General features: G+C 39.7%; 1 protein-coding gene across 3 annotated transcripts; it reads left to right on the top strand.

The window, feature by feature from the left end:
• The first annotated feature begins 8,563 nt into the window (after nucleotides 1-8,563).
• On the top strand, nucleotides 8,564-49,848 carry wu:fa11c10 (protein FAM110A). Of its 3 annotated transcripts, none has more exons than XM_051948977.1 (3): nucleotides 8,564-8,679; nucleotides 46,393-46,738; nucleotides 47,129-49,848. In XM_051948977.1, the coding sequence occupies exon 3, from the start codon at nucleotides 47,139-47,141 to the stop codon at nucleotides 48,555-48,557; it is 1,419 nt and encodes a 472-aa protein (XP_051804937.1). In that variant the 5' UTR covers nucleotides 8,564-8,679; nucleotides 46,393-46,738; nucleotides 47,129-47,138; the 3' UTR covers nucleotides 48,558-49,848. The 3 variants fall into 3 exon arrangements, with proteins under 3 accessions (XP_051804937.1, XP_051804936.1, XP_051804935.1); XM_051948976.1 differs by lacking the exon at nucleotides 8,564-8,679 and adding an exon at nucleotides 34,001-34,164; XM_051948975.1 differs by lacking the exon at nucleotides 8,564-8,679 and having other exon boundaries at nucleotides 46,209-46,738.
• Nucleotides 49,849-60,948: the final 11,100 nt, after the last annotated feature.

Below are 60,948 nucleotides of genomic sequence, written 5' to 3'. Positions count from 1 at the left end.
TATTCATCCGTTCTGCTAACCAACTAGTTCCATGTAACCAGTTCCGACATAACGACGAAGCGCCGTAGGTCAAGGACGTTGTAAAGCGAGGACCATCTGTATATAAATGCATGGGTCTCTACCATTACCATCCATTAAGGGGTGGTTTCTACCCCAAGAACTACAATAAATACACTACATTCTGTACATTATGAATTACACAGTTCTGCTGAAGAAGATTTAAGATTCCTATCCTCACTCAAACCAACGAATAACGCTTAAATTAAACAAACACTAAACCAAACAGATCATCTCATTTCTGGTCACTCTCCCTCTCCCTCAGGTTCGCTTGGTTGGTTCGCTTCATTGAGGCCGATTGAATCCACCAGGTTCTCAACAACTAGGAAAAACCTCGGAACCAAGAAAATACGTCGAACAAAACAAACAATGAAAAGAAACTCAGCCAATCAGCTAAATAATAAAATCAATCTTTAGCAGATTAACACACGAAAAACAAACTTTAAAAAGACTGAACTTAATCAACTGCGTTACAAATAGAAGAGTGGATTTAGAAATGTTACCTTACATAAACATTACCAACACGTTCTAATAATGTTTGAAAGAAAACCTTTTTATCTGATGTTGAAGGAATGTTTTGATGATGCTCATCAGGTGAAATAATGTTCCTGTGAGGTTAAAAGTGAACTAAGATAGAACGTTTTAACATTCACAGGATGTTTGGAGGATGCTGTCAGATTATGTTCCATGATAACTAAAGAAGAACGTTCTCAAACCAACATTCAGAAAATGTTCTCCAGACGTTATCGAGGCCTCAGAAGGCAGAATGTGTTTTTAGAAAACGTTCCTGTAATTTAAAGTATTATGAAAGATGGAACATTTTACCTGAAATGTTCTGAGGATGTTTTGTGGATGTTGCTGTTGAGAACGTTCTTCTATAAAACGTTCCCATAATGATAGCAAAGGAAGGACGTTCTCAGTGCAACATTTGGAAAATGTTTTAACGACATTTTTAGAGTGTCTTCAGAGAACTTGATCCTGAGAACACTGCAGAACTTTCTCAAAACATTTTTATTTAAAAAACGTAGCTGGGTAAACTGTTGAAATAAATAAATATGTTAAAGAAAGAAAAGACTAAAAATCAGTGGATAGTTAATTGTTCTCAACTCTGGATTCTGGATTGTGCTGAGGTGCTTTGAATCAGAGAAACAAAGGAGCAACAAGTAGCTGAAACGACTAAAAATTATAAATATAGAGTTGAAATTGTCAATTAACAGTAACAGATGGGTGTTAAAAATAGTTGTAGTTGCTCACTTTGGTGAATAAATGACTAAAATAGCTAAAAGTTTTGGATAAGCTTTTAAATTTGTAATGGATAGCTGTAAAACTGTAGTTCTAATGGCTGACAGTAGTGAAAAATGGTTGAAATAGTTCAAGTTATGGAAAGCTGAACTTCTACAGAGCATTTCTGAAACAAACACAAAAATCCTAGCTGGAAAATTTTAGTGTTGAATTAGTGGTTTTTCAACGTGTCCCTCTGATACTGTGCCTTTTTACAAAACTGATTTATAATTGATGAAACTGCACTGACTGATAAGAACTGATTTTTTGTCTTAACAATTCCCTCTGTGCTGTACAGTTACACAAACACACCACGGTGGTCACACTTTGAGCCGTTTAGACTCTGATATGTTGTGACAGAACATGTCAGAGTTACTGAGACTGACGTCAATCAATCAGCGACATGATACCGACCACTCAGGGTTCCATGAAAAAATACATCTGTCAAACAGCCCACAGTGATGGATTTCATTCTTTATAGCTCAAAGTCAAATCTGCCCCGTGTTAAAGAAAAAAACATCCAGGTGAATTACTGATATACCAGTTCAGGTCTGTTTGAGTCATAGAACCTCAAATCTGAAGGTTTGTCAGATGCTAAAATAGTTCACAGTGGTTCATGTTATGTTACTACAGCTGCTAGAGTTACTGGAAAAATACTCAGAGAAGGCAGTGCTCCTCCAAGGCTGCTCATTCCTCCTATCATTTCCGATGGATAAGTCCCGATAAGTCCTCAGCAGTGGATTTGTAGTAGCATCACAATAATGTGATCATCAGCATGTAACATCCTCTGAATGTTAAAACATTCTTAGTTCACTTTTAACCTCACAGGAACATTAATAGAAATAATAAACATCCTTAAAATGTTCTTCAACATCAGATTGAAATGTTTTTATTTCAAACATTATTGGAACTTGTAGGTAATGATAGCCAAGGGCGTCAGTTTGTTTTTAAAAGTGGGGGGGATGGAGACCACAGCACTTTGAGAAAATGTCGAAGAACGGCGGCAAAATGCCACAAGCTGGGCTCGAACTCACAACCACCGCACCAAAGGCGGAGGCTCAAGCTGTAGAGCGAGTGGTACATGCGGGTAGAGGGGTCTGTGGGCCGCTATAGTACTAATTCTCCCGCGCCGAAATTTTGCCCCTGCACGCCTCTGGTCGGCGCTTCCACTTGGCACAGGCGCAAATTTAGCATCTGTGCGTTTTTTTTTTGTTTGTTTTTTTTTAACCTCACGAAGGTGTGCTGCATGTCTGCAACTCTCGGCCGAGTGCGAATGGCGCGTTCAGGAGCGTCGGAATTTTCTATACTACTGAAAATAACTGGGTTTACAACGGCTTACATGTGAAGAATTTGAATGTGTTGGAGACAAAATGACCCCTGACAAAAAGTGTGTGTGTGTGTGGGGGGAGCAGGACATGTCCCCACCGTCCCCCCTTAAACTGACGCCTATGATGATAGCCAATGTTGTGGGAACGTTGTCTGATTGACTGATCTTTAACTCAGAATTGTGTTCTTCTAAAAACACTCTGAGGAAGTTTTGTAAAATTCTAGTGATGTTTTCAATGTTTCTTTTAGTTCCCAGAATGTGAGTTGAAATCTCTGTAAAGACATTCTGGAAGTATCATTAAAACTAGTTCCAAATGTGGGAACATTTTATAGAAAAACGTTCTCAACAGCAACATCTCCAAAACGTCCTCAGAACAGCAGGTAAAATGTTCCACCTTTTAAATTACAGGAACGTTTTATAAAAACACATTCTGTCTTCTGAGGCCTCGATGACGTCTGGAGAACATTTTCTGAATGTTGGTTTGAGAATGTTCTTCTTTAGTTATCATGGAACATAATCTGACAACATCCTCCAAACATCCTCTGAATGTTAAAACATTCTGTCTTAGTTCACTTTTAACCAGTGGTGTAGTGGTCCCTGGAGAAGTGGGTATACTCTTAATTTTCACCTTTTTTTTTAATTAGTCCAGAAAAACGCCCTGTTTTAGAAACAGTGACATAGAAGACTACTCTATTCAATTTATTCAGTCATTTCTACTTGCCCACTATTACAAAATTATCATGACTTGATTAGGAGCAGTTTGTAGTTATTACTGGTCACACAAGCAAACTGGATGAATGTAACATGTATTTATCATGAGGCAAACATGGTGTTTCAGTTACTTTTGAACATTTATTTAAATAAAATACTTCAAATATGAAGTTGACAGTGCATCCTTGTTCATATTTCATCATGAATAAAACCTCAATATTGTTTTAGGTCGAATCTTAAACTACCTGTCCCCATTCTTGTGTTTTTACTTACTTTAAAATCAACTACCAGCCTAGAGGTTTTCCCACATTATCCCAATCTAGCTAGCTTCAGACTTACGTTAGAATAACGTTAGCCTTTCAAAACGTTAGTCAGACTCGGCCCGACACTCAGTTTAACCCGTTGCGCTTCAGTTGCGCTTCAGTGTCCCGCCCGCGATACACTTTGAGATCTGCATAAGCAATTTGCTAAATGTCTGAAACTGCAAACGCGATTATACAAACACTATACACCAATGGAAAGCTTAGATTCTCAGGAATCCGCCGGTATAAACCACTTTCAGATGTGATTACCACAGTGGTAATATAAACACATTTGTCCGACAAACAACGAATATCCATCCATCCGTTCTCTATACACGGCTTCAACGCACACAGCGCGACTCGCATTTCCGGGTTCATTATTACACACAGATGAAAATATTCCACAAAAAACGGCCATAATCCAACCTTGGACATCCAGACGAAACAAGCCAGTAAAATATTTTGTCCAAAATCAACACGGTCTCACGGGGATTCGTGAAACTGTTACGTAAATTTTTTGTTTCTTTTTCGTCCGCACCAACACGATTTCGTCATGTTTTTCGTGCCGCTCACCACGAAATGTTTTTCGTGTTGCTCACAACGAAACCCGCTGTGGTAATCACAGCTGAAAGTGGTTTATACCAGCGGATTCATGACGATCTAAGCTGTCCATCGGCGTATACTGCCTGTGTGATCGCGTTTGCGGCCGCTGGCCGCCGGACATTCTTTAAATTCCTATGCAAATTGGTAAGTGTACCACCGGGTTATGGTTAGGTTATGGTTAGGTTATGGTTAGGGTTATGGTTAGGGACGATGTCATGCAAAATATAGCGTTGGATTCGCCATGGTTTTACATTAAAAATATAATACACACATTCGTTTGAAATACGTTCTGGGTGGCACGAAAAGTCCGCCGTTTAAAATACATTGGTGCGCATTTCGTGGTGAGCGGCACGAAAAACATGACGAAATCGTGTTGGTGCGCACGAAACCGAAACAAAAATTTACGTAACAGTTTCACGAATCCTCGTGAGATCGGGCTTGAAGTCGGTATATAATCCACGAATAGGTCGTTTTCGAGGAAATGCACCTCGCGATGCCCGTCCAATATTCCCTGTATTTCTCGTCATATTTTTATTTACAAATAGAATATTAGCGATTTTTTTGTACTGAAAATGGCTGGAATTGACTGCAGCTTTAACCACTGGCGACAAAATATCCTCTCCTTGAAATGTGCAGTCATGTTGCCAGTAGTTTAAAACAATGATTCATTTGGAAACCACCTTAAAACTTACCTGAGAATTATATCGTCCATGAAAGTAGGTTCGCTCGATACGTGTCACTCACTTGAAAGGTGTTTATTCTGACTTTCTCGCATTTCCGCGCATCTTTCAAGCAGACCTGTCAATCAACTGGAGTGCCACAGAGGTGTTAGCAAAGTTTTCCTCTGTATGACCCGCCCTACTCTGCCTCTGATTGGCTCATCCCTGAAGTTAACCAATCGAATCAGTGAAGGTAGCATGTACCAGCCAGTTACAGGCAGAGGAGGGTTGTTCATGGCTTCATCAACCTTAAGGAAAAGAGGGCTACCTGGCACACAGATATTACTGAATGATGCGCACCAGGGAGCATTAGAAGTGGGTATACGCAATGCTAACTGAAAAATAAGTGGGTATACGCCGTATACCGCCGTATACCCTGGACTACACCACTGCTTTTAACCTCACAGGAACAGTAATAGAAATGATAAATATCCTTAAAACGTTCTTTAGACATCAGATTGAAATGTTTTTTTTAGAACATTATTAGAACTTGTAGGTAATTTTAGCCAGCGTTGCAGGAACGTTCCCTGCTTGCTGGATATATAGTGATGTTAGGATGGTAGATGTGTACTGTCTTCATCAATTCCTCACAAGAGAAAAGGTGATTCTGTTCTGCTGATACCATCCATCACCTGCTGTTGTTCTCTCTCTCTCCTTTATTTCTCTCCACATCTATTGATTCTTGTTATCCCAAAGTAAGTAGTTAAGATCAGATCACATGTTGGAAGTTTTCTTTTTGATTTTGTTTTCATAAAATGAACTAAATCCTCTTTTTTTTTTTTTTACATGACCATATTTCTGGCAAATCCCTGGAAACTGAACCTCCCTCACCAAACACCCCCAGTTCTAACGTGATTGTGCTGCAATCGCCCCACTCGGCTCTCGGCTGCTCTTTGATGTGAGGCGGATGCACTCGTTGCATCACTCTCATGCTTATCGACACTTAGCCAGACGTTTAGCCTCTCCTCTGTCACTGGAAGGAGGACGAGTAGAGGAATAACACTCGGGTTACTGAGAAGAGAAAACAGCGGCTGTCCTCATGGGAACCGGAGCTGGTTGGTGTTGAGTCCTCCTCTGCACGCACGTGGAGAGAAAAACACTCCCCTGCTTAGAGCTGAGGTCATCCTGAATTAGTTAATTAAAGCAGTTTGTTGCCAAACATTAGATCATCCCACAGCTTGTTTTGTCATTAGCTGAACTGAAGCCCCTCCAGCGGCCCCCTTTCTTTGAGGAGAACATGAAGGAGGGGATCATGTCTCCAAAGTGGAATAACTGTAACCTCAGACACTTTCCACCATTATTCAACTGCTTTTTTTCTTCTGTTCTAAGCTACAAAATGCTGTGTGTGTTCTAGTTTGTTTTCACTCTTTAAAGTGCGTATAATTCAATTCCATTCAATTTAGTGCTCTTTATTGGCATGGAAATTAGGTTAGCGGTACTGGAAAAGCATTAAGGAGGGTGTAATTAAAAAAAGAAGAAGAAAATCTACCATGTGTTAGGTTTGTAAAGAAACAGAACAAGATGTGTTTACTGAAAGTCTGTAATAAGCTGGTTTAGTTCTTTATTGGTAAAATTACGCATGTTGTCCTGCAGGTATCAGAATAGTCAGGCTGAAATTGTAAAAACTAGTAATGTGTTTATGGAGCTCCCCAATCCCTTAAAAACGAATCTTTATTTTTAGCTGTCCCCATCTTAAGACCAATGTTTATTGTCTTTTATTTAAAACAACATAATAAGTACACAGGAAGTATGCTTAAGGGAACAAACACAGTTTGATTAATTTACAACAGACTACAGTTGTGTTGTTATAAAACTAAATTCAAAGTATTTTAAAGGGGTAATGTCACTTCAAAAGTCACTTTCATCAATACAAACTTGTTTTCTAAGCATGATTGATTTATATTCTCCAATTATGTTACTTTGAATTTAAAGTGAATATTACATAACATGCAAAAAATATTCTTATTTAATTTCTATTTTGGTCAGTGCTACAGCAAGCTATTATAAAAGGAGGTTAACATAAAGTCAGCACCTTCACTAGTACTACAGCAAGCTAATATAGCATAATATTACTAGCCTAACACAAAGTTAACTCGTGCTACAGCAAGCTAATATAGCATACCATTATTAGCCTAACATAAAGTCAGCCAGTTAGCTAGTGCTACAGCAAGCTAATATAGCATCATATTATTAGCCTAACATGAAGCCAGCTAATCTTACAACAAGCTAATATATCATATTTTTAGCCTAGTATAAAGTTAACTAGTGCTACAGTAAGCTAATGTAGCACAATATTTTGAGCCTAACACAAAGCTAACTAGTGCTACAGCAAGCTAATATAGCATAATATTTTAGCCTAATGTAAAGTCAGCTGGTTAGCTAGTGAAACGACAAGCTAATATAGCATATTATTACTTTCCTAACATGAAGCTAGCTAGTGCGACAGCAGGCTAATATAGCATAATATTATTGGCCTAATATAAAGTCAGCCAGTTAGCTAATGCAACAGCAAGTCACTATAGCATTATTAACATAAAGCTACCTTCTTAGCTAGTGCGACAGTTAGCTAATATAGCATAACATTATTACCTTAACATGAAGTCAGTTTTATTAACTTTTATGTTACTGTAACTAATCATAAACCTAAAATTAGCAAGGCTAGAGTTTTAAAAGTCCTTTATGTCCTTGAGGGGCTTCTTCCCCCAAAGTCCTACTCTGATATTTTCATATTGCAGAATAGTTGTCACTATTTTTTGTTCAAACTTATATTCCATTACATGGCTCTCATGTTATACATTCTTTAAAAAACACACACAAAGGCTTATTTTTTTTACAGTCATAATATTACACCATCTTCCTTATATCCACTTCTTCTGATTTCCTCAGACCAGTGAAATGATTTCAACACAATTTAAAGATTCGTAACATCACTATAATGCAAAAAAAAAAAAAAGACCTGAAATGTGAACTGACTGTATCTAATGGGCAGGAGAGGAAATATAATTGTGGAGCTTCTTACTTTGGTTTCCTGTGAAAGTCTGTGAAAGTCTAAAAAATGACAAAATTACATTTTCCCTGCCATTTATCTCTGTATATTGATATTATTTTCCTGCAAATAGCTGTTTCTAATGTTTAAAATATAAATAAGTTACTGAATGTGTTCTGTGACGGTTTATCACATGGAGCGCCTGGCAAAACAAAAGCCTGCTCAGCGTTCAAACTGATGTGTTGTGCTTCCTGCCTCTATTCTCGCGAGAAGACGTGGTTACCAAGGTACCGGGCACGCAGCGTCCTCCAAAACTGTAAAGGGCCCAAACTGACCAATGAGGGGAGCCGTGACCATACCAAAACGGAACCGGTTTAGGGGTGCGCTGAATGTTTTCTCCTAAATAAACTGTGTAAAATGAGATAAATTCAGAATTTCAAGACGCGGATTCGATATAATTCAATAGATTATGATGTCTATTATAAGTGTATCTTGTGAAGCTTAAATAAAAGTTACTCTTCTGTTGGAGCTACTATATGGTATCATCCGCGCCAACATTGAAAGTTGGGTGAAAGTGGACACCAAACGCCGTTATTTTTGTTTCCTCGTATTCAGAAATACCAGCTTCGACTCATTACTCGAAAATTAAACTCCTTACTGTCGTTTGGCTGTTATAACGAGCTACTTTTACGGGTGAGTAAATGTTTTTTGTAAACGAATCTGGTCATTAATAGCGATACCTGCGTTTGTAACTCACCTTTACTCTTGTTTCTGTAATGGAGGCTCAAGAAATTAAGCTAATATCGTCTCATTTCGTTGGTTAAAAAGGCATTTAAATGCAGCTTCTGTCCCAAAACGTTAGCTTAAATGAACTGGGTTCTTTGGATTTGGGGTTAAAGTGTCATTTAGAGGTGGAATACTTCCACTGAATATTATCTTTGTGTCGGTGTTAAGCTTCGTGGTTGTGGTTTAGTGACTCATTCTGCCTGTAAATGTTTGGGAGACCACCATGTTGGGCAATCAGGACTCCCAGATTGTCCAGAAAAAACATGTAGCAGGACATATGTTGCGTAAAAAGAGGAAGTCCAGTGGTGTATCAGAGGATATGTGTCTGGTTTAAAGGTCATGCAGGGCTCCACAGTGTTGCCCTGTTGATGTATTTTCACCAGAGAGAGGAGAGCAAGTTCCCCTTTCTCTGCCAGAGGAGGAAGCTGAGGCCTGAAAAGCTCTCCTGATGAATCGAACTTCCTCTATTGGCCCCGGCTGGCTTCTCTTTGAATCAGCATTTAGTCAAAAAGGGGAGGTTTAGAGAAGATGACTGTATAGTGTTTTGTAAGACATAAAATGACTGGACCCTGTAGGAAAGTTCTCTGTTCTCTTTGCTGGTAATGCGATTCAGCTACTGAAACTTGGCCTAACGAGTAAACCGACCTGCTATTTTGGACTTGCTTGAAGATGCTGCTTTTGAGTGTTTCTGCTGAGCTATCCTGTCTCTTTTAAGACAAACAGTAGGTGTTGTAAACCTATGTTGAAAAGACAGTACAAAAATTCCCAGTTACACAGAAAGATCCTGCTTTTTTTCTTACTTCTCTTACTAAAGAACTACTCACTGCAACTTGTCCTTTAAGTGTAATTTAGGTCGATAGCTACTGTGTTGATCCTGAGGGAAATTCAATAAACCAGCAGCACATTAAATATACAGAAATAAAAGATAAGAGCAGAGCACACAGGGGATATAAAGAATATAAAGACATAATTATGTACAGAATGTATAACTTCGTTTTTTTTCAACCTGGGGTCTGTTTCCATATGTCTTTTCATACATGTGAGTGATTGAGAAATGAATTTTCGACATAGCTCCAGTATTTAGCCAGGCAGGCAGCTTCGCAGCTCAGCTAGCAGCTCAGCTAGCGAAAAGTATGGGGCAACTTGCCCCCCCCCCCCCCCCCCTCCCCCCTCCCCGCGTCAAAGTCCGCCCCAACGTGCTTTTTTTCCCACACTGACCGGCTCGGATAGTCTCAACGAGTGTCCCACAACATACTAGAGATGAGAAGTGAAAGAAAACCTCCACATTACTTGGCGATCACTATTTGTTGTGGTCTATATCCAAATCTCTAGACGCTAGAAAGCAAATCTCGTTCCGAAATCGCGTGATTTCGGAATGAGATTTGCTTTCTAGCGTCTAGAGCTGAGCTGCTAGCTGACCTGCGAAGCTGCCTGCCTGGCTAAATACTGAAGCTATGTCGAAAATTCATTTCTCCATCACTCACATGTATGAAAAGACATGAAAACAGACCCCAGGTTGAAAGAAAACGAAGTTCCCCTTTAAGCTAAACACTGTGTAGATGGTGTGCAAATAGGCAATTAGTAATGTACTTTACATCCTATCATATTTTTCTATCCTATTAAGTACTTACACTTAGGTCTGAACAATGCACCAAGTTTAAATTATAACTGCATTTGTGGAGGGGGAATCAACACTTCTTGTTTACTGTATGCTTGTTGCTAAGAGTTTTTAGCTGTCTGGTGGATAGTTTTTCACAAATGACATTCTTTCTTTGTTGACTAAGACAGTCTCCAGACTTTGGAAGGTATCAGCTTCATTTGTCTAACCGCTACAGACTCTGGCTATCTAAAGGTACTGAATGGAATTTTTTTTTTGACAGAATGGGGTTTCTCCCTCACTGTTTACACTGGCAAGGTGTTAGGAAGTGATGTTTTGTTCTGAAGGCCGGAACAAGACCAGAAGGAATGATTACAGCGAGAGAAATCTGTTTCAGTCTAACTTTTGTTTTGAGATAAACTTGAAGTTTGCAAACCTATGTTAAAAGACAGTACGTTCTTAATTTCACTTAGTTCTCACCTTTGAGATTTGCATCGTATCCTGTCTTTTGATACCATTCAATACTAGCATTTAGGACTGAAATGCTATTTGAATCAATGCAATTGTGGGAGAAATTAATAGTCCTAGTTTCTTGAAAGCTTATACAAAGGTAGTAAGAGTTTTCAGTTGTCTAGTGGATACTTTCCAAAGATGACAAATCTCGCAAATCTCACTAAATTCTCTTTGTCTGTTTCCCTGTAGAGCTGATGTCTACTACTAATTTAACTCACACTGCTGAAGACTCTTTTTAGCTTAAGATGCCTAATAGAATGTTGTTTGTTTGACAAAATGAGAACAGAAAGTGTATTAGGAAGTGCTGTTTTATTTTAACAGCCAGGAGGAATGACTACAGCAAGAAAAATCAGTTTTAGTCTGACTATTGTCATAACACAGACCTGAAGAATCATAAACCTATATCCTTAAATACACAGAAAGATCCTGCCTTCTACTTAAGTTACTACAAAGCATCCAATTTACTTGAAGATGTCACCTTTTAAGATTTCCATCATATCCTGTGTTTTAATGCTGTTTGATATGGGCGTTTAGGGCTGATTGCATTTTCAAACAATGCAATTAGCAAATCACGAAGGCTGCAGTTTGGGATGTATGTTATGCAGTGCATCATTTTTATTTCTGAATGCTCCATTATATGTTTCAAATCTGCCATACAGCGAATATTGTGCTGAAGCTTTAAGTTTCATTTTCAATTATATGACGAATCAAATCTTGGCTGCACAGTGGCTCAGTTGTTAGTGCTTTTTCCTTGCAGCTAGAAGATCCCTGGTTTGCATACTGACCTTTCTGGGATCTTTCTGCATGGAGTTTACATGTTCTTCCTGTGCATGCGTGGGTTTTCTCCATGTACTCTGGCTTCCTCCTACAGTACAAAAACATGTGTGTCTCTATATGTAGCCCTGTGATAGACTGCTACCTGTCCAGATGTCCCCTGCCTTCACCTCAGGTCAGCTGGGATAGACTCCAGCCCCCCGTTACCCTAATGAGGATTAGGTAGTGTGTAGTTGAGGGACGGAAAGACAGATGGACATCTGATCTTTAATGGTGCAACCCGACTTTAATCAAATAATACAACCCAGTTATATGATGGTGCAAATTTGTAAAAAAAAAAAAAAAAAAATCCATGTTTTCTCCCAATCCGATATTCCACCAACTATAAAATCTTTATTTTTCACGCTAAGATAACATCTGGCATCATACTTTTTGAGTTACAATGCCTTTAATAAGGTGTAGTCAGGTTGATTTTTATGAAGCATGGCGGTGGCAGTATTATGCTGTGGATCAATGTTTGAAGAGCCATTACTTGAGAAATAATGGAGCTGCTGTCCTGAAATGTTGTATTATCATTGCTATGTGCATCTGGGGGCTGCACAGTGGATTGGCGGTTAGCACTTTCAACTTGCAGTTAGAAGATCCCGAGTTTGTGTCCTGGTCTTTCCGGGATCTTTCAGCATGGAGTTTGCATGTTCTTTCTGTGCATGCGTGGATTTTCTATGGGTATGCCAGCTTCCTCCCGCTGTCCAAAAACATGTTTGTCTCTATATGTAGTCCTGTGATAGACTGTTACCTGTCCAGGTGTCCCCTGCCTTCACACTCAGTCAGCTGGGATAGATTCCAGCCCTCGTGACCCTAATGAGGATTAAGCGGTGAATAGAATAGAATAAAAAGGCCATTTTTATTGTGAAACACAACATACACTACCTGGTGCACATTTGAATGAAATTTTGTTGCAAAAACTCACTATCGGACTGGTAAGAAACAAAAACAGAAGCTATTCAAAATAGAGTGTAAAAATATTTTCAATATACATGTAAATCTATCTACCCATCCATCCATCCATCCATCCATCCATCCATCCATCCATCCATCCATCCATCCTTGCACACATCCGCTACAGTGCAAAAATAGCATCAGAAACGATAGATAATGAATAACAATCATGGATAATAGTGCATAGATGATCGATGGAGTATTAGAAGTATGTATAGACAAAAGAAACTAGAAAAGTTAACTTTAGAGATGGAATTTACTTCTCAAAAATGACAACCAGACTAAAATGTTTTTATCAGATCTACAAAAGACATACTGCTGAAGACTTTATTAGCTTATTGGCTTTATATATTTTTTAAAAAATCTGTTAGATATTTTCTCTCAAGTCCTATTTCCATTCTGTCTTGTAGTTTACATTTCCATTTCAGTGCTCCACCACCCCCCTGCTGATAATCCAACCGAATCTCTATTTTTGTTTCTTTTGAAGATGCTGCCTTTGAGTTTCAGACGTCTTGCTGAGCTGCCGGCCATCCTGGCTCCTTAATATTAAATCCAACACGTGAGCGAGTGGATGAGTCACGTATTGTCGGTTTAGTAATTAGCTGAAACTCGCCAAACACTTGTGCAACTGATTTGCAAAAAGCTGTTCACCTTGGGCAACAGCAGCGCACACCACCACCACCTTGTAATTTACATTCCTAATCATCCCCAGGTGAGGAATGTGCATCCTGCAGCCTCGGAAAGTCAGTTTACTTGTCAGCGTGGAGTTTTTATGGGCCCCGTGGTGGGAAGACCAAGAAAAACAGTCCACTCACAGAGCTGCAACTCTGGTTCTTACATCTAAACAGGGAAAAAAAGACTAGTTCATCAGAAGTTAATAGCTCTTTGTGACAGAGCGCATAAAGCAGCGGTGGAGATCAGCCGACTGTTATTCCCATTTGTCTTTTGAAGAATCTGTTCCTCTCAGTCAGACAAGGGGAAACATCAAATGGGAGTAAGGGCTGGTGGTGCCTGGAAAGAAGCTTATGGGGCTTTTATGTGATGACAGAAGCCCACCACAGCCCACTCGTGTCCTGTTCAGGGGTTCAGTGGCATCGAAGGAGCACTGGGATGCTGCTGACATCTTCTACTTAGACCTTTTCTCTCACTCAGAATTAGCTCGATCAGCAGCTCCACAACGCTGGTGGGCAAAATCATTATAAAGTCTTACTTAAGTGCTACCTACACTGAGGCTGGACTGTTTTTTCTGCACTGATTTAGTGGAACTCCACTGAATGGCTCTTATGGAAACTGTGTGTGTGTGTAAAAGGATGCTTTCTTAGAAACACCACTTGGCTCGTTTCCTGTTTCCTGACAGTTCTGGTTAGTTAAACCTCTTGAGACATGTTGACTCCGTCTATTCATGCAGGCCGAACTGGAGCTGAAATGTTATTATAATCTCCAGGAAACTCTTTGGAAAATATATTTGTTTAATATTTATAATTATGTAACATTTGCGTGTTATGTAATTGTAAGTGGAATATTTTGGGGTTTTGCAGTGTTGGTCGGATAAAACGAGACATTTAACTGTCATTTTTTTGGTTTCAGGAGCATGTTAAATTCATTTTCTGAAAGCCATGTATTCAGTTACCACTCTGCTTTAAGATTCAATACCTGTGACCATTATTCTACTCATCACTGTTTACTATTTCTCAAAGTCCTGGATGCTAACACCAAAATTAGGAACACTGCTTTTAGTTTTTCTGCTGCACACTAGGGAAACGATTCCTTGAGTTATTCCAGTAGTTCGATCACTAAAATTACTCGAGGTAAAATTCTTCATTTAATCCACTACATACTAGACCCCAGGTTACTAATTGGCCTGGACAGTCTAGACCCAGACCTCATCTGATTTTAAATTTGATGGGACGCTTCTATTTTAACTGAAGCAGCTTTTCTAGTGTTTACTGTTTATCAGATCAGAGACTGAGCTATGAAGGCAGTTTAACAGTCAGACTTTCTTTGTGTGAATCGACAAAAACTAAAACCTCAGAGTTAACAGGTATGAAGGAGGTTTTCTGCTTTCTTTGTTAAACAAACAGGAGTGTTTAACGATCATTTCACTAGTTTTCTGCTGAAAATGAAGCAAACAGGTTGTTTTAATGGAGAAGAACGAGGAACATAAAACTTTGACGGTAAAAAGCTGTGACTGGAAATTATGTAAGACAGGAACGCTGGTAGAAAACTGTTAAATGTGTGTTAATGTATTTATTTACTGATCAGTGCAGCAGATTATTTCTAACAGCTGCACAATAAAACCATCAAACTTCATTTATTTTAACATGATGTCTTTAACACTGTCTCATAATGAAGGAAATCACTTTCATTTGTGGCCAAATCAAAGTCAAACTAAAGTTAATGATTGAATATTCTCTCTATTCTCTTGAATTTTATTTTTTGAGTTCTGTCAGCTGCAGTTTAACCCAAAGATAAAAAACATATTTATGGGATTTCTGCATCAACTTATGTAGGTTTAAGGAAATCTAAACTCATGCAATGTATGTGTTTTTATTAGGACAATTATTGAATTGATTTGTAGGATAACAGACTTTTATCTGACCACCAGAGTTTAGTTAATTTGTTTATTTTTGCAGGGACAGCGCACTACAAAAAGCAATTGCACCAGAGTTAGCTAGCATGCTAATTAGCATCTGTTGCCCCTGAGCAAGTACAGAAAAAGAGCAATAAATACACTTCAGAAAACAATGCAAAGTCCATCAGTGTGAAATAACAAATAAAATCTGTAAAAACAATAAATAAAAGGTAATAATTGGTGCTAACACTCTTGTGCCAAACCTTGTGGCTGGTTTTAAACTCTGCAAAGTTTCCTGAATGTTTGTGGAGATGGAATTTGACTTCTTTTTCACTGCTTTAACTGAGAAATAAGTTGAAGAAAAAGCTTTTTTTTAACCTTGAGCTGACCACACCTGATGAAATCTCGCTACAAGACTAGTCAGCAGCGACCAAAGTCTCTGCTGAGGCAACATTTCTTACATGTTTGGTAAATTAAAGCCAGAGACTAGTATAATTGCTGCTAACATACTTGCAACACTATTGGATGTATGCTTGTGCATTGCAGATCCTGTAGCTTTTCTCCAGTCACCATGTCTGAGGTTTGGTTTCTGAGGTTTGTTGTCTCAGAGCCTCTTGGTCTCTCTTTTCTTTTGCTCATCCTGTTGTTTACTTTCAAGTATTTTCCTGGTGCTGCCTGGGAAAAAAACAGAGGGAACCCTTTCTAATTCAGGCCTGTGGCGTTGGTAGTATTACAGTTTGTGTCTAACATAGCTGCCACACAGACACTGGACACGCTGGAACATTTAATCTCAGCTGTTACATCAGCCTGCATGCATAATACAGTTAGCTAACCGCTAATGTAGCTAATGCTGGAGATGTTCCCTTTTCTCTCTGCACATTCATAATGAAATACACTGCCGTTAAATTCCATGTTTTCCATGAAAACTCCTACTTTTATTCATATGCTAACATAATTGCACAAGGGTTTTCTAACCATCAATTGTCCTTTCAACATTATTAGCTAACACAATGTAGCATTAGAACACAGGAGTGATGGTTGCTGGAAATGTTCCTCTGTACCCCTATGGAGATATTCCATTAAGATTCAGTTGCTCCTTATTAGCTAAAGATGCTCTACATTAAAGTTGCTCTAAATAAGTTAAAGTTGTTCTACATGAATTGAAGTTGCTCCAAAAAGGTTGAAGTTGTTCTATTTCAGTTAAAGTTGCTCTAAATGAGTTAAAGTTGCTCCATAGTTGTTAAAGTTATTCTGTTAGTTAAAGTTGCTCCATAGTAGTTAAAATCTCTCCATAATAATAATTAAAGTTGCTCTAAAATTAGTTAAAGTTGCTTTAAATGAGTTCAAATTGCTCTATATTAGTTAGTTTCTCTATATTAGTTAAAGTTGCTCCACATTAGTTAAAGTTTCTCTACGTTAGTTAAAGTTGACCTGCACTACCGTTCAAAAGTTTGGGGTCACCCAGCCAAAAAATGCTTTTCTTTCAGAGATGAGGACATTTCTAGTGACCCCAGACTTTTAAACAGTCGTGTACGTCTGTGTTTGGTTGGAAAACATCATATTTTTCTTATGAAGCATACGTACCATCCATCACAGCTAATAATAGTGTGGTTTGGACTGCTCCAGTGGCTGTGGCTTCATAATGTTTTAGTCAACATCACAGCAACAGGACAACAGTGGAAAAAGGGTTTTGTTTATCCTCACTTGGTTTATCCTCACTTGGAGTTTACGTACACGTTTCAGAGAGTTATTGAAGGTTTATCAGGATCAGCACAGGGAGAGTCTGGAGTGTTGTAACGCTGCAGCATGAAGTATTATTCATCATTTCACAGCCGCTGACTCACAGGCTTCCATTCTCATACTAGCTGTAGCGTTGTTTTCTGACTCTGTGGTCTTTTTCTTTGCTTCTCTTCCTGTCTCTCTCCCTCTTTTTTTCCTGTCTCGTCTCTGTCTGATTGTGTTCTGTGGTTCTACCTTTTATCTTTTTGGCTTCCTGTGTATCTCCACCATCGTGTGAAGATGAGGTCATCTCATGTTGACCAGGGTTATCTGCTCCACTTCATGCAGAGTTTTACAGCATAATCGTGCACACATGCAGTCAGGCGTTATGCAACACCGTTCAAAGCACTCCTCCAGCACAACTAAAACAAGTTCTTAATGCTTTTTATCAGATGGATCGGTTCACATACCACATATTTAGATGCACATTTGCACGGTGGCAGAAGTGTTGAAGGGTTCACAGTAGGGCTGGACCCGAGTATCCGAATATTCGTTCGCTACGGCGGTATCCAGGTATTAATTTTGGTATCCGTCGGACGTTACCGGGCGGAACGAATCTTTGGCGTTACTGTCTCCCTCCGCCTTCGGCCCACATCGGCTCATCTCGTCTGTGTTTCTTACCACCACCTGAATGGCCGGGTGGCTGCCGACTCTGACGTCACGCTTCACTTCATTGCATAAACATAAGACAAGATGCTGAAGACCTCCGCTGTTTGGGAATTCTTCAGTTTAACTGAATACAAAACGCAGGCAAAATTTGGACCCGAGAGACCAGACGAACGGATCTGAATTTCGGGCCTTCCCCCCCACCCCCACCCCCCGCTGTCATGGGACGTTACGGGGCGGAACGAATATTCGGATATTCGTCTTTAATAGGGCCCAAATATTGGGAGGCCAGAAACCACTATTCGGGCCAGCCCTAGTTCACAGTTTACCAAGCTAACCTCTTATTGAAATCTTTACTTCTGTTCATGCCGGTCGTCAAAAGATCCCTGAATACAGGGGTGTCAAACTCACTTTAGTTCAGGTTCCACATTCAGCTCAGTCTGATCTGAAGTGATCAATAAAATCACAGGATAATATCCTATAAATAACCACAACTCAAAATGTTTCCTTCGTTTTAGTGCAAAGAAGTACATTCTGAAAATGTTCACATTTAAGGAAATTATCTTTTTACAAAAACTAAATGAACAACCTGAAATTTGAGAATTAAATTCAATTTCAACAACATTCAGCCTGAGTTTATCATTTCCACATTACAACTTCCAGATCACAGAGTGTCTGCAAAGGCAGACTTAAAGGCAGTAGAGGAGATTTAATTTCCTACGTCTTTGAACGTAGCATGCGCATGCGCACATACAACCTGTCCCTCACCCCCCTCTAACCTCCCCCCTCTTAACATTTACGAAGAAACGCCCCCCCTCCAGAAACTTGCGTAGGACTTGTGAATTGTCTTTTATGGCTGGGTCCCCCTGGATCTTTATCTGCCATTATGTAAAAAAAAGATGAGCAAAACAAGTCGCCAGCTAACTACGAAGCTATACCAAAGCAACACATACAGAAAACACGTAAGTCCAAGGCGTACGTAATCTACGTAGCTAGGCCTGAGCCGGAAGATTTTTGATTGACAGGAAAGGGAGCAAACCAAACGCCTCGGTCCGAGCGCATTGATTGGCTGATGTTTTTCAGATCCTGCCATGTCAACAGTTTTTTTTTTTTAAATTCTTTTAGAGACCATACATACAAGTCCACTAAAGGTCAGTATATTCATTTTATGTGAATCAGACAAATTAAACAAAAAAAAAACATCCTCCATAATGCCTTTAATGATATAGTATTTTACTTTAAGATCAAAATGACAAAAAAAGCAAAACAAAGTATTATAAAAATGAGACACAAAACAAAAAAAGTGAGAAACAAAATGAGACAAAGGACACGAAACAAAAGTGACAAAAAATTTGACAAAAAGTTACAAATGACAAAAAATTACACAAAATGACAAACAGTACGCAAAACAATGTATAAAGCACAAAACAAAATTACAAGACAAAAAACACAAGAAAGACAAAAATAAACACAACACGACAAAAGTCAGACCAAAAACAACAAAAACAAGACAAAATATTACATAAATGAGACACAAAATGACAAAAGAACAATGAGCAATCTAGTATTTTACTTTATGATCAAAACAACTCGTCATGATCTAGAAATTATTTTAGATTTATAGTTTTGCAAACTTACAATCTGCAGTTAATGTCTTCTCTGTAATTTTTACTCTTTACAAAGTCGTCCCACGGGCCGGATTGGACCCCCTGGAGGGCCGGTTTCAGGCAACGGGCCACATGTTGGACACCCCTGTCTTAATAGTTGAAACTGTGTGAGGGAACTCAATAATCTTTGCTTCATGAAAACTTTATTTGAACTGTCTAGTGAATATTATCCAAAAACAAATAACAACATTCTCTTTTTGTGTTTCCCTGCTAAGACGGTACGTTTAAAAGATATCGGCTCAGTTTGTCAAACTCGCACCGCTAAAGACTCTTACTAGGTGGAGAATATTTATTTATTTAGGAATGATTGCAGCAAGAAAAATCTGTCTCACTGTTAATCTGACTCTTGTTTTAGGACAGGTTTAAATAATCTGTTATGAAAGCAATGTTACCACAATCCTCTAGTACAAAGAAAGGTCCTGCGTTCTTAATTTTACTGAAGTTACGCAAAAGTACTAGCAGCAAATGTACCTGAGGGTATTTCCATCGTATCCTGTGTTTGGATAGCATTTAACCCTCCTGTTGTCTTCATTTAGGGGCACCACTAAATACTGTTTGCTTGTCTGAAAAAAATCCAAAAGTTCTGCAAAAAAATCCCCAAATTTGGCAATAAAATTCTTGTAAATATTTTCAAAAAAATTAGTGAAAATCATCCAAAAAATCCTAAAATTATCTACAATGATGATATATATATATATATATATATATATATATATAATATATCTTTGAATATTTTCAAAACATTCACAGAAAAATTCACTGGATGTTGGTTGTTTTTTTTTTTCCATGAATATTCTTAAGAATTTTTTTTTTTCAACATTTCTTTTTTGTCCACCAAAAAATTTCCCGAAAATGTGGGCATCAAAAGTTTCTCTGTCAAAATTCTTGTAAATATTTTCAAAAAATGGTTAAAAATCTTCCAAAAAAATCCTACAAATATCTACAGTGATTACATATATATCAGTAAAACTTGTAATATTTTATTTAAGAATATTAAAAAAAATCATCCAAAAGCCAGTGTAGTTCGCTTTATTTTGGTCGAATTTTATGTGAATGTTCTTAAGAAACTTTTTTTACCATTTCTTTGTTCAAAAATGTCTTGAAAATGTGGACATCAGAAGTGTCACTGTGAAAACGTTTATTTTTTTCACATTTTCAAACTTGCAGTCAGTTTGACCCACAGGATGACACGAGGGTTAATACTGACATTTAGGGATGAACAATTTATTGATTTCAAAGATTAGTTGGCCATCTCTCCCTGTAAGGCTTGATAGAATCTGGTTTTATCTCTGCTGTATTTAAAATGAGGCTTTCGTAGCTCAGTGTGCTCTGAGTTTCAGTAAACATTAAATGAGTGAATGAATGAAAATGAAAATCACAATTTCAGGTCAGGATTTGTGTTCTGCGACACACCTGAGCCAAGTTTAAACAGTTGGGTTTTACAAATGAATGCCGTTCCACTGGTGTGACAGTCACACCTTTAAAGACATCTCATCACGTTTTAAATCTGTCACACAGTTAATATTAGACCGAAGCTTGATTTAGAGTAATTATATCACAAATCAAACCGAAAAACCATGGTTTAGATATTTTCCCGCAATCATTCAGCCCCACTTTATCTGTTCTCAGATCCATTTTGCATTCTAGTTTGCATTGTCTGTCGAGTATTTACCAAGCTCCTGCTAAATTCACCGGAAATGAACGTACTGAGCACAATTCAGAACTAAGGAACACTTTTAATGTGCTACTTGTATGCAAACGTACAGCCAAATCACATCAACCTTTATTGCCATTTAGATGCACATAGAACTGTAGTGCATACAAAATGAGAGGGCGTTTCTCTACTTCCCTGATTGCAGCTAAATAGTCTGTGCTTAAAGCGTCCTCAGTAGCAGCTTGTGGTTAAAGTGACTCTGAATTATAAATCATTTAAAAGTGAAACTAAGGTGCAATGATGTGCAAATTCCAGATCAACCGTTCAGCTTGTAGGAGAAAGCTGTTGGTCAGTCTGGTGGTTCTGGCCTTGTTGCTCTGGAAACCGTTTTTAAAGTTGGTATTCAGTTTGTATCGGCCAGAGTAAACAGAAACACAAGTGGGTTGTCTTCTCCTGTTGTGTTTCTAACACAAAGTGAGAGAACAGAAAATGGATTTTATTAGAATTAGAATAAGAGAAATACAATTTTGTGTGATAGTGTTCAAAAGTTTGGGGTCACCCAGACAATTTCATGTTTTCCGTCATGTTTTTATTCATGTGCTAACATAATTGAACAAGGTTGATGCTAGAGGTACGGACCCGTACCTGTAGCATCTGTACTGGAGGTACGGACCCGTTAAGGTCACTGAAGAGCTGGCGCCGGTTATTGCTGCACATTACAGGCAGTTTATATGAATGACTTTGACGGCGAACATTGTATAATTTAACCAAAAATACACCGTCTCCTCTCACACTTTAGACAATGTAGTTTTTACGCTTTTAGACGCCGTGTCTAAATTGTTTGAAGTCCAGTTCCTATTAAGTAGTTTACCGCATTCAGTGGTGGAAGCGGCTGACGAACTCCATTGCAAATGTTCCCATTTAATTTCGGACGCTAATTTACAAGATAAAATTAAGGATGTCGCATATGAAACAAACACTCGTGAATGGTGAGGAGCAGCTCTTTAATTCGGCATGAATTTAAAAAACCCACAAACTCGATTTACTGTGATATTGTGAGATTTGTTTGTGGTTATGTAAATTAGCCATTCAACAGAGTCCGCTAACATTAAAGTGACTGACGTGCAGTGTCTGTGTTGACAGACGTAGAAAATACGTCAGGGTTTTGTTAAGGTTGTTAATATGTAATAGTCTGTCGCTACTTTTGAAGGTAAAAAAATACTTTTCGTTTGCTGGCTGTTAGTTCCGCCATTTGTTTTGTTTGCCGTTTGTGCTTTATTAGAACAGGGTCACGTGAATAAAAAGTTTTGCTATTTTTAATAGTAGTGCTGATTTCAACCCCCAAATCGCTGTCCGTGAAAAAGTCAGATAGTGATGTTGGACTTTTCCACAGACAACGATGACCCCAGCACACTGATTGTAAAATATTTCTTGTAACTTTATTGGAACTTGATATGGAATGAATGGACTTTAATACACTGTTAATACACAAAGATGACTGACATGACAGGCTCCGCACGCAGATTCATCTCGAATCACGGAAGCGCCTTCATCAGCGTTGTCGATCATTAATATTCATGTCCGTCGGATTACCAGCCAATCACGAAGTGCGTTCATCAGCCGGCTCATTAATATTTATGAGAAGGGAAAGTGCCGTATCCGTAGGCCGAAAGTGCCGTATCCGTAGGCCACAGGCTAGGGGTACGGGTCCGTATCTGTAGACACTACCATTGAACAAAGGTTTTCTAATCATCAATGAGCCTTTCAACACCATTAGCTAACACAATGTAGCATTAGAACACAGGAGTGATGGTTGCTGGAAATGTTCCTCTGTACCTCTATGGAGATATTCCATTAAAAATCATCCGTTTCCAGCTACAATAGTCATTTACCACATTAACAATGTCTACACTGGATTTATCATTCATTTAATGTTATCTTCATTGAAAAAAATGGCTTTCTTTCAAAAATAAGGGCATTCCTAAGTGACTTTTGAACAGTAGTGTATGCGTGGAATCTTGTGTTATGGTGACAGAGGGGTAAGTGTAGTAGAATAATGATTTCTTACTGATAAGTCCTTATAAGTCTTCAGCTGTGGATTTGTAGTAGGATCACAATCATGTGATCGTCAACAGACAGCTGACGTAGTGTTCACTTGTTGTCATGGTTACAGTGATGCTGTGCTGTTATCTGGCAACGATACAGAAATCTTTAACAAAGCCATGGATCCAGACTATAAGCTGCATCACTGCCAAAATCTAATCACTTGGTCTTTGTGTCATTGCTGACCTTCTCTGAAAAATTCATCCAAATCCGTTTGTCTGTTTTTGAGTAATGTTGCTAACAGACAGACAGACAGACAGACAGACAGACGCCGATTGTGACATAACTCCGCTGCATTCCTTGGTAGTATAAAATAAAATTTTAAATGAAATAAATTACTGGATGTAACTGGTAATATATTTTGTAAAACTGCTGTTGAATGTGTTAAAATACTTTATTATGATTTAAAACATGAACCCCACAAACCCGTCTATTTTTTTTAACCGAACTTTAACAATTATTAAATGAGAGGAATGATTAATGTCAACTTTCATGGATAATTTGACCTCAGTATTCTGTATTCTGTTGTTATCAAGCATTCCCTTTTCACAGCAGTGCAGCCTCCTTTCTTGCCAGTTTCCAGTCAGGTTAAGCCTCCTCTGGCCCAAATATCCTAGACAGTAGGAGTCATGTGGTCCAGTTCTCCTCACTCATTGGTCCTTTGGTGCTTCCAGTTTGGGGCGACTCTCCCCGGTGAGGAATGAGGTCAGTGTGGCTCCTTGTCCAGGCGAGTTGTGTGCCTGTTTCTGGTGAAGTCTGGAGGTCAATGTGGCCTCAGACAGCTGGTCCAGAGAGAATGTGAGAGCTGCAGACCACCTCTGGATGACAGGAAGACGAGGACCTTATGAATATGCTGCAAAGAGCTCCTGATCCTGTGATCGTCTCCATGCTGAGGGCTCTGGAGCTTCAGACAAAAGGACCGTTTAACCTGTCATGTGACTCCTCTTTTGCACAAAATAGACCAATGGCGTGTCTCCTACTTCAGTTATCATTCTTTTATATTATTTTTGTTTTAAATAAAAAAACAAATAATGTAAATCTGGACAGGTCTCAAGTTATTTTGGATCATTTTTCTAAATTTGGACTAGTTTCAAGTTGTTTCAAAATCTGAGTCATTTTTGACGGTTTTCAAATTCTTTTACTTTTTTTGTTCTGGACAATTACTGAGTGAATATGGACAGATTTAAAGATATTCTGGACCAGTTTTAAGTTATTTTGTCCATTTTTTTTTTTGGACAATTTTGAGTCCGTTTAGACTCTTTTTGTCATTTCAGACAATTATTAAATAAATCTGGACAGTTTTAAAGTTACTTTGAACCATTTCTGAGTTATTTTCTAACCAATTTTGGGTAATTTTGGCCAAAATTTGACTCTTTTTGACCATTTTTGAATCCTTTTAGACTTTTTTTGTTGTTTTGGACAATTATTGAGTAATTCTGGGCAGGTTTAAAGATATTCTGGACCAGTTTTGAATAATTTTGCTCAAAATATGAGACATTTTTGACAGTTTTCAAATCCTTTTAGAGTTTTTTTTGTTGTTGTTCTGGACAATCATTGAGTAAATTTAGGCAGGTTTCAAGTTACTTTGGACCAGTTTTAAGTTATTTTAGACTGTCAAGTTATTTTGGACAATTCTGAGTCTTTTTTTGAGTCGTTTTAGACTTTTTTTTTCATTTCGGACAATTCTTTAGTGAATCTGGGCAGGTTTAAAGTGACTTGGAGGTTCACTGCATTTTTGTCTATTACTACTAATGCATTGAAATAGCCTGTCTATTCTCTGGACTCCACATGAGGAAAACATGCTTGTAAATGCACCATGTGGTCAGTTTTTGTTGTGTAGGTCAGGTGACACATGGCGTTTTTCTGTTTATATGACAGCAGCCCACACACAGATGGAGGCGTTGATCAGAATTGGTCTGCAGACTGGGAACCAGACAGTAAAGACTGGTGACTACACAGAGACTTTTCAGGTTTGATGAGTTTGCTTTAATTCCCCACCATGTGTGCGATCGTCACTGCCCTACAGACACTGTGTCAGTTGGAAAAGGCATTTGCACACTGGAAAAAAATGCCCCTTTCAAAACAAGAAAAAATAATAATTTCAAAGAACTTTTACTTTGAAATAAGGGAAAAAATCAGCCAATAGAACAAGTGAAAAATGGCTTGGTAAGATTTCTTGAAATATTTAGAATATTGAGATCTTAAAATTAGCTGTGAAAACTTATTTTAAGCTGTATTTTACCAGGATTGTCAAGCTTTGGTGTCTTAACCCTCCTGTTGTCTTCATTTATGGCACCACAAAAAATGTTGTTGCCTTGTCTGAAAAAAATCCAAAAATTCTGAAAAAAATACCCCAAATTTATAAACATTTGCAACATCTTCAGGAAGAATATTCTTTGAAAGTTTTATTCAAAAAAATCCTCAAATTTGGCAAGAAAATAATTTTTAAAAAATCCTTAAAATCCTAAAAATATCTGAAGTGATTGCATATTTATCAGTAAAAGTTCTAATATTTTCTTTAAGAACATTCAGATAAAAATCAACCAAAATCCAGCAAAATTTGCTGGATTTTGGTTGATTTTTATCTGAATGTTTTTAAAGAAACATTTTTTTTAGCATTTCTTTTTTTTTCTCAAAAAATATTCAAAAATTTCCCCCAAATTTTTGAAAATGTAGAAGTTTTCACTGTGAAAATGTTAGTTTTTTTCCCCACATTTTTAAACTTTAAAACGGGTCAAATTGACCTTCAGGATGAAAGGAGGGTTAAACAAGATAATTTCAAGATTGTTTGACTTAAGATATTTAAGATGCGTTGTCTTAAAACAAGTCCCTCCACCTTGCTGAAATGTCTCCTGTTAAGTGAATTCATCTTAAATGAAGTGAGATGAGATGTTTTGACCAAAAATAAGACAAGCAGACTTGGTAAGACTTTGAGTTTTTGCAGTGCATGTGTGCGGGTGTGTTTGCTCGTGTATTTTTGGAGGATCTCCCTCGTCCACGTGCTCCACCCTTCCAAGACGAATGACGGCAGTCTGGATGCCAGCCTTCCTTTCATCATCCCTCCTGTTTTTTTTGTTTTTGTTTTTTTTTTTTTCCCGTTTCCACAAGGCCATGTTTCCTCGCTGCACGTGAGAGACTCTGGTCTGCCCTTTAGCTTGTTGCTGGTGCCTCTGGCTGTTTTTGAGGTTGTTATTTAGAAACAAGCCCCTGCTTAACCACTATTTACCCTACCCCCCCATCCACCGTCCACACTGGGCCCACTGACCTACTAACCAGGGCGCTCAAACAAACGGCTCTGAGCATGTCAGAGTTATAGATCGCTGCTGCTGCATCACATCGAGATCACTGTGACAACACTGTCTGCAAACATGAGCTGAAAGGAAGGAGTCCAGATGTGGCTACTAGTCATGTTATGTTGTCTAAATGTTGCTTTTTTGTGTAACTGAAGCTTTCAAACTTGTTCAAACAAGATAGAGGGAAACATTTACTGTTCCGTCTGCACTTTATTTGACAATGCTGGTTAACCGGATACATACAGTATCGTTGAAATGTTTGGGGCCACCCAGACAATTTGCTTATTTTTGAAAGAAAGGCAGTTTTTTTTTTCAATGAAGATAACATTAAATGAATGATAAATCCAGTCTAGACATTATTAATACGGTAAATGACTATTCTAGCTGGAAACAGCTGGTTTTTAATGGAATATCTCCATAGGGGTACAGAGGAACATTTCCAGCAACCATCACTCCTGTGTTCTAATGCTACATTGTGTTAGCTAACGGTGTTGAAAGGCTCATTGATGATTAGAAAACCTTGTGCAGTTATGTTAGCACATGAATAGAAGTGTGAGTTTTCATGGAAAACATGAACATTGTCTGGGTGACCCCAAACTTTTGAACAGTAGTGTGCATTGTGTACATAATTAAATCTTTATATTTTTTAGATCTATAGTATATCCCCCGTGTGCTCTACTCTTATTTCTTGTTTCTATACATCCTGTATGTTTACTATTCTGCTGGTTTCATGAATTTCCCTCAGAATCAGTAAAATGTCAACCTCAAAACTAGCAAGCTCTAAAGAAGACAGAATTTGTTGTGGTGTTGTCTCTTTTCAATGCAGCAGAATGACTCACTTTGTCTGGACAGTTTCCAAATCTCAACTTAACGTGGCTCCTCGATGATTTCACACAAAGTTCTGCAAACCCTCCAAGAGCACTAGGGCGTATTGTGTAGATATCTGTTGGCGATGCATAATCTGTGCTAGAAAAAAAGACGCTAAATTCATGAAAAATGGTAGCCACTGATGATCAAGTCACAAACTTTTCCTTCAAAAGAAAATCACCATTAGAAGCTGAGATATTTTGAAAGAAATGAGCATTTAGGAAGGATGTTGAGCTGCTTTTTGTGTTAAATGACAATATTCTGATCACTAAATAACTGTAAAAAGACTTTTTCAACAAAAATTGTCACTGCAATGTCGGTTTCAGACGTCTAGGCATCAGGATTTGCTGCACTGACACGAAATAAATTCTAATAATGAGGATACCAGAGCCTTTGTTGCTGCAGTTTTGACCAATCGTTTAAATTCTGCATCCTGTGAGTCCCCCTATTTCATGAAACTGCCATAGTACATCACCAGAGAACCATTTATAGTAGTGCAGTAGAAGTGAGGAGCTTCAAGGGCATTTTGTCTTTTTAAAAAATTTCTAAAATTGCAGAATTTATAAGATCCAGAAACTGCACAAACAGGACAACACATTCATGCTTGTGGACAGGAGTACATGCTAGCTAGTTGAATATCTTTCTCCAGATTTAAAGACTTTGCCTTTAATTTAAACATACGTGTGAATTTGCCGTATTTCCTGCAGCGGCCTACTGTAAGCTGACATATTAAAGGAAAAGCTGCCTCTGTAGAAACCATAGGGTGAAGTCTAGTTTCTGTGTTTGTGAAGACATTATTTACTGCAGTACGAGCATTCAGGTGGATTTAGAGTGTCACTGTGCTCCTTAAAACATGAACACACCTTACTGGCATTCCTGAGCTGTCTCCTTTGCTTGGCTTTGTGGTTTGTTTATCTAATATATATTTGGGTCATGATCTTTGGAACGAGTCACGTGTCGCCCTGAAGAACTCGTAATATTTCAACACGCCCCACAATATTTGCTTTGACTGTTTGCAGCCTTTTTGAGTTTGCGAAAGTCAACAAACACCGAATGTCATTGTTCACCAGCTCAGATAAGAAGCCCCTCTGGAAAAGTATGAATTTAAGCTGCCATCTATTATCATTCCTGAAATAATTCCATTTTCACGGCCAAATACAAGACGTGATTTGTGCATTTTCAGCGGGATTGTTTAGACCACAGGCATGTCACTGCTCGTTGTCTTTACAATGCTGCTTTTCTTTCTTTTACACACATACATCTCAAGATTTGTCCTCTCTCCGTCGACTCTGCTCGGTCTGACTTTCTCAGGAGATTGATTCCAGCTTGATATCTGCATGGTGACAGAGGCAGGCCTGCTCGGACATGTCGGTGTGTAACGTGAGAGGTAACGCGAGACGCCGGCCTTGTGAGTCTGAGCATTCGTGGAACGTCTGTGCACCGAGTGACGGAGGTTATGATTTTAACCTCCCAGAGAAAGGAGCTGGAGCTGCAGTAATCGTATACCCTCCAACCTGTTACAGTGGCTAAATCAAAACGGAGGCTGTGAATGGAGCTAATTGTTTAGTAAACCTCCAGTGGGGTGTCAGTGTTGACTCATCATTGTGTGAGTAAGTGAGCGTGGATTACAGAGTGTTTGGCCAAATGAGGTGGCACCCTGCACTCACCGTAATACTTTTAATCCCACCTGCCTCCTCTGTGTCTCCCAGAGAAGGTTCTCATGGAGGTGAGCTGCTGCAGGGACGTTCTCCAGATATTATGTCGAGGAAATATTCCCCCCTGGCACAGAGATGGTGTGGCTTTCAGAGGATGTGAGGAGGAAGAGAGATAAAGAAGGGGAATGAGACAAAAGGTGGAATTTAGTAGACAGGATGACGGTGAAGCAGGAGATCCTTTTTGCTTTAGTTTAGACGACAAATGTGTAATCGGCGGCGCCATATGTCCCCACAAAAACATCCATAAACTGAAGCAGGCTTTATTATCAACCAGATTCTTGATTAACGGAAAATGGCGCAAATGTCAGCTTCTACCTGGTTGCTATATCCATCAAACTGAAACTGAGGAAAGTGGTCAAACAGGTTGAACAGAGGAAATGTCTTAATAAATGCTACAGCTATCGATTATTTTAGTAATCGAGTACTGTATTGGTTATACTGGCGATTAATCGAGTAATCAGATTCCATGCTTGGTGTTACAGTATCAGAAGAGGCTGGGCAACAGAAATAACCGTCCTGGTGGAAAACAAGCAGAGATCTGTGGTGTATTTTGCATATATAGTGTAGTACATGGGTATTGTTCCTATACAGGGGGTCCTTGGTTTACGACGTCCTTGACCTACGGCGTTTTGTCGTTAAGTCGGAACCGGTTATGTGGAACTAGTTGATGAGCAGAGTGGACGAATACGTCGTCTCGCGGTGCTATAAGACAGCTTTGTTTACATTCTCTGGTTGTACTCCACCTTGGATTGTGCTACATTCACTCACTTTTTACTCTTTATTATGGCTTCCAAGCGTAAGTCAAACTCTTCTGATGCTTTGAAGAAAAGGAAAGCCGTCTCCATGGAAGTGAAATTAGATAAAATAAAACACTTGCAACATGACTTTTCCGAAGAACTGATCGATATCATGATGCATGCAATGACTTTGTTTACATTTTCGCTGGAGTTCCAACTTATGGCGAAAATTAACTTATGTCGAGCCGTAGGAACGGAAGTTGAGGACCTCCTCTATAGTACAGTACAGGGGTATTGTACATATATAGTGGATGGTGTCTGGTGAAAAAAAATTTGAGGAATGAGGCTGGAATTTAGGAGGCAGGATGGAGGTGAAGCAGAAGCTGAAGGGCGAGTCAATCTCATTGGATGAAGGGATGGAAGGTAAAGGAGGAAGGAAGGAAGGGAGGAGAGCCCTGATTGGCGGTGGAGGGAGAGGTGTTGGAATTTGTTGACCCGGCCGGACTATTTATTGTCGTACCTCGTGGAGCCCTGCTGTGTGTTTTGGACTCCGGAGCTGCCGACTGCTTTGCCCTTACAGCCAGGCGTTGGGGTGGAAGTCCGCTCCCTGCTGCTGCCTCCGTAGAATGACCGCCGCCTGAATGTGTGTCCGACTGTACACCTTCTGTTCTGTCTGAGCGTCGGTTTGTGTACATGTGTGCACCACAGGGAGGCTGGTCTGGTCCACCCCGCCCTGCTGACTCCTTTAAATAAGCACTGCTGAGTGTTTGGACTGTACAGGGCAGAGAGAGGCTCGGCCACAGTGTGCAGGAAACGAAATAAACTACTGACGGGTCAGAAGACAAGCGCACATACAGCATTATATATATTTATAAACTCACAGGAAAACTCTGGAGCTATTCCAGTAGTAAAGCTCCAGCCGAACCAGTGTTTTTACAGGCCTTAATGACAGGATATCCTCAACCACACCTCCTTCAGAATGATGATCTTTTTCTGTCATTCTGGTCGTATAAGGAGTTTTTGTGCTACACCTGATGCTGGGGCTGAGCCAGGAATTCTAAATATAAAGAATGCAATTTTTATATTCAGACAGTGGCTGGTTTGGAATATAAAGTTCTCAAGTAGAGTTTTGCAGAAGTACCTGCAAAATTTACATTTACAGTGCCTTGAGAAAGTATTCGGCCCCCTTGAACTTTTCAACCTTTCGCCACATTTCAGGCTTCAGACATAAAGATATAAAACTTTAATTTTTGTCAAGAATCAACAACAAGTAGGACACAATTGTGAAGTGGAATGAAATTTATTGGATATTTTAAACTTTTTAAACAAATAAAAAAAACTGAAAAGTGGGGTGTGCAATATTATTCGGTCCCTTTACTTTCAGTGCAGCAAACTCACTCCAGAAGTTCAGTGAGGATCTCTGAATGATCCAATGTTGTCCTAAATGACTGATGATGATAAATAGAATCCACCTGTGTGGAATCAAGTCTCCGTATAAATGCACCTGCTCTGTGATAGTCTCAGGGTTCTGTTTAAAGTGCAGAGAGCATCATGAAGACCAAGGAACACACCAGGCAGGTCCCAGATACTGTTGTGGAGAAGTTTAAAGCCGGATTTGGATACAAAAAGATTTCCCAAGCTTTAAACATCTCAAGGAGCACTGTGCAAGCAATCATATTGAAATGGAAGGAGTATCAGACCACTGCAAATCTACCAAGACCCGGCCGTCCCTCTAAACTTTCACCTCCAACAAGGAGAAGACTGATCAGAGATGCAGCCAAGAGGCCCATGATCACTCTGGATGAACTGCAGAGATCTACAGCTGAGGTGGGAGAGTCTGTCCATAGGACAACAATCAGTCGTATACTGCACAAATCTGGCCTTTATGGAAGAGTGGCAAGAAGAAAGCCATTTCTCAAAGATATCCATAAAAAGTCTGGTTTGAAGTTTGCCACAAGCCACCTGGGAGACACACCAAACATGTGGAAGAAGGTGCTCTGGTCAGATGAAACCAAAATGGAACTTTTTGGCCACAATGCAAACCAATATGTTTGGCGTAAAAGCAACACAGCTCATCACCCTGAACACACCATCCCCACTGTCAAACATGGTGGTGGCAGCCTCATGGTTTGGGCCTGCTTTTCTTCAGCAGGGACAGGGAAGATGGTTAAAATTGATGGGAAGATGAATGGAGCCAAATACAGGAGCATTCTGGAAGAAAACCTGTTGGAGTCTGCAAAAGACCTGAGACTGGGACGGAGATTTATCTTCCAACAGGACAATGATCCAAAACATAAAGCCAAATCTACAATGGAATGGTTCACAAATAAACGTATCCAGGTGTTAGAATGGCCAAGTCAAAGTCCAGACCTGAATCCAATCCAGAATCTGTGGGCAGAGCTGAAGACTGCTGTTCACAAACGCTCTCCATCCAACCTCACTGAGCTCGAGCTGTTTTGCAAGGAAGAATGGGCAAGAATTTCAGTCTCTCGATGTGCAAAACTGATAGAGACATACCCCAAGCGACTTGCAGCTGTAATTGCAGCAAAAGGTGGCGCTACAAAGTATTAATGCAAGGGGGCCGAATAATATTGCACGCCCCACTTTTCAGGTTTTTATTTGTTAAAAAAGTTTAAAATATCCAATAAATTTCGTTCCACTTCACGATTGTGTCCCAATTGTTGTTGATTCTTGACAAAAAATTAAAATTTTATATCTTTATGTTTGAAGCCTGAAATGTGGCGAAAGGTTGAAAAGTTCAAGGGGGCCGAATACTTTCACAAGGCACTGTAATTGATTTGTGATTACAGTGGCTGACGTTGTTAGCTGTCTAAAATGAAGACCTATGGAAGGCTGAATGAAGGTTTTTGTAGGGCTTAGTGCTTGTTTTTTAAAATCTTATGTATTTTTTAAAAATTATTAGCAGTATTTTCTCGTAATTACTTTCAATGTTTAACTGCTTTGGGCTTTTATACCTGTTCTTTATTCTAGATTAGATTATGTAGGTACTTTATTCCACTCCATGTGGAAATTCACGTGTCCCAGCAGTATCTATGCACGAAAGACAAACGGATTGCAAAAATACAACTAGAAAAGCATTTAGAGAGTGCAGTACTCCTCCAAGGCTGCCAGGTCGTTGTATCATTTCCAACGGATGAAATATTTAATAAAAAAAATCACATTGCGCTGAGCACAGGCATGTGTTATGTATGTGTACGTTTTATATGGATACGGAATCCCGGCGGGAATTGATGGGACTCAAACACCCCCAATTTAATCAGTTGTTCCTTGTATCATTTCTGATGGAGAAGTCCTGATAAGTCCTCAGCAGTGGATTTGTTGTAGGATCACAATCATGTGATCATCAGCAGGCAGCTGATGCAGAGTTCACTTGTTGTCATGGTTACAGTGACACCATGCCACTATCTGACAATGATACAGAAATCTTTAATAAATCTGTGGATCCAGACTATAAGCCGCATCACTGCCAAAATCTAATCACTTAGTCCTTGTGTCATTTCTGATTTTCTCTGAAAATTTCATCCAATTCTGTTTTTGAGTAATTTTGCTAACAGACAGACAAACCAACACCGATTGTCACATAACTCTGTTTCTTCTAAATTTACACATTCTATTTTGCCGTGATTTCTGATCATCAATAACTAATGAATAAATGCTGCATTTCTGACAATGACATATGTGGGGGAATGAACAGCCTTGGAGCAGGACTGCTCTCTGAGTGCTTTTCTAATTTTTATTATTATTATTTCCTCAAGTATATTTTTTACCCAGCCTTGCTTTTGCGGATTAATTGTTGGTTATGTTGGTTTTGGTCCTGATTTTGTTGTTGTTGTTGTTGTCGTTTTCTGTATGTGTTTTGGAGTATTTTTGATCAGTTAAAGCTCTTTTATCTGATCTGGAACTTAAAAATGTCTATCTGAACAGTTATGTATACTTTCCTTTGATTTTAACATTTCTTCTGTTTGAGCTGATTTATGACAGCCTTTTATTTTTTTTATGGCTTGTGCCGTTACAGATCCACAAGTGGGATGTTTTCATCTCATGTTATCTGTAAGAGTAACTGCTGTCTTCATACTTGTTACAAATTCATACCATTTTCTCATCTTGCGTTACCTGTGAAAGTACCGCGGTGGTAACAGACACTTATAAGGAAAGGCAGGATGATGGGAAAGTGTTGGGAAAACCACGTGAGTGCCCGGTAAAGCTCCTGCTTCCTGCCCTCCCAGCTCTTCCCTTCCTGCTTGTAGACAGCGAAGGCGGAGTTTTCCTGAGCGGTGGGAGGAGAAGCAGGGCAGCGTGTTATCCTAAGGAGCAGAAACACACTCCAGGTTGTGTTCATTTGGACTCGATCACACAGCAACGCACAACACGAGCTCGCCGTCCCTCTGGAGTCGGACCTGCTACCTGCTTCTTTCAACTCTGGTGCTCTGAAGTTGTCACTTTGTTTGGTTTTCCTGCAGTCCAGAGAACCAGTTTAGGAGCTTTTTCAGAACAAGTAAGTAAACTTTATCTCATGTCCTGTTTGACCAGATCAGAATACTTGGTTCTAACAGCACGTTTTATACTTGAAAGTTCCACTCAGCTATTGTCTTTTTCTCTGCTCCCGCCCGTCCTTCAGAGGGAATGTCACATCTAAAAATACAGGTTCAGATTATAACATTTGGCAGCTCCTCTCAGGACTATTTTCACTCTCTTAGCCGAGTGAGAGGCTGTGCTGCGTGCACCTTAACCAGAATGACATTTGATTTCAAGCAGAAAAGGGAAGCTTTGTAGTGCTGGAGGTGTGGACTGTGTTGAGTTTTCTCTGTGGGATATCACATTTTACACATTTTATTTTTAAATTGCGCAGAAAGAAACGTTGACGGCTCATCACACCATGGCTGTTGCCTCAAAAAAACGTCTTCTTTCAGCTGTGGAGAGGCTGTCAGAATCAGAGAGGTTTTACTAGCCCACACTTCAGTGCCTCACAGAAAACAGTCACATATTGATTTGTGAAGGTTTCGGCAGTGAGTGTTACCAGGATTATAAAGGGTTAAGAGCCGGAGAATGGTGTGATTCTACATGTAAGTGTGTGAGTAAAACATTCCCTGTATGAGGCCCAGCCATGGAAGCGACTCCACACTGACCGCTGTCCTTTACACCAGTGTTTGTGTGTTAATATGTGTGTGTTTGTGTGTTGTATGTGACTAAGCACGGCAGTATGTGGTTGCGTTCACGCCTGCGTGTCTCTGGAATGTGTTCATCACCACGTTATAGAGGCGTACAGAGGTACTTTCTCTGCCTGTGCGTTTTTGTTTGCCTTCGGGCTGCATGTATGCGACTGCTCAGCTGTGTGCTCCATGCAGACGTGCCTCTTGGCGTGCAGTTGGCATGTAATTGCATTAGTATGTATATGTGCACCGCGCCCCCAGGTGTGAGTGTGTTATCTAACAGATTAGCTCCAGCTGTGAGAGTCGTTCCCTCCAAACCAACGATTCACTCTTCAAATCTGCACTCCAATCAGAGCAGATTTTATTATCAGCAGGAATTCTTTGCTGGATCACAGTTTTTTCACCCTCTAGAGCAGGAGTGTGAAACTTCTCTTAGTTCAGGTTCCACATTCAGCCCACTTTGATCACTAGTAACCAGTAAAATCACAGCATAATCAGAATCAGAATATTATAATGACCTAGAAATAACCAGGCCTCCAAATCTTTCCTTTGTTTTAGCGCAAAAAGGCACGTTTTGAAAATGTTCACATTTAGTGAATTATCTTTTTACAAAACGTCATGAACAACCTGAAATTTCTTAAGAAAAAAAAAGTTCAGTTTCAACAACATTCAGCCTCAGTTTATCATTTACACATTAAAACCTCCAGATCACAGAGTGTCTATAAAGAAACACAACATTTAGTCACAGACATCTAGAGCTTAACAGTATAGTGTTTTACTTTATGATCAAAATGACAAAACTCAGACAAAAACATGGACATAAAACGACAAAAACAAACAAAATATTGCAAAAATGAGTCACAAAATGAGACAAACAACACAAAAAAAGTGATGACAAATTGAGAAAAAAGCAAAACACAAAATGACAAAAATTGGACAAAAAACACAAGCGAGCCAAAAAGGAAACGCAAAACGAGAAACAAATGAGGCACACAACATGAAACAAAACAAAAAAAGAGACAAAAATTGGACAAGAGAGTTACAAAGCGACAAAATAGAGACATTTGTGTCTCGTTTGTGACAGAAATGACAAAAACGAAACACAAAACAACGAGTAAAGAAAAACACAAAATGACAAAAACAAGGCAAAAAACTCAAGTGAGACAAAAGGGAAACGCAAAAACGAGAAACAAAAGGACAAAAACACGAGACAAACATTTTTTAAAAAAACCCAAAAAACAGGACGTCCTACGGGCTGGATTGGACCCTCTGGCGGGTCGGTTTTGGCCCACGGGCCACATGTTTAACACCCCTAATCTAGAGGCTCAGTGATGCCAGAGTCTATACCGGTGTTGTAAATCCAACAAATTTTTAGCCCAGTAATCCAACAAGGGAGAAAAATAAGCAACCAATATCCTTTAATTATTATTTCTGGGACAAAACTGACTTCACTGAATCTTTTTCTTTAAATAAAGTCCTAAAAATGCAGAATTAATGACTGCATTGTTCCCTCTATGCATACATTAAGGTTCTACTTTTAATTCTGTATTTTGTATGATTTTTTTCATTGATAAAGTGAATTCTGCGTCTCATCTTTTTCTCCAACTCAGTGAAAAATCGAGGATCTTTGAGTACTTAAATATTGTTTATTTTAAAAGTTTCAGCTGCTCCAAGCTTCAACCATTAGCTGCGTTTTGATCGACTGTGCTCTGGGGGACGTCCTGTACATATCACACTTCAGACTCTGGGATCGGCTTCCAAAATGTTCATGCTCGTACATGCACGTCGTGAAATTAGTGTTAAGGTGAGCTCAGAGGAAGTTTGCAGAAGAAACGTAAAACCAGTTTTCCAACGCTGACGTCATTCTGAGCAAAACACAGTCAAATAGAATACAAAACAAAGATGACGCTGTGTTACTTATTAAGTTGTGCATGAATCCTTCCAGGAGACTTTGTCCACCAGCTTTAGTGAAGTCATGCCATGGCGCTGTGTGTGTGTGTGTGTGTGTTTTTTTAAGATGACTATAGAATTTTATGCTTTAAATGAGCGAAGTGAGTGAAAAAAATCTTTGTGTCTTAACCCTCGTGTCGTCCTGCAAATCAAAATTGACACATTTTTGCTTGAAAATGTGGGAAATAAATATTTTCACAGTGAAAATTCTGATGTCCACATTTTCAACATTTTTGGGAAATCTTTGAACATTTTTTGGTGGGGAAAAAAGAAATGTTAAAAATGCTTCTTTAAGAACATTCACAAAAGCATTTTTTGCGAATGTTAAGAAAAACAGAAATTTTGCTAATATATTTGTAATTACTTTAGATATTTTTATGATTTTTTTGGAAGATTTTTACTCTTTTTTTTTTTTTTTTTCAGACGAAGAAACAATATTTTTTGGTGCCCGTAAATGAAGACAACAGAAAGCTTAACTAATGCAGGCACAGCACAGATGTGATGATATGTTTGTCTTCGCTGCTTGGTTTACTTTTCCCAGGGGTGAACTCGGCCACCTGCTCTCCACTGAAACACAGAAACGAGGATGCTGACATCCATGCGTGAGGCAGGATTTCATCCTAAACCCACCCTGGGGTGTAATTTTGCTCCCCGAGGCCACAGACTCAAATAGGCCAGAGGTGGAGGAGGGGGTTTGGGTGAATGTAAGGGGGGATGAGCCCACAAAGATGGAGCTGGATGCTATAATAACTGTCTCCTTATGGTTCACTGGTTGTTTTTGCAGTCCACCAGACTCCTGTGCACATAACGGTTGCATAACGCTGCTGTCCAGACACTTCAGTCATGCATGTCAGTGGAGTTCTCCAGCCGGTCAGGAGCTGTTTTGTGTAAGAAGCGAGCAGAGTGCGCCAAGCTGATGGCCGGGTAATAAGGTTTGGTCTCCCGGTGTTCCCCTCCTCTGTCTTCATTAGCTGTCTGAATAGCTCCCTAAATCAGCCCTCCAGGGGAGTGGCTGATAACCTTTTGACCTCCCCTTTTACAATCTTTAGTGACTTAAAAAACAAAGCTTTAGCGACCTGGTGGGTGATGGGTGGGAGTCTGGTTCAGTTCTTATCAGTTTAGACCATCGTTTATCTAGAAAACACTGTGAAGACACCAAAGTTATTCGTCCTGATCTGTGAAGGTGGGAGCAATGATAAGAGTTGATAAAATTTAGTTTAGTCTTAATTTAGTCTGTCTGTCTGTCTGATTACTGAAAAACAGACTCACGGATTTGGGTGAAATTTTCAGGGAAGGTCAGAAATGAAACAAAGACCAAGTGATTAGATTTTGGAAGTAATATGCAAAACTAAAATGATGAATGCTTAACCATGCTAAGTTTTACTTTAAAATACTACAACGCAAGTACAGCTTGAAAGGCACCTAACATCTGACATGACAGGCAACTTTTATTCCAGTATTGTACTTTTTGGTGAACTTTTAGGCCAACGTTGTAGTTTTTGGTGAACTTTTATTCCACTATTGTACTTTTTGGTGAACTTTTATTCCACTATTGTACCTTTTGATGAACTTTTATTCCACTATTGTACTTTTTGGTGAACTTTTAGGCCAGTTTTGCACATTTTGCGTCTGCGAGGGTCCATGTGAAGCCAAAAGTAAAACACACGGTGTAGATCCACATTTATTGTCTGTATACATTCATTTCTTTGCTGTGTAAGAGCAGTAACACCCTGACAGCACTTGAGAGGCTTTAGTGAAGTCTATACTTAGCATTTTCATTGTGTGTTTTTTCTCTCTGGAGTTGTTATTTTTGTTGGGCAGCGGTTAGATTGTGCTGCAGAGGAATCCCATTCATTGTGGGATTCCTCTGCAGCAGTGGCCAGTTGCTTTGTGTTACAGGCATCGTGGCAGAGAGACAAGTCCAAATGGCCAAGAACGGATGGAATGAGTCGAACATAATCGACCTGCCGGACACGAAGGGTCGTTTTAGAATTGAAGGATATTTGGGCTTGAAATTTTTTTAAAACTAAACCTTCTCTTGTACAATTTTTATTGTAATAAACTATCAAAGGCTTGATTGTCTCAGCTTACACATCAATGGTACCATTTTTATTCCATGTTTTATGTGTTGTTTGCTAACCCTACTCTAATCACAGTAACAGGGTTGCTAATCCATACTAATGCTAGCTTTTTCTCAGCAGTAGAAGCTAGATATTTAGCTAGCTGCTACTGCTGACCAAGAGGACAAACTGACTGATGGGAAACAGTCAAAATAATGTGTCTTATCCGGATAATATGAGATAGAGTGAGACATTTAATCAAGGCTGACAATGTTATGAAAAATAGAAGAGAGGACATAGATTTGCTCTAGCCATTCTTTCAGAAAACTGTTCGATGTAAACAACAAAACCAAGACACAAAATGACAGCAATAAGACACAAAGCGACATAAACAAGCCACAAAATGACAGACGAAACACAAAATGACAAAAATGTCACGAACAGGGTTATGCGAACAGGATTGTTGTGGGACATGTACAATGCGTAAAAATTATTATTTAAATATTAAATTGATTTTAAAAAATGTTCCCACAATTACAAGAGACATCAATGGAAAAATAATACCAAAAAAAAGGTTTAAATTTCATTTTATCTGTTTTATTTGAGGTTGAGTTTGGTCATCAAGGGGTGGGACAAGAGAAAAATGTCATTTTAGAGGGAACTGCAGATTTACTTAGTATTTTTTAAATATTTTCAAACATTCTTTTCTCCTATTTGTTTTTAGATTTGGTCTCAGGACAAGAACATTTACACAACAACTGCATGTTTTAGCATTTTGAACATGGATTATTTGAAATTTGACGTAAAAAGTCCTCCAATTGTGGAATGACCCGTAGACACTCCAACTGAGCATTGTTTGTTTTTATTTTGACTCTTTCTCGCACATTTCCTGTTGTGAAACACGTCACTGCTTCCTGCTCGTCCCTCCAGTGGTCGAATAAATCTGAGAAATCACCGCTGACTCACTAACAGTCCAGTTTCCCTCCCTGCTTGGGGTGAAGGTGACTCTGACAAAGACCTAAAAGCATCTGAATGTTGTGTGTGAGTATGTAGCTGACCGTCCGTCACTCGGAAGTTTGTTTATTAAACTCAACCACACTTCATCTCTTCTACCCTCGCGGTCACGTTTTTGTTTTCTGAGTTCCACATTAGGTGACAGGGTGCATTTCTCGTGACTTTACGTGGAGTTTCTCTTGTTTTTTTGTTTTTTTTACTATCTGGGGTCAACGTCCGCTGGGACCAAGGCTAAAGCGATACGACGAGCCAGCCAGCGTCACAAAATACACAAACATGAACCTACTTTGTTCACGGCCTTCAGTTTTGGACTCAGAGAGCTGCATCTTCCTGTGTTTATCCTTTCTCTCTCTCTCTCTCTCTTTTTTTTTGGGGTGATGTCTAAAGGCGTTTTCTAGGAAGACAAAATTATAAATAATCTTTCCTCTTCCCACCTCCTCCTCCTGAGAACCCGTTTCCTCACGTGCTGCTGTTTGCTATTTGTTCAGTCATTCAGTAACTAGAACAGGGCTGTCAAACTCTTTTAGTTCAGGTTCCACATTCAGCCCAGTTTCATCTCAAATGAAAATCGGAACATAATAACGTATAAATAACCACAACTCCAAATATTTCCTTTGTTTTAGAGCAAAAAAGTACTTTCTGAAAAAATTCACATTTAAGGAGTTATCTTTTTACAAAACATCATGAAGAACCTGAAATTCGTTATAACAAAAAATTAAATTTCAACAACATTCAGCCTCAGTTTATCATTTCCACATTACAACTTCCAGATCAGAGTGTCTGCAAAGGAACACAACATTTAATCACAGCTATCTGGAACTGAATGATATAGTATTTTACTTTATGATTAAAAAAAAGACAAAAGTCAGACAAAAATGGTTAAAAAACAAGACAAAATATTACAAAACTAAGACACAAAATGACAAAAGCGAAAAAAATGACAAAAAAATAAGACAAACGACACAAAACCAAACAAATAAGACAAAAAAAATTGCAAAGTGACAAAAAAATAGACAAAAATGAGACAGGAAATTATACAAATGACACAAGACAAAAAGAAGAAACAAAGCCCCAAAAAGTAGACAAGCAACACAAGCCAGACCAAAAAAAACACAAAACAATGAATGAGGCATAACACACCATGACAAAAATAAGACAAAAAACACAAAAAGGAAACCCAAAACATGAGACACGTTACAAAAATGAGACAAAACGACAAAAGCGAGAAACAAAATGATAAAACTACAAAAATGAGACCAACAACATGAAACAAAACAAAAAGGAGACAAAAAATTACACAAAAAAACTTATAAAGTGACAAAAAATGGACAACCAAGACAAAAAATTACAAAAGTGTGAAAAAATAAGACAAAAAGGTACGCAAAACAAGGAATAAAGCAAAACGAAAAATAACGACAATAAGACAAAACACACAAGCGAGACATAAAGGAAACACAAAATGACAAAAACGAGGAACAAAACGACAAAAATGTGAGACAAACGACAAAAAAAGACAAATTTTTACAAAAACAAAATGGCAAAAGAACAATGAACAATCTAATATTTTACTTTATGATCAAAACAACTTTTCATGGTCTAGAAATTATTTTAAATTTATAGTTTTACTAATTTACAATTTCCAGTTAATGTCTTCTCTGTAATTTTTACACTTTGAGGGCTGGATTGGACCCTCTGGAGGACCGGTTTTGGCCTGCTGGCCTCATGTTTGACACCCCTGCTCTAGAAACTGTCTCCAATCTGCTCCCAGTCGTTCCTTCTCTCTGTAATTAAGCAGATTGGTTGGTAAGTCAGCTGTGGCGAAGTGTCGGTCGTCTCTTCCTCCCAGCTCCTCTGCATTCCTGTGGATCAGAGCATCTTTTATCTTTCCTTCTCTCAAACACATTAAGTCACTCTGGAACTCTTTCTACACGCAGCAGACATCATGAGCCATGTCATTAGGGCTAATACGGCGGTCGGAAAAGCAGTGCGATCCATAACTGCCCGGCGGTCAGCATACTTCTGTGATAATCAAACCGAGCTTGAGTTTCCATTGCAGAACAGAAATCTCATTCCTGGGTCTGACGCTGTGGTCGGAGCTTTTTGGACACATCAGCTGTTTGTGCAACGGCAGAACAAGACGGAAAGTTGGAAGACCGAGGGACCGGGGGATGTTTTCACTTCCTTCATGGAGTTGTTTCTACCAGAGGATTTGATCGGTTCACATCTCAACCGGCTGCCGTTTGCACTTTAATGCACGGCGTTTAGCTGACTGAAGCCTTTTCAACGAGGAAATAAATGACAATAGCTGCTGTTTTAAAAGCCGTCATCAATATTTGCATGCAGATGGCTCCTGTCAGGTCGTAAAGATAAAGGCTAACGTTCACATTTACATACAGGTACAGGTTATCTGTGTGGCTCAACGACGGTTATTCTCTGTTTGGGTTGTCCATCTCTAACAGACTCAATATGACAGAAACGAGACTCAAAATGACAGAAACGGGACACAAAACTACATAAACGTCATAAAACACCATGAAACATCAAACAGTGTTGGTGCCTCATGGGTCCCGTTCGGTAAAAAGAGGCTGAATAATGAGTGACTCGTGCTGCTGTGACAAAGATCTCCTCCTCCTTTGTGTTTGTGGGATTCGTCCACTGCAGTACTCACGTTTTAAATGTGTGTCACCAGCAGGGACGGAGCCTTTAAATCACATTCTGTTGTAGAAACGACATAAAGCAGCCAGGACGGTGTTTGTTCGGGCTTCAAACCAACACAGATTAGATCAGAACTTTTCCCAAGGTATTTCCTTGTGCCTAAAACACAAAGTCCAGCCAAAGGTTGGCTCTCCTTAAAGAAATTGGTCTTTTTTGTGTGTTTTGGGGACATGAAAAGGCTCTAAGTCTGGACCAAAGGATGTGTTTTCCCACTGGAGGCCCCTGTGAGGGTAATGACAAGGCCATAGCATACTAACCTGAGGTGGCTGAGGTTTCTGAGACCAGACGTTTGTCTTCACCGACTCTTGGAAACTCTTTTCTTTAGGATGAATACCATTTCTATAATTACCTATAGCTTTGGCTGTAGCTGTAATGTGTGAGTGGTGAGGCTAAAGAGGCACTTCTGGTGCTTTGTATCACAAAATGAGTGACAAATATGACATAAATGGCTTAAAAATAAGATTCTGTGACAGTTAAAGGCTTAATAAACTAGTTTGTAGATGTAATATTTGGAGCCAAGATACATTAAATTGTATATTTTATCATTCCTAACGAGGCTGCTTCATTAATAAGGATTACTATAGCTGGATATGTGCAACAGATATCCTGTTTGCTGTTAGCGATCCATTGATTGATTGATATCGATCAGTTTGTCTCCTGCAGCTCAGTTCCTGTTTTCTCAAACATTCCCTGTTCTTTCACTTTTATTTCCTACTAAGGTTTATATCTTAAAGCCTCATTTCTTGTTGTTTTCCAGACTCTGTTTCAGGTTAGTCTGTGGCTGCCTCCTAACTTAGCCGTTAGCCAAACTCATTTTAGTTCAGGGAAAACATTCAGCCCCATTTGATCTCCAGTGACCAGTGAAATCGCAGCATAATAACCTAGAAATAACCACAACTCCAAATTTATCCTTAGCTTTAGTGCAAAAAAAGCTACTCACAAACTAACAAAAAAATTAGACAAACAACACGAAACAAAACAAAAGAAACAAAAAATTTGAACAAAATAAAGGACAAACAGCAAAAGTCAGACCAAAAAAAAGACAAAACCTAACAAAAACAAGACACAGTATTACAAAAATGACGCACCAAATGCCAAAAACGAGGAACATAGTGACAAAAAATGAGACAAAACAAAAAGGAAACGACAAAAACGAGACAAAAAATTACAAAAACACGAAACAAAACAACAAAAGTCAAACAAAAAGAGGCAAAAATCAACAAAATATTACAAAAATGAGACACAAAATGAAAAAGAACAATCTAGTATTTTACTTTATGATCAAAACAACTTGTCATGGTCTAGAAATTAATTTAAATTCATAGTTTTACAAATTTACAATCTGCAGTTAATGTTTTCTCTGTAATTTTTACTTTTTACAAAGTCGGGCTGGATTGGACCCTCTGGAGGGCCGGTTTTGGCCCGCGGGCCACATGTTGGACACCCTTAGTCTACGGTGTGTGTTGTGATGTCAGGTTTTTACAGCGACTGACTCTGCTGTGTTGTTTTGATCGTTTTTGACATCATGAGAACTGTTTGAACTCATAGAAGGTCAAGATGTGTTTGTGTAACGACGTCATCGTCTTCATGTGTGTTTCAGTCTTCCTCTGGCTGAAACCAAACAAAACAACTCCTCTTTTCTCCCTCTGTTTGTTAAACGTTGCTCCTCATCGTGCTTCGTAAAAGTCTTCTGGCTCCCTAAGGGCTCATTGGAGAGGCTTCTGTCCGCCTGATGTTTGTGAATCACTGCTTTCTGTGATGTGTTTTAATTTAAGCCGGACTATTTTAAACTCTGCTTCGGTTCGTCACATGGTTGAGATGAAAGCAAAGTGTGTGTTTCTGTGTTTGTGGACGTCTGCGGGTTCTGCAGCACCTGAAAGCCGACGTGTCCGAGTGTAAGCCGTCACGGTGGGTTTTCCTCTCCGGTCTGACGTTCTGGGATGAGAGCAAGGGGAGAGGAGGGCAGGATCGGACGGGGATGTGGGGGAAAAACAGGGTCACATGTTGAGGGAGGCAGGAAAGGAAGGCGGCTATAAAAAGACTAATTAAAAATGTGTGGATAGATATGTTGCAGGAGGAGGCAGAGAAACTAAGCGGGTGTGATGTAACCTCGGAGTGTAGCGGTGAAAAAGATGAAGGGCTGAGGAGTGCAGAGGTGCGTGGGGGCGGCTGGCTTTTGTTTTTCTGAGGAATTAAAGCTGGGAAGAAGGCGGAGAACTCGTAAAACTGAAAGAAATAACACAAAAGTATGAGATGGTGTCGAAACAGGAGAGAAAAAACTTTGTCTGTGTCTTCGGTGTGTATAAATATTAAATTAATTGTTCTAATTCAGAGGTGTCAAACTCATTGTAGGTCAGGGGAAACATTCAGCCAAATTTGATCTCCAGTGACCAGTAAACCCAGACAATAATAAGCTAGAAATAACCACAAATGCTAATGTGTGTTTCCTTTGTTTTAGTCCAAAAAATACATTCTGAAAATGTTCACATTTAAGGAATTATCTTTTTTACAAAACATTATCAACAACCTGAAGTAAAAACAGGACAAAATGTTACGAAAACGAGACACAAAATGAGACAAACGACACAAAACAAAACAAAAAATTACACTATAAAAGTTACAAAACGACAAAAACAAGACAAAAAAACACAAAACGACACAAATGATACACAAAACAACAAATAAATCAAAACACAAAATGACAAAAATAAGACAAAAAACACAAGCGGGACAAAAAGGAAACACAAAACGACAAAGACATGAGACAAACGACAAAAGTCAGACCCAAAAAAAGACAAAAACAAGACAAAGTATTACAAAAATGAGACAAAAGACACGAAACTAAACAAAATGTCGACAAAAAATTACAAAAGGACAAAAAATGGACACATGAGACAAAAAGTGTCAAAAGTGTGAAACAAAACGACACAAAATAATGAATAAAGTAATACACAAAATGACAAAAATGATTTTAAAAAAAGCACAAGGGAGACAAAATGGAAACTCAAAACGACAAAAACGAGAAAAAAGGACTAAAAAACATGAGACACATGACAAAAGTCAGAAGGAATAGACACAAAACAACAAAAACATGACAAAATATTACAAAAAAGAGACACAAAACAACAATGAACAATCCAGTATTTTAGTTTATGATCAAAACAACTTGTCATGGACTAGAATTTTATAGTTTTATAAATTTATCGTCCTGCTTGTTTTCCAGCTCTGCTCTGAAGCGACACCCTAAATGTTAAAACATCAGATCCTAATCGAGCTGATCCTCTGTTTGAGGACAAAGCGCTCCAGAGGAGGAACAGTTGTGCAGCTTTCTCTGGTCTTCGGTGTTTTCTTTGCACCCCGCTGAGCTTGATGCAAGTCGATGTAAAACGTTGCATCTGTTTGGTCCGTTGTGCTCCTCTCCTTTCTCCCCCGCCCCGCTCTCCCTTTCAAAGAATTTTCATTTGAATGAAAGCCCTGCCTCGCTGTTTTGTTGTGCTCTAAAAGGGGGGAGGGGTCCGGTTGCTCAGTGTCCCTTATTCCAGCTGCACCAATCAGGAGCCAGCTTCACGCCTCCCGCCCCGCCCCCAGGCTCCCGGCCCGGCGTCCGATTGGCCGGCTGGGAGGAGCCCGGCTCGGTATTAAAGCCTGTCCCGTCTGCTTCACTTCAGTGTGGAAGAGTCGCGTCTGTCAGCCGGAGAAGTGTGTGTGTGTGTGTGAGAGAGAGTGTGTGTGTGTCTATCGGTGTGTGTGGGCGCTTTTTTTGTTAACCAGCGGCCGACTGAAAACACACCGTCCACCTTCACCTCACACGGACTTGTTTTGAACTCTATCCAGGACCGTGGAGCTTCCTGGCTGAGTTGCTGACGTTGGATCACAGCTGGACAGACGAGCTAAAGAGGATCAGAACGACCGGCTGATCTCAGAGCTGCATTTGGGATAAAGAGCCGCCATCAGCTGTGCTCTGTGGCTGACCGCTGACCCCGATCCACAGCCGCCCGACTTCTGGGTCAGCGCCGAGCTAACAGAGGTGGTCTGACCGGGCCTGATGTGGAATCTGACCCCGACTGACCCCGTCCCTCCAGCAGCCTTTCACTGAGCCCAACCGGGGAGAGAAGGGGGAGATAAAAGAGGCGACGGAGAAGAAAGGGGGAAGAAAGGGAGAGCAGCAGCACAGCGACCGGTAAGGAAGTTAAAGAGGGCTGTGGGGGAGAAAGGGGAGAGCACAAAAGAGCTTTCTGAAGCTCAGAGAGACGAGTGGGAGAAGAGAAAGGATGTTCTGACCGGTGGAGCTTCTTTCTCACCCACATCTCATCTGTCAGCTCCATGCTCCACGTCTGTCAGGTTTAACAGACAAAGTTCAGTTTAATTTTATTTATGTAGCACCAAATACAGGTCAGATTGTCTCCAGATTCTTTAAAGAACCCACATGAGCCCCCAGAGCAGCTCTGAGGCGACAGAGGCCAGAAAAACTCCCAGAACCCGGATCTTTATATGGGGTCTATCTGCCTGCAAACTGTTTTCTCTTGCACTTTCTTTGTGACTGATTCTAAAATCTCTCTCCTGTGTGCAGCTCCTCCAGGATGCCGGTGGAAACCCTGCGTCCGTCTGATGGCCGTCTGGCCGGCGTCCCCTTCACCTCGGCCATGCCCTTCAGGATCCTCAACAAGGGGCCGGATTATTTCCGCCGTCAGGCCGAACCCGGCGCCCGGAAGCTGAGCGCCGTGGAGCGTCTGGAGGCCGACAAGGCCAAGTACGTGAAGAGCCAGCAGGTGGCCCTCACCCGCCAGGCCCCCATCAAACCCCCCATCATCCGTAAGCCCCTGGTGCCCCCGGGGATGATGCTCCAGTGCCAGATCAGCGCCCCTCCAGCCAGGAAGGTTCCCCGCTGCCCCGCCGACCCGGAGAACGGTGGAGGCAGAGAGGGGCCCGGAGAGAGGCGGAGGCCGGCTCTGAACCTGGATATTCTGAACAACTTAATCAACGATGTATGTGACGGACCGCTGCCCTGCTCCCAGTCCTCCTCCTCCACCTCCCCCTCCTCGTCTTCTCCGTCTTCGGGAGCGAAGAGCATCGGCAGCAGCCTGTCAGCAGAGCAGGAGAGGACCAGCCGACTCCTCAACAACCTCAAACCGCTGAGCCACGGCACCACCACCTCCTCCTCCACCTCCTCCTGCACCTCGTCTCCGCTCAACAACAACAACAACCTCCAGACCCGGACCTCCGCGGCAGAACTCACCCGCCGTCCTCCCCCCGTCCCGGCCCGGGCCCCCCGCATCGGCGTCCCCGCCCCCTACAGCTCCCCCAACTCAGTGACAGTGCGCCGGGTGGACGTCCGGCCTCAGGCGGAGCTCAGAAAGCCTCAGAGGGCTCCGCTGCTCCGGCCCAGACAGACTGCTCAGGGCCAGGTCGCCCACCCCCAGGTCCCCCCTCCGCCCCCTCCACCCGCTCAGAACCAGCCCCAGACCCACCCTCAGCTCAGCACCCAGTCCCAGATCTCCCCCCCGGCCTACCTGCCCCCCAGCCCCATGCTGGTCCGAGCTGGAATGATCCCGCCCGCCTCCCCCGCCTTCACCCGCATCTCCAACGCCAGCTCCAAGGGCTCCGGCCGCAAGCACCCGTCCCTGCACCGCTCCAAGTCGGACCTGAGCGACCGCTACTCCCGGGCCACCGCCGACCTGGAGCGCTTCTTCAACTACTGCGGGCTGGACCCGGAGGAGGTGGAGGGCATGGGCGGCGTGGAGCGCTTCACCCGGGCCAACTCGGACATCGTGTCCGTCTCCAAGCTCCGCAGCGTCAGCACGCCCAGCTCCGAGTGTGGCGACGAGGCCGACCAGATGAGGGAGGACGGAGGGGACGAGGAGGACGAGGACGGGCCGGCCAGAGCCAACGAAAGGGTTCCGTACGGCATCTCGGTCATCGAGAGGAACGCCCGAGTCATCAAGTGGCTGTACGGCATCCGGCAGGCGAAAGACACGAGCAGCGGCGTCTCTAACGTCTAGACTGACGAGGACTGGGAGCCGGGCGCTGATCCTCTGCTGCCTTACAGTTCTGGATAATCCAGTTTTCTTCTTGTTTCCTGTGAGGACGGACTGTTTGTTCTGGAGAGTTTTCTTTAAAATGTGGACTGAAACTCAGGACTGTTTCCTGCCAGAGTGAAAGGACGATTCATCGCCTTCTGCTTCATCTGTGTGACAAAAGCAATAATAGAGCGGTGTAAGTGGTGGTTCCTCATGTAAAGGTACAGTGCGTGCGTGTGTGTGTGTGTGTGTGTGTGTGTGTGTGTCGGCACAAAGCCAGGCTGGAACTTCAAACTGCCAGAAAGCTGCACAGTGAAGCAACTGTTGAGCAAAACCAGGAAGAGAACCACGTCGATACTGTGAAACATTCTCACCGCAACAACAGGAAAAAAAAAGTTTCCATTTGTATTTTCTAAAGAAAAAAGCAAGAAAAAAGAGAAATCCTTTTGGCTGTAAGACTGTTATTACACAAGTTTCTGTCAGCATGCGAGTTTTGTTTCTTATTTCGAGGTTTGTCATCTCAAATCAAGCACACACGTTTTACTCTCACACTCTTTCACCTCTCAGACGTACGTTCAGGTCGTTGCAGTCGCTTCTGTTGGGCGTCGGGCTGTGATGTCGTCTAATCAGTTTACTCCGTATGTCTCGGCACGGATGAGAGAGCAAGTCATATGATGAAGGATGAAGCGGATGGTTGAAGCAAGTGTGAAGTTGTTTAGCCTCCTAGAAAGACGAAGAAATCAAAAAGAGCGGTGTGGAGAGAATCTGTGGTGTATGAATATGGCTGCGGCTCTGAAAGTGTCTCAGGAAGACGGCATACTGACAAAAAATGGACCAATATTTATTTGGAGAAATGTAACTTAATGTATTTTTTAATATCGGACGAGTTTGTGTACAGATTTTTGCTCTTAAGTGCAATCTGATGGTATTTACTCTGATTCCAGTGTATGTAGGATCACATGTGAAACACACACGTGTGCAGATACCGGCACCGGACACATGCCAGGTGTGAATGCTGTAGCCATGGGAACGCCACGTGAGGCTGTTGTGTATTTATTTGAATTCCCGTTTGTTGCAGCGGGAACAGCAGTGTGAGTTCTCCCTCCCTCTGCGCCTCCTTACCCCCGTTTTTTAAAAGAAGTCTTCGGGTTCAGAGGGCCGGAGAACACGACGGACCGCTAGAAAACGATGCCCAAAGAGTGTGGAAGTGAGAGATCCAAAATGCTTTACCGTGGTGTATTCTGAGCAGTCAATAAAAGAGATGTTCAAGTTCGCTCCTGTTTGCTGTTTTTCTTGGTTTAATGCTGCATCTTCCTCCAAGCGCTGCTCCCAAGTCCTCCGTCTCTAATCTGTAATCTGCAGCAGCAGCAGCAGGTGTTCGGACCCTCAAATCTCCTTCCGGCATCAATAATTGACTCTCAGCGCTCCGGCCGCTGCATGGATTTTGTTTACTTTGGTCTGGAAGTCTCTCAGATGCATTATTCAGACGACAAACCCTCACTCTGCTTCTGGAAATCATACGTTTGTGTGATGACAGCGCCTCTACTATCAGAACCCCGCCCTGTTTTAGGGCTCTGGACCCTCGTTAAGAGCTCCATAAAACCCCCGCTGGAGGCAAATGAACGGGTGTGAAAGAGACACTTATTCTGCCGAGGCTGGACGTGTCAATCCTGGATAGAAGCTGAAGGAAAAACAGATAAAACAGCTAGACTAAAAAAAATCTGTGTTTTGAGGTTTAGAAGTTAACTGAAAAGTTTGTAGGCAGAGGCAGCAAAAAAAAAGTAGCTGTTCAGTTTAGCTAAAAAAGAAAGATGTAACTGAAAACGTTTGTTTGTTTCGTGGATTTATTTGCTTGAAGATTCAGACGACTTTAGGTGGCCTCATCATTTACTCAAATTCTTTCTAAATTATCACTAAAAATGTATTTACGGGTCTTCATTTTTGGAGTTTCTACTAATTGAAATTGAAAATGTACATAAAAATGTGGTTAAACTGCAGGTCTTTGATTAAAACTACAGTGGATTTTGTTCACAATTTGATAGTTTTCATTGATGAAATGAACAGAAAAGCTCATATTTCTTCCATTATGCACTAAAATAGTGAAATGTAGCACTTTTTTTTATCAAGTACTGGTAGAAATCAGTGGGAAACGACAAGTCTAAATTCAACTGGAAATCTGTGTTTTGAGGTTTAAAAGTTGACTGGAAAGTTTGCAGGTAGATTACAGTTGCATTAGCGGCAGAAAAACACCTATTATCTGGTAAAGTTTAGCTAAAAAAGAAGATGATGGAACCGAAAACGTGACATTTCTGTGGAATTTTTTTAGACGACTTTAAGTGGCATCCTCATTTACTCAACTTCTGTCTAAATTTGCTCTAAAAACTTTCCTCTGCAACACTGGAGGGTCTTTATTTTTGGAGTTTTTACTGTTTATATTAGCTGAAATTGAAAATGTTCCCAAAAATGTGGATGAGACGCCGTTAAACTGCAGGTCACTGATCAAAACTGTCAAACTGTGATGGATTTTGTTCATGATTTAATAGTTTTCATTGATGTTTTTTCCCCATTATGCACTAAAATTGCACAAAGCAGCACAATTTTATCACATATTGGTAATTAATGACAAATATCCTTGAGAAAACAACAGTTTTATTAGAATTTTGCATTTATTTCAGAGCTGACGGAGTAATTTCAGACATTGAATGCATTTAATCCAAAATATAAGTTCAAGCAAAAGCAGACAAAGAGGCGAAACTCAACTCAAAATCTGTGTTTTGAGGTTTAAAAGCTGCAGGTCGATTATAGTTTTATTGGCAGAGATGTAGATTCTGGTTTGAGGCGTTTCTTTCCACCAAGGATTGAGCTTCAGACTTTTTCTCTTCAGATCTGCAGCTGCACTGCAAAAACTCAAAATCTAACCAAGTCTATTTGCTTTTAGTCAGAATGTCTCATCCCACTTGATTTAAGATAAATAAACTTAACAAGAGACATTTCAGCAGATGGAGGGACTTGTTTTAAGACAATGCATATTAAATATCTTAAGTCAGACAATCTTATCTTGTTTTGAGTTGAATTTTACAAGAAAACTCAAAATAAGTTTAACCCTCGTGTCGGGTCCAATTGACCCGTTTTAAAGCTTGTAAATGTGGAAAAAAAATATAGATTTTCACAGTGAAAACTTTCACATATTCAAAATTTTTTTGGGGAGAAATTTTTGAGCATTTTTTTGGTAGAAAAAAAAGAGATGTTAAAAAAATGTTTCTTTATGAACATTGAGAAAAAATCAACCAAAATCCAGCGAAGTTCGCTGGATTTTGGTTGATTTTTCTGAATGTTCATAAAGAAAATATTAGAACTTCTACTGATAAATATGGAATCACTTTAGATATTTGGGGGATTTTTTGGGGAAAATTTTTATTCATTTTTTTGAAAATATTTGCAATTTTTTTTATGTTTTTATTTTTATTTCTTGCCAAATTTTTTTTAATAAAACTTTTAAGGAATTTTTCTTCCTGAAGATTTTGCGTATTTTTATAAATTATCTAATTTTTTTTTATTTTTTTCAGACAAGGCAACAATATTTTTTGTGGTGTCGTAAATGAAGACAACAGGAGGGTTAATACACCAAAGCTTAACAATCCTGGTAAAATAGAGCTTAAAATAAGTTTTCCCAGCTAATTTTAAGATCTCAATATTCTAAATATCACATCTTATTTCTAGAAATCTTACCAAGCTATTTTTCACTTGTTCTATTGGCAGATTATTTCACTAATTTCAAGGTAAAAATTCTTTGAAATAATTTTTTTTTCTTGTTTTGAGAGGAGCGTTTTTTTTCCAGTGTGATGAGAATCTGATGCTCTGAAGTCAAGCACAGGACTGAATAAATTAGCTTTCATGTAGCAGACTTTATGTTGAGTTTCAGCTCCAGATTAGGAAAGTTTTCCTTCCTCTGCTCCGGATCAAACATCTGATCAGGGCTTCTCACATCTGGAGCTTCTTCACTCGGCTGGACGGATGTTTGTGCAGGAATCTCTTTACCTCCTGGATTTACTGCTCTGTGTTTACTGGTGTGGAGGATGTGGGTGTCTGGAGGACTGCTGAGGAGATAAATATTTCTGCCTGAAGCATCTCGACAGCAGCAGCAGCTCTGATTAACAGCCAGCAGGTTGACATCCCAGCAGCTCGGAGGACCAGAGGAGGACGGTGGATGGAGATGGAAGAGGCAACGACAGAAATGCAGAAGCAGGAATGATTTTTGTATTGTATAAGGAACACGTCAGCTTTTATTAGAGGAGCAAACAACCTGAGCGTCTCCGAGGCTTTCATGTCGGCTCAGTGAGACCAGCAGCTCCGGCTCTTTTAATGTACGCCGGAATTAAATCAGGAGCGACTTCATCCTGCTGAAGAGTCAGAAAACGTAAACGTGGGGCAAAAATAGCCGTGAAATTGCTTTCACAAATTACTGAAAGTCCCCACAATGTGTCAAAAATACCCCAAAAGATGGCTGATTTCACCATAAATGTAGAATTCCTGGTTTAGCTCCTCAGCTTCAGTGTCTGGAGCTTTAAGGATTGTTCCAGAACTGGAGAATATTTGGGCCTCAAAATCTTCGGAAAATAAACCTTCTCTTTTACAATTTTCTGCTCCATATTCATCAATAACAGGTAATAAACTATGAAAGGCGTGATTGCCTCAGCTTACACATCAATGGTAACATTTTTATTCCATGTTTTATTTGTTGTTTGCTAACTCTACTCTAATCACAGTAACAGGGTTGCTAATCTATGCTAATGCTAGCTTTTTCTCATCAGTAGAAGCTAGATGTTTAGCTAGCTGTTACTGCTGACCAAGAGGACAAACTGACTGATAGAAAACAGGAAAAATAAAAGAATGGTTAAAAAAGACACAAATCTATCCTTAAATAGCAAAAAAAATGACACAAAAAGGTACAAAAATGACACAAAACAATGTTAAAATCTAGGGTAAAACCATGAACTCAAGACTAAAAGTAATAGTAATGGTAGCAGTAATATCTAAATATGTAAAATAACACAAAAATAACAAAATTACACAAAACGACGCCTAAATAGCACAAAAATTACCCAAAAAAGACACAAAATGATACAAAATGATGCTTAAATAGCACAAAAATGACACAAAATGATGCTTAAATAGCACAAAAATGACACAATTTTCACACATTTTTAAGGTCCACCTCACTCCATGTGGGGGGCTTACGTCCATTTGGTGTTAAGGTGCATGAATTGGTGGCATCTCCTTCAGGATGGTGACTAACTCATGCCTCCAGTCATCAGGGTAGGTCTTCCTCAGGTGCTCTTCCAGGTCTTTTATGGGCACTATGAGGCTCCCACTCTACTCGATCGAAGAGGCCTTTAACAAAGCTGTAGAAGAGGGTACTTGTCCATTCTTTCCTCTTGCGTTGTCGTCTGAGGTGCTACTGGGATATGATGTTGGGAATTTGGCTCAATTAAAATGCAGAGAGAGAAGCTAACGGCAGAGTTTATTTGCATTAAAGCACAACAAGCAACATAAAAACTCTGTAATCAACACAGTCCTCGTTATTTGGCTTAAAAGTGTTTCCTAAACTTTCCACAGAGCTCTGACCTGTGGTTATACCATCAAAGCTAATGGTTACTTTAGTCACACAACATGCTAACACTAAGGATTATCCTACTGTTGCTGTGACACTAATCCATTGTGAGTTCAGTTCTTTAGATGCTGTCAGTGCATTAAGACCCTTTTGTTCACTTTTGCAGCCAACAGCAGAACATTTGGTGAGTTTTGTTCATGGTTTAGATGTTTTAAAGTTAGCAGAAGCAGGTAAAGAAAGTAAACAAACGTTCTGGAGAGATATTAGCTGGATGATGTAGGATTGAAGCTAGAAGACTTTTGGTTTGGTAGCAGATCAGAAAAAGTCTTTCTGGTTTGTAAATCTGTTTAATTCACTCCTGTTCTATAAATATTAGGAGTCGGTTTGTTGAGACAAACAGCTGCTGATGCCAAGTTTCCAAGAAAACATCATTAAAGCATCACAAAGATGATGTAAGTAAAAGAGCAGCAGTCAAACCTCAGACCAGGATGGAAACACGACGTTCTGTTTGTTTCATGGATTCATCTGTTTGGAACCAAAGTGGGTTTTAAGTGGTTTGATTCAGACTCCATCATCATTTACTGAAGTCTGTTTCCATCTGCACTTTGTTGCTTTTTGTTCACTCTCAGTGAAGCAGAAAACTTTGTTTTGCAATATTTAGATATTTATTTTGGGACTTTGTGCTGACTTGGTGGTTAGAACCGTCGCCTTGCAGCTAGAAGATCCTCGGTTCACATCCTGGTCTTCTGGGATCTTTCTGCGTGGAGTTTACATGTTCTCCCTGTCCATACGTGGGTCTTTTTCCAGGTTCTTCGTCTTCCATCCACAGTCCAAAAACATGCTCAGAGTAAGAGGTGTCAAACTCATCTTACTTTAGGTTCCACATTCAGTCCAATTTAATCTCCAGTGACCAGTAAAGTCACAGCATAATCACCTAAAAATAACCACAACTCCAAATGTTTCCTTTGTTTTTGTGCAAAAAAGTACGTTATTAAAATGTTTGTATTTAAGGAATTATCTTTTTACAAAACATCATGATCAACCTAAAATTTAGAAGAAAAATAAGTTCAGTTTCAACAACATTCAGCCTCAGTTTATCATTTCCACATTACAACTTCCAGATCACAGAGTGTCTACAAAGAAACACAACATTTAGTCACAGACATCTGTAACATACAGTATTTTAATTAAAGAAAATGCAAAAAAAAACAACAAAAACAAGACAAAATATTTTGAATAAGGAGACACAAAATGACAAAAGCAAGAAACAAAATGACAAAAATGAGACAAACGAAAAAAAGTCAGACAAAAAAGCCAAAAAACAACAAAAATGAGAAAAATATGACAAAAACGAGACACAAAATGACAAAAAATGAATAAAAAAAATTACATAGCAACAACGAAATGGACAATGGACACAAGCGAGACAAAAAAATTACACAAAATGACAAAAAAAAACAAAAATTACAAAAAAGTAGACAACACAAGTGAGACAAAAACAAGAAACAACATGACAAAAAAAGACAAAATGTTACAAAAATGAGACAGAAAATGATTAAAAAAAGATGAACAATGTAATATTTTACTTTATGATCAAAACAACTTGTCATGGTCTAGAGATTATTTTATTTATTTATAGTTTTATTAATTTACATTCTGCAGTTAATGTCTTCTCTGTAATTTTTACTCTTTCAGGGCCGGTTTTGGCCCTCAGGCCGCATGTTTGCCACCCTGTTCTAAACTGACCGTAGGTGTTGTGATTGTTTGTCTCTATATGTAGCCCTGTGATTGACTGTTACCTGTCCAGGTGTCTCTAATGAGGACTAATAGATGTATAGACGACGGATGGAGTATGAGAGGTTTGTTTAGATGTAAGAAAGTAGAAAAGTTAACTTGAGAGATTTTAAACTTTACTTCCTAAAAATGACAACCGGACTGAAATGTTTTTGACAGACTTACAGACAGATGGATCTCTGAGCTTCAGCAGCAGCTCTGGTTTCAAACGTTTCATCCCTCCTCAGAGCTCTGTGGTCTTACGTAACCAACGAGTCGCTCTGCTCCGCCATCGCTTGTTTTCCTGCCGTAGCATCGTCACGGTTACGTAACTCGGACTGGACGCATCAGAGCGTCTCCCCGGGGGGCGACTGATGCAAAGAGTCAGAAAAAGGCTAAATGCTTGGAGCTGTGCGAGAAAGACACATGTCTGTTGGGATGAGACGCTCCTCCTGCTGCGATCTCTGCAGACCCACCAGGAAACACGAGCCAAGAAGCTCCGTCATCGTCTCCACCATATGTCCATATTTACAGAGATCAGCTGGCCCTGGCTTCCTGTTTGTGTCTGCGTGTGTCGTTCATGTTCCTGTGCTGCTCAAACACTGAGCATGTTCCCGTCTTTGTGTGTTTATTCCATGTTTGTGTGTTCCTGATCCCAGTAGCACCACTAATGTGTGTCAGATGTGCTCCAGTGGTGGACGGTGCAGTGATAAGCTGATTACAGCTGATTCCAGGGCAGATGGGATCTCCGTGTTTTTCACTATGTTTGTGTGTCTTTGGTCGACTGTACGTCCCGTGGGAAAGCCAAACTGGGTTGTCTGTGTTAGCTTAGCGTGTTGTTGCAGCACTTCCCTCATCTGCCTCCGCCTCTATCTGTTCATCTCAATCAGCCTCCGCCGGCTCGCCTCTGTTTACACTCCTCCATATGCTGGGATGCAGCTCTGAGCTTCCACCCAGTCAGCCTCAGACAGAAAGACACAAAAAGACACAAAAATGACACAAAATGACACAAAATGACACAAGAATGACACAAAAAAGACAAAATAAAGAAACAAATGACACAAAACAGCAACAAAAGGCACATAAAGACACAAAAATGATACAAGACACAAAAATGACACAAATGACACAAACATGACACAAAATGACACAAAAAATTTTAAAAAAATGACACAAAAAAAGACAAAAAAGAGAGAAAAATGACACAAAACAGAAAAAATGACACAAAAGACAAAAAATATATAAAACTACACAAAAATTACACAAAAGACACAAAAATTTCACTAAAAGACAAAAAAAATGTCACAAATCGATGCTTAAATACGGGATGAAACCATTAACACAAGGCTAATATAGAATAGAAATAGAAGAACTGACATGTAAATATGTAAAACAACACAAAAAGACACAAAAGACACAAAAATGACACAAAATTGATATAAAAGGCAGAAAAATGATGCAAGAAGATGCAAAAACAGCACAAAACGATGCTTAAAATAGAGGGTAAAACCATTAACACCAGGCTAAAAACAATAGTAATAGTAGCACCGATATTTAAAGTAACAATGACACAAAAATAACACAAAATGACAAAAAGACACAAAAACTGCACAAAACACTTAAGAGAGTAAAACCATTAACACAAGGCTAATAGTATGTGAATAAAGGTAAAATAAATCTGTAAATAAGTAAACAAATAAAGGGTAAAGACAATAAATTGAGAGACAAAATAAAGTTTATTAAAAGTCAATTTGATGGTTTAAAATAAATTAAAACTAAATTTAAAAAATGGATATGATCTGTTTTATTCTTACTGTTTAATTTTAATAAATTTCAGCGTAACAATGAAAAAAAACAACATGAATGTTAAACTGTTTTTACTGCAGCCTGCTGAGCTCCATGTAGATAAGGAGTCATTTTAAAGCCGTCCTGCTTTGTGTAACGTTGTGTTTGTGATGATTCGTCGTGTGTTTGACCACATGAAGAAGAAGCAGTGATTCACATGTTGAGGACGTTTCACCACACTGACGTCTTCACACGCCACAGAAAACAACCTGAGTCGTCGTCACGGCACCACATCAGGACTCTTTAAGGAAGACGAGTCAATAATTAATCTGTGAGATGAAGTGGAGTTAGAACGGCTCTCAGCAGCACACAGACGGCTTAGACTTAATGGACTGGAGAGAAAATGTTCTTCAGTTTTTTCTTCTTAATTGCAGCTTTTTGCAGGACTGTGTTACACTAACTTTCCTGGCTTTTCCTACAAAAAGATAGCCTAGCCATGCTATACCCATGTTTCTGACGGCACAAGGGTCTAGGGAAGCTCGACAGGGAGGGAGGCGGGCTAAAAGGTTGTCTATCAAATCCCTCTGCAGCAATTGGGTAGGTATACAACCAATCAACGCAACGAATAGGCTGACGGAGTTCCGAGAGCACCGGCGGATTGTGGCTTAGTCTCATTAGCTTCCCAACCAGCGGAGCCAACTGGTATATTAAGGATTTGCCATATCCCGTCGGCATAAGTCCAAATACGTCTTTCTTCTCAATGAAACACTTCAGTGCCGTCCTTTGTTTATCTTCCAAGTTGAATTTTAGCTTCAAATCTTTAAGGGCTGTGGCCAAAGCCAAATCGAAAGATAACTGTTTATTGTGCGCAGCCATCTTCTTGTCTATCCTTGTTTCTATGGTTGTTTCCGGTTGTTTCTGTCAGACTCGTCACACTTCTCTCGTCACTTCGTTACGCCCGCCTTCTGACTCTACACTTCATGGTGATTGGTCCGGCCAGTTTTAGGAGAATCCAGCCTCGAGCCTTATGGAGGGTAACTAGACCCACCCTGGCAGAGAATTAAATTCGTTGCCGTGGGTTGTCTAGCGCGGCTAGGCTAACAAAAAGATACAAAAAAGACACAGAAGGATACAGAAAAAACTAAAAAATGACACATAAAAGACACAAAAGGATGGTAAAATAATTTTAAAAATATACAAAAAGAAACAAAAATGACACAAAATAATGCTAAAATGACAAGAAAATGACACAAAATGATGCTAAAATAAGAGAACATTACACAAAAGACACAAAAACAAACAAATATGACAGAAAATGATGCTGAAATGACACAAAAATTATACAAAAAGACAAAATGGCACAAAATTGACACAAAAAGATACAAAAATGACATGAAAACACAAAAGGACTGTGTGTGTTATGCTAAATTTCCTGCTTTTTCCTAAAAAAGGCACAAAAAAGACACAAAAGGATTCTTAAACAACACAAAAATGACACAAAAAGACACAAAAATGACAAAAAAAAAAGACACAAATTTGACATACAACCCCTGTCAAAAGTTTTGAGATGGGTTCTAATTTATTTGAATGAGAAAGTGTCTCAAAACGTTTGACAGGGGGTGTAAATAGATGCAAAATTGACACAAAAAATGGCATAAAAAGACAAAAAAATGACATAAAAAAGTACATAAAACAATGCTTAAAAAGCACAAAAATTACACAAAAAGGAAAAAAGACACAAAAGGATGCTTAAACAACACAAAAATCACACAAAAAGACACAAAAATGACAAAAAAGACACAAATTTGATATAAAAAGACACAGAATTGACACAAAAATGGCATGAAAAGACAAAAAACGACATAAAAAACACAAAAATCACGTAAAACGATGCTTAAATAGCACAAAAATGACACAAAAATGACAAGAAGACACAAAAATTACACAAAAATTACACAAAAATTACACAAAACGATTCCTAAATAGCACTAAAATTACATACAAGGACACACAAAGGCACAAAAATTTACACAATATTGACACAAAAAGACACAAACATGACAGAAAACGATACTGAACATAGAAACACACATTCTTCATTGTGGGTGTTTTTCCTCATAATTAGAGATATTATTATTGTTGTTGTTGTTTATTACAGATAAATGCAGGTCTGCGTGTTTGCTAACTTTCCTGTCAAACATTTGTTTCTCAGGATTACAGATCTGTGTGATGTTACATAAATCCCAGAAAATGTTCCTCCTGCTAATCTGTCTAATCTCATGTTTCTGAACTGACCTGCTGGACTCTACAGCAGAAGCTAACGTCTCTCTGAGGCAGATTCTGTTCAGAATAACGATGATCTCTCTGAGGTTTCATTTATTTTAATGTGTGGATTCTCGTCGTCCTTCTGGAGCTAAACCAGCAGAAATCAGAGGAAACAGAGTTTAGTGATGGAGGGAAGAGACAAAGACAGGAAGTAGAAGAGAACCACATAGATACTACTACTACGATTAATACTACTATACTACTGCTGTTTATCTGACTGAAAATCACTCAACAACTACACTACAACTACTACTATTACCTCTAAATTAAACAGAAAAATCTTCCTTAAGCCTTCACCTGAAAATGAAATGACTGTTTGTTTGTTTGTTTGTTTGTTTGTTTGTTTGTTTGTTTGTTTGTTACTAATATTATCCAATATTACACAACATACATCCCAAAGAGGACTACAAAATGACGTGTGAAACTGTGAGTTGTTTGTGGTAAAATACAAAAATATGAACACATCAGAACAGATTTTTTGCATGTTTTCTTTTGTTTTTTGCATATTTGCAGCCTCTAGAGCAGGGGTGTCAAACATGCGGCCCGTGGGCCAAAACTGGCCCTTCAGAGGGTCCGATACGGCCTGTGGAAGGTCTTGGGTCCTCGACTTACATCAGAATTCTGTTCCTACGGTGCCACGTGACTCAATTTTCGCTGTAAGTTGGATCTCACACACTGTGACGTATGTGACGTAGAACCAGCGAATGTAAACAGGGCTGTCTTCCTCGTATAGCGCCGCGGGATGATGTATTTGTCTGCTCTGCACGCCAACCAGCTCCATGCAGAATTTGTTTTAACGTCTCAAACGCCGTACGTTGGAATGATGAAACAAAACCTTATAAATAGGTTTATGACAGATGGTGATGTCACCACGAAACG

This window comes from Acanthochromis polyacanthus, chromosome 6 (assembly GCF_021347895.1).
Source record: "Acanthochromis polyacanthus isolate Apoly-LR-REF ecotype Palm Island chromosome 6, KAUST_Apoly_ChrSc, whole genome shotgun sequence".
Lineage (NCBI taxonomy): Eukaryota > Metazoa > Chordata > Actinopteri > Pomacentridae > Acanthochromis > Acanthochromis polyacanthus.
This window is presented reverse-complemented; position numbering and strand designations above follow the sequence as displayed.

What these genes read in the sequence shown, in the direction of transcription:
- wu:fa11c10 (XM_051948977.1), top strand. Translation starts at nt 47,139, where the DNA reads ATGCCGGTGGAAACCCTGCGTCCGTCTGATGGCCGTCTGGCCGGCGTC.